General features: G+C 42.1%; 3 protein-coding genes across 5 annotated transcripts in view; all 3 read right to left on the bottom strand.

Annotated features, from left to right (window-relative positions):
- Nucleotides 1-10,424: 10,424 nt before the first annotated feature.
- LOC308082655 (myosin light chain 3, skeletal muscle isoform-like) lies at nt 10,425-11,110 on the bottom strand. Its single transcript, XM_080424549.1, has one exon. The coding sequence runs from the start codon at nt 11,039-11,041 to the stop codon at nt 10,448-10,450; it is 594 nt and encodes a 197-aa protein (XP_080280675.1). The 5' UTR covers nt 11,042-11,110; the 3' UTR covers nt 10,425-10,447.
- Nucleotides 11,111-25,852: 14,742 nt separating this feature from the next.
- Nucleotides 25,853-41,645, bottom strand: cpeb1b (cytoplasmic polyadenylation element binding protein 1b). Of its 2 annotated transcripts, none has more exons than XM_080439126.1 (11): nt 41,357-41,645; nt 40,769-41,044; nt 38,130-38,362; nt 36,378-36,642; nt 34,972-35,085; nt 33,310-33,414; nt 30,934-31,070; nt 29,029-29,227; nt 28,515-28,609; nt 28,325-28,405; nt 25,853-27,410 (listed from the first exon to the last, which is right to left on the bottom strand). In XM_080439126.1, exons 1-11 carry the CDS (start codon nt 41,382-41,384, stop codon nt 27,300-27,302), a joined length of 1,644 nt encoding a protein of 547 aa, XP_080295252.1. In that variant the 5' UTR covers nt 41,385-41,645; the 3' UTR covers nt 25,853-27,299. The 2 variants fall into 2 exon arrangements, with proteins under 2 accessions (XP_080295252.1, XP_080295253.1); XM_080439127.1 differs by having other exon boundaries at nt 33,325-33,414.
- Nucleotides 41,646-61,150: 19,505 nt separating this feature from the next.
- The window catches only part of LOC308086047 (RNA-binding protein, mRNA-processing factor 2a), a 15,912-nt gene continuing 6,326 nt past the window's right edge, over nt 61,151-70,736 (bottom strand). For both annotated transcript variants that reach the window (XM_080429377.1, XM_080429378.1), the window contains exons 5-8: nt 68,500-68,650; nt 66,845-66,993; nt 63,493-63,561; nt 61,151-62,292 (exon numbers count right to left, since the gene is read on the bottom strand). In XM_080429377.1, coding sequence (XP_080285503.1) covers nt 63,496-63,561; nt 66,845-66,993; nt 68,500-68,650 — 366 coding nt within the window. In that variant the 3' untranslated portion in view covers nt 61,151-62,292; nt 63,493-63,495. The remainder of the gene's footprint in view (nt 62,293-63,492; nt 63,562-66,844; nt 66,994-68,499; nt 68,651-70,736) is intronic.

Below are 70,736 nucleotides of genomic sequence, written 5' to 3'. Positions count from 1 at the left end.
AGTAATTTTTTCAAGACATCACAAAAAACATGTCAATACCAAAACTTCAACAAAAAAAAAATATTATATATATAATAATTCAAAATTTACTTTGTCCAAAGCTGCCATTAAGACACTCTCTCTCTCTCAGGGGCACGGTGGCGCAGTCGGTAGCGCTGTCGCCTCACAGCTAGAAGGTCCTGGGTTCGATTCCCGCTGTGGGCGCTGTGGGCGTGTCTTCTCCTCCGCGTCATCAGCGCCCATACCCTACGTGGGGTTGGTGAAAGGGCCTACTCTGTGTGGAGTTTGCATGTTCTCCCCGTGTCTCCTAGGGTAGTTAATACCCTCACAAAAACATGTAGTAATCCTGGTCTCTATAACGCCTCCCCCATGACAGCCGGGGCGCCTGATGGAGGGGAAGGGAACTGGTTGGAATAACGTGTTCCTTCCACGCGCTACGTCCAACCAGGGAAACTCCCCCCTGTCAGGTGACAAGAAGGTCAGTTGGCTCTCATGCCTGAAGGAAGCATGAGCTCGGCCCTGGCCTCCCTACTGTGGGGGACTGGTGTAGCGCTGGTGTAGGGCTGGTGTAGCGCCCAGGATCACTTAGGAAATTGGCACCGGGTGAAAAAAATGGGTTACAAAAATCGCGGGATAATTTTTTTTTTAAAAGACACTCTCTCTCTCTCTCTCTCTCTCTCTCTCTCTCTCTCAGAATTCAGCCAGGAACTGCTGGGTGTGTTTAGGGACAGAGGACGATGACCCCAGGGCAGAGTGGCTTCATCCTTGTTTATGCCGAGGGTCCGTCAAGTGGGTGCACAAGGTGTGCTTGGAGCGCTGGGTGGATGAAAGGCAGCATGGTGACCGTAGGGTACGTGTGACCTGTCCCATGTGCACAGCAGAGTACAGAACCATCCTGTTCCCCAACCCGGGTCCTGTTGTGGGTTTGCTGGGTCTGGCTGCTGTCAACTATGGAGCTCTCACTGTCATCATGCAGGTACAGTGAAATATAACTCAAGTAAAAGTCCTGTATTCAAAATGTTACTTGAGTAAATACAGTACAGTACTTCAGTAATGTAATCTTCCCACCACTGTAATACAGGAGGGCTGGAATCCCCTGGTCAGGCTCTTCACCATACCCGCCATCTTCTTTCTGGAGAGGAGGATGGAAAACTACGCTCTACGTCTGTGGAGTCAGAATTTCACCCATCCCATCATCCTCAACTTCCCTGAGGAAGATGAAGATTAAGTAATAGTGCTTCCACCAGGGGCGTAGCACCAAATTCTGGGCCCTGAGGACAAAGATTCACTGCGGGCCCCCCTATGATTTTTTTTCTTTAAAGAAAGACCAAAAAAATATGAATTTTTTTTAGTCCCCCTTACCTGGGGCCCTAGTAACTCAGTCCCACTTACCCCCCCTGTGTAGGGGGGGTACTTAAAGTGATAGTCCACCCCCATGGAGACTTGAATTCATGGATATTTTTGTTTTTTTGTTTTTGTCTCATTCCTAAGCCAATCATTTGATGACCAGCGGACTGGTAGGCAGCGGTTCCGGTAGGAGACAAAAAGGAGACTCTGTGTGTCTCCTACCGGAACCGCTGCCGTTCATCAAATTATTGGCTATATATCCATATCCATGAATTCAAGTCTCCATGGGGTGACTAATTGATAGTCGTTTTGGGGGTGAACTATCCCTTTAACCACTTAAACCCTAGCTAGACTTGGTCAATTGGACTCGAGTTGGCTCTGTACTTGGAACTGATTATTTTTCCATCTACACCAAATCTCTTTGTCAAAAATAGCTGATCTACAGCTTGCAATGCATTGCAACGCGACGTGTTGCGACTTGCGAGTTTATAGATCTGCTGCTTTTGGCTAATGTTCCCCACTTTCCCCACACTTTGAATGTTGCTGAAAGAAAAACATAATTTCTGCACAACCTGAGCTAATACTATTGCACTGTCCACTTGCCTGTGGCTACTGTAAACGGACTGATGACAGAATATGATTGATGTATGTTAATCTACACTGTTATTCTGTTTTGCACTTCAAGTCATATGCTGACCGTTACTGCTATGCATCCTCATTATGTGACTGTTGTTTGTTAACTATTAGGGCACCAGTTCTCAATGTGGGGTCCGAGGACCTACAAGGGTCCTCAAGGGGGTTCCAGGGGGTCCTTTGAAACCCCCTGGTCAATTGTTTTTTTGTTGTTTTTCTCACAACGATGCAATGCGTTGTGAGCTTTTAGACTTATATTTTCAATCAAATCTTTTCAAATGGGGATCTGTGGATATTTTGGGGTCCTTGACATGAAAATGTTTGAGAACTGCTAATTTATTACTTTTGACCCTGTTGCTTGTTCATGCTTACTCTGATTTTACACTGGTAAGTCACTCTGGATAGTACAAACATCAGCTTAACTTTAAAAGTCCTGCAGTGTGCACCTGCCCTCAGTCAGTGTCCTTGATCACACCTCCGTTATGTATTTTATCGCTGTGCAAATACTGTAACTCAACAAACAATGGGATCCTTCTGTTTGACTTGACAGATATTATGACACACCCTTGTTGGTTTAAGACCAAGGAAAAGCCACTGAGCGACAGGACGCATCACTGACAGACACTCCGCACACGGTAAACTCCAACTTGATTTAACATAGCCAGGGGTGCAATGCTCAGGGGCCGGGCATAGCGACGTAACAGGGTCGAGACGCCGTTAAATCAGCCCACTTTCGCCGCCATAGTGAGTGAGTAGATTTTTTGATTGATTGAATATTTTATTAGGCAAAAAATGTAAAACAGCACAGTTACATTTAAAATACTTTGTCTAACAGGTCCGTTCATAAAAGTCCTTGCGGACTTGTTTCCAATGAGGGCCTTGGTATTCAATTCATAGACAGCTGCCACAAGTGTAGAGTAGTGTAGTGTAGTCTGTAGTCCTGTGTTTGTTGTCCAGCAAGTAGACGGTGTACATTATTATCTATCTCTAACTTGTCTGTTGCTCTAATTTAGCAATGGTACGACAGTGCTGCATTATCGGATGCAATGCCAAGGTTTCAGACATTAAATTAAAAAAGTTAAATTGCACACATTTCCAACCTGGAAGAAAAGCTTTGGAGATCAGATGTCGGAGATATCAAAGAAACGTTGTATGGCTTGGCTTGGGTATCTTAAATACAATGAGATTGAGCTATCAGCAGTGGTGTGTTCTACGTTTTTTCAGAGAGCATACTATAATTATTCCCCCCCACACGCATGAAGTGAAGGGAATGAATGAATGATGATATATATTTTAAAGGTATATTAATCTCAATTTCAAATGCCATTGCAACTAAACATTATTATTTACAGCTATACTTCCCGAGAGCCCAAGCAGTCTCCAGGAATAGTTTAACTACAGTTTTCTTTTCTTTTCCCCTTCAGAATTATGACCAGCTTCATAAGCACAGACCAGGAGCTTCGTATGGGAGACGCCCTTTTCAGTGAAAACAAGTTGTTTGTTTTTAAGTTGTTTGATTTAGTATTTAGGCATTTGATATTCATTTTATCAGATATTCCTATACAAACCCATTATAACTTCAAACTCCCTTTTTAACATGTTAGATTCATCAAAAACACCCGTCCTTGGTTCTGGTGACTCACCCTGCCCTCCTAATACGCGAGGGGCCGTGTTTTTTCGATGACATTTTTCATTTATTTAATTTCATTTTTTTTATTGTATTTAATTGTTTTCATTTTCCAAAAAAAATATTAGAATTTCTGACTTTTACATGTAAGTTACAAGTAAAGATGAGTTCTTTAGTACTTCTGTTAAAGAACAGTTATTTAACAGAGTACTTCTAACGTGCAGTATTGCTAGTTTTACTTAAGTAAAACAGTTGAGTACCACCACTGGTTAAGGGTTTTATATTCTCCTGCTTACAGAATGACAGCAACTTTGTGGTCTCCGAATGGAAGCCTATCTGGTCATCAAACACAGTCGATGCTGGTGGCTTCCGGGTCCTTCTTCAACGGGACGGCAACTTGGTCATGTACGACAGGCGTGACAAATCAGTCTGGTCCACTGGTACCTTCAGGGGCCACGCCCAATGTACCCGGATGCGTCTCACATTGACTAACGACGGACAACTGGTGTTGGAGAGAGACGGTGCAGAGCTCTGGACCGCTCTGGACCGCCAGCCGGCAGGCCGGCGGTCCAAAACGGTCCAGAGATCTGCAGAGGCTGCAGAGGCTCTGCAGAGGCTCTCCAGAGGCTGCATGTATAATCCAGAGGCTGCATGTGTAATAATTAATAATGTTAAGAAGAGTTCAGAAGAAGAAGAAGAAGAAGCTGCATTTGTAATAATTAATAAGATTATTAAGAGTTCATCATGAAATTAAAATGTCTGCTGGACTCAGTGAATTAAGTCATCAGCATGATGTAAAGTTTGTAAACTGTTGATGAAATAAAGAGCTCTGATCACATTTGTGTGCATGTCTTAATGTTTAAACGGCTTAGTAACGCCATTACACTAAGGGTTGTTTGTAATGGCAAATGAGTATAATGTTAGAAGTAATGACAATTAATACATTTCACAAATGAAATGTACGGTAAATGTAAAGAATAACTTTGCAAGGAAGTGTCTCTTCTGTCTTCAGTTAAAGATGACATTAAAGGGATAGTTCACACCCAAAATGACTTTTTTTCCCCTATCGTTTAGTCACCCCATGGAGATAATTTGGACTGTGCGAATAAATAAAACCTAAACTAACACTGAGGGGCTTTTACAAGTCTGTGCCAGGGGCCCATTGTGTCATAATACGCTATGGTTGTCAGTGATCCAGTCCTGGGCAAAGTAGCAGCTATTAATCTTCTCTAACCAGGCTTTACTGTAGCTATGCAATGGTGGAAAGTAACTAAGTTCATGTACTCAAGTACTTTTTTTTAGGTACTTTTACTTTACTGGAGTATTTCCAAATTTCACTACTTTTACTTCTACTCCATTACATCGGAGGCAAATACAGTACTTTTACTCTTCTACAATTATTAGACAATTTTAGTTACTTTGTAGATTTTGGCAGGACTTATAGACTTTGGCAGGAAACACTCATAACAGTATAACTATATACACTGTAAATATAACTATTTACAGTGAAGATATTTAATGTAGAGTCACTAGTATAGAGCCCTGACTCCTGAGGGACTCTGCTCAACAACATAAGTGGTTAAGAATGTTTTGTTTTGGTGTCACTATCCTAGATTTACATAATGGATGTGGGAATTCACAGACACTTTGATTCTTATCAACTGTTAACTGTTGCATATACATTTTTCTGGATCACACATCTAATGTATGTAGTGTCATGATTCAGGTAGTTCTACATGAAAGAAGCAAAATGCTGTTCTTCTGAGCATGATGCACAATGACACAAGCAGAAGGGGGTGATGAAATTCTATGACCAAGACCTAGGTCATATACATGGGCAACAATGTATTTGTATTTAAGTTAAAAAGGTTAACCTAAGAATAAATGCATTTGAAATGAAATAAAAATGTAACTTTTCAGGATTCCAATTCAAAAATAGCAAAAAAATTATAAGGATTCCAATTCAAAAATAGCAAAAAAATTATAAGGATTCCAATTCAAAAATAGCAGATCTACAAGCTCAAAACGCGCCGCGGTGCGACGCGTTTTGAGCTTGTAGATCGGCTATTTTTGCTTCTTTTGCGTGGTATAGAAGTAATTTACGAAAAAAGTTAAAATACGGAGATAAGAGGTGTCTGCCCAACAGCATATGGCAATGTGGCCCTCTGGAGTGAGTGTGGAAATATAGTGGCCCTCTCCATCATCAAAGTTGCCCACCCCTGGCCTAGGTATACAATTAGACCAGATGGTTGCTAAACCGCAAGCTCTGAACACAGAAGTGGCCTATGGAGACAGAAGTGGCCTATGGAGACAGAAGTGGCCTATGGAGGTGCTCTGAACACAGAAGTGGCCTATGGAGCTGCTCTGAACACAGAAGTGGCCTCTATGGAGCTGCTCTGAACACAGAAGTGGCCTATGGAGCTGCTCTGAACACAGAAGTGGCCTCTATGGAGCTGCTCTGAACACAGAAGTGGCCTCTATGGAGCTGCTCTGAACACAGAAGTGGCCTATGGAGCTGCTCTGAACACAGAAGTGGCCTCTATGGAGCTGCTCTGAACACAGAAGTGGCCTCTATGGAGCTGCTCTGAACACAGAAGTGGCCTATGGAGCTGCGGTACAACATCCTTGATTCTGCCACCCTAAATGCCTACACACCTTTTTCAGGATTCAGCACCCTGGATTCCAAAAAGGTGCGCACAACGCCCAAAAAGCTCTCAAAGAAGATTGCCACAACACATACAGACATCAACAGGGAGGCTGTCAGCAACTGTTGTTGTTGTCGTAGCAGTGATAGTAGTAGAAGTCATAGGGGTAATAGCAGTGCTTGGGTGAGTTTGGTGTGTATGGAAGAACTTAACTGAAGAGTTGTGACCTTAGCCCTATCAAACAACTTTGGGATGAAGAACAAAGGAGATCGTGAACCAGGCTCTCTTGTACCTCTCTGTGTGTGTGTTTTCCTACATGCAGGCTTTCAAGTCAAAGTACACCACCTTGAGGCCTCTTTGAGTATTGCAACCAGCAGCTACCAACCTGACTTTTAATGGACTGGCAGTTCCCAGTGATGGAAGAAGTACTCACATGTTTTACTTGAGTAAAAGTAATAATGCTGCAATGTAGATATAGTCTGTTATAAGTAGAAGTCCCATATTCGAAATGTACTTGGGTAAAAGAGCAAAAGTATTGGCATCAAAATTTACTTAAAAGTACCAAAAGTAAAAGTAGTCATTATGCAGAATATCCCATTTCACAAGTTTTCAAATGTATAAAATGTATACAAATATTTTGAGAATAGCAGATCTACAAGTTCACAATGCGTCGCTGGTGCTGGTGCTGGTGTTGTGTGTGAAGCCATTCTGGTGGTGTGTGTTAGCAGGTTCTCCAGGACCACGTGACCGCCATGTCTGCTGTAGTCCATCCTGACCCAGTTCAGCATGTTGCCTGGCCTGAAATCACCTGACTGTGAGAATGAACAACTAAATCAATCACCTCAATCATTCATTAAAGTGCGGGCAATTCAAACGTGTCAATTGTTTTCTGTGAAGACATACAGTATAAAAAAAAGCCATCAAACCTGCATGTAGGAGTGGATCTCATCGGGAGAGAGGACATAGTCCCACATGTGCACAAATGTGCATCAAAACTTCCACCATAGGAGTCTTGATCCTGTCCCAGGATGATGATGTATGGAGTAGGGAGAGATCCACCTGCATGCAGAGACTTCCTAACACTTGCTTTGCCATTTAGCCACACCTGAACCAGTCCTGTACCAGAGTCCCAATAACAAGTGGCACACATGGAGTTTCCACTCGTTTAATTCCGCTTTCATCCCATGAAAAAGAAGATTATTATTTCCAACCCAGAGTCGTATTTTATCTACATTTGTGTACAATAGGATGCCATTGGCAAAACTGGGACAAGACAGAGAGAACAGAGTCAAAACTTCTTGGAGCTGATCTGTAAAGAACCGAAAACAGACGGAGGTTGAGGAGACCGTTTTCCCCTGCAGAGGGTAAAGTGTGACGTAGGAGTCAGCACTCTGGCGAGGGAACGTAAACATTCTCCCACTCAGATCTGTCGAGACAAAACACAAGACAATAAATCACAATTATTCCATGAGTCATCATTATCATCATGAGTGAGAACTTGTCATCATCAAGGTATCTCTTTCATGCTATGAGGAGAGGAAGCAGTGTTGATTTCGTCGACTAAAACTATGACGAAAAATGTTCGTCGACTGCCTTTTTTTCACTGACGAAAACTAAATTAAAACTAAGCTATGATGACTAAATATATTGACAATTTCATCGACAAATAAAAACTGGACTAAAATGTTAGAGAGAGACTAGTGGAGAAGAGATACAGTAGAACTAAAAGACAAGTCATTTTATGGTTGGTTGCAGGGTGTGCGTGCTGAAAATAGCAGATCTACAAGCTCACAATTGTGAGCGTGGCTATTTTCAGCATGCAACCGAGTGTAAAATCAGCCTTTATGACGCCATCAAGGCACCGCCAAAATAAATTTTAGTCGACTAAATCAACTGTAGATTTTAATCTTATAATCTGATATTTTGTCGACTGAAAGTAGACAAAAACTAAAACATTTCAGATGACTAAAATATGACTAAAACTAAATGGAATTTTATTCAAAAGACTATGAATAAAACTAAATCAAAATTAGCTGTCAAAATCAACACTATGAGGAGGCATTATTTACCTTCCTGTACGGCAGTCGCACACACGAACAAAGACACAAGATAGAGCAATGTCTTCATCTTTCCGGTCTTGAAGTCAACACAGTGAGAGGAGTAAATTATGATCTCTGCCACAGTCATACACCCTGCTTATGTACTGTAGCAGGAAGCTGGAAGCATTGCAATTCATGAGCTTAACATCTATCAAGGAAATTGATTTATCCATCAAGGGAGAATGATAGTCAGCAATGTTTAAAGTCAGAGTTCAATGTGCATGTGTACAGGTGCGTGCGTGTGCAGTGCGTGTGTGTGCGCGTGTGTGTGTGTGTTTGTGTGTGCGTGTGAGCGCACAAGCACACACAGACACACACACACTTTGAAGTTGTCTATCGTGTCTGACAACGACAATCTGTATCTTCGTATGGCTGTGGAATCCAGTCCATGATCCACATCGTCTGCAACTCACGGAGCAGACAAAAGCACTGAGTGGAATCGTGGATGTTGTGGTGGTACTGGTTCTGACTGGGATTGTCAATGTGGTGCTGGCCTCATGTCTGATTGATTGATTGATTGATTGATTGACTGATGTACTTTATTTAGCAAGACACGAGAACAACAGTACATGGAAGTACAAATTCACAATACAAGGTCTACAAAACTGGAAGACTCAATTCAATTCAATGGGCTTTATTGGCATGAGAAAACATACGTTTACAGACTCATTAAGCACTGAGCTTGTTTAAGATGAGATCCCCATGCACACAAAACACGATGACATATAAGAGACAAACAGATATACACACTACTATTCAGAACGTCATACAATCAGCTTACAGGTTACTGGTATGAAGAGTATATAGATATAGATATGTACAAGAGAAGAAAAAAAATGGGGGGGACGGTTGGGGTAGGTTAAGACTTAGACAGGGGCCATTTTCGAATTGCAGCCTCCTGAAGGTGTATCTTTTTCTTTCTTTTTTTTTTCTTTTTTGGGAGTTTGTTAAAAGTTTATTGTGAAATGACAGTACAGGACAAGTACAATAACTTAAGACTCGGGGAGGGAGGGGTAAGGGTAGGGTGGGGGTGCTTGGGTTATTATGAGAAAGATTCAACTTTGATTGGCCAGTCCTGGGCCGAGCCAGTCACTTCCACTGGCCGACTGAGAGCCAGTCACTTCCACTGGCCGACAGAGGGCCAGTCGGACAGTAAGGGACAAGGAGGAGGGGAACCGGGACCCTTCCTCCCTCCCGTCACCGACGAGACCAGAGACCAAAAAGAAAAAAACCCGACAACATCATCCCCACATGGGGGGTGCAGGTGCGCAAGGGACAAGAAAGGAGCTTCTTGACATCTTGCAGAAAAAAGCAGTTCGCTTCCAGTTGGAAAAGGAGAGAGAAAGAGAGGAAGAAGAGAGAGAGGAGAGCACCAGTTGGAAAAAAAAAGAAAAGAAAGAATAACCCTAAACAAAAACAAAAAAGTCATTCAGAAATGACATCTCATTGTCCTTTTGGTTTTACTCCTGTTCCGTTGGTGGTGTTGGTGGGTGTTGGAACAACGAAGTGGGATGCCATGACACCATGGGGTCTGCACACATAAACAAGGCTCAGCACCAGTGGTGGAAAAAGTACTCAAATTCCATACTTAAGTAAAAGTACCAATACTGCAATATAAAAATACTCTGTTACAAGTCAAAGTCCAGAATAAAAAACTAAGTACAAACTAACTAAGTACAAAAGTATTGGCATCAAAATGTACTTAAAGTACCAAAAGTAAAAGTACTAAATATTTGAAAATAGTCGATCTACAAGCTCACAACGCGTCGCATCGCGACGCGTTGTGAGCTTGTAGATCTGCTATTTTCAAATAGCCTAGTTTTAAAATAGGTTTAAAGTGGTTAATGTGTGTTTCATTATATCATAATTTATATCTGAAAAGTAACTAGTAACTAAAGTTTTCAAGTATATGTAGTGGAGTAAAAGTACAATATTTGCCTCTGAGATGTATAGTGGAGTAGAAGTAAAAGTATTGGAAATTGGAAATACTCAAGTAAAGTACAAATACCTCAAAATTGTACTTAAGTACAGTACTTAAGTAAATGTACTTAGTTACTTTCCACCACTGCTCAGCACCACTGGAGTGGCAGCTTCCTTTACACAGACATGATGTGCTTGACGAAGGCTTCGTAGTTGACACAGCCGTTCTCATCCTCCTGTCCCTGCATGAGCTGATCGATCTCAGCCTCAGTCATCTTCTCTCCCAGCGTACACAGGACGATACGCAGCTCGGCGCCCATCACGGTGCCGTTGCCCTCCTTGTCGAACACACGCAGACCCTCAACGTAGTCCTCAAATCCGACCTTGGGGGCGTTGACGATGGTCTGGAGCATGGGCAGGAACTGCTCGAACTCTACTCTCTTCTGGACCATGTCGTCGGCGGTGGGGCCGCCGAGGATCTTGTTCACCTCCTTGTTGGTGGGGTTCTGTCCCAGGGCGCGCATGATGTCTGCGATCTGGTTGTAGGCCACCTTGTTGTCGCCCACTCTGTCGAACAGGCCGAAAGCCTCTCTGTAGTCATCCAGCTGGTCTGGGGTGAAGTCAAGCTGCACGGCGGACAGGTCCACACCAACGTCCTTGGGCTTCTCTGGCTCGGGTGCTGGCTCTGGTGCCTTGGCGGCGGCGGCGGGTGCAGCGGCCTTGGCGGCGGGCTTGGCGGCGGGCTTTGCAGCGTCCTTCTTGGGTGCCATTTTATTAGATAAGAGTGGTTACTATGACTCTAACACACACACAAGTAGATACAGTGGAGGATACTCAGAGTATTTAATGGTTGGTCTAGGCGTATATATATATGAAGTATGTTCTCCAGTGTCCTCCTCAAAGCCATCCCAGGGAAGGGATTGGCCAGCGTGTGGAGGAGGAGGGAAGGGGAGGCGGGTGTTACTCCTAACATGGAGTAGGGGGGGGCGATCCATCTGTTGCAGGAGTGTTGGGGGGTGTTTGTTCAGGCGTGGGCCCAGAATAAAAGAGGAAAACTCAAATATGCAAATATGCGGGTGCTAAACTGCTAACTGAAATGAGGTTATTTCGGGTCACCAGGTAGGCTCAGGGCGCCTCCCGCTGTTTCTCACACAACTTGGTGTTAGACTTTTATGCACGCGTGGCAAGCACAGGCTACTGTAATGCACCCAAAGCAGCTTCATTCACATGATTTAGTCTGTTGGTTAAATGTAGTGGTTGTTAAATGATGACAAAAATTGCTACCATTCAATGTTCTTTATTTGATGACGCGCATTGGTAACTGGCAACACGACTCTGGTGCGTCAATGAGTGAGTGAGTGAGTGAGTGAGCGAAGACTAGAGAGAGAGAGAGAGAGAGATAGAGAGAGAGTTTTGAATATTACATTACATGGTGTTGCCATGTACAGTACCATGGTTCTTAAAGGGAAAACACAATATTGGCTAGTTATGTAACCTCTTACCTCACAATTTTCAAAACACACTTAAAGCATCAAAGACAGGCATGGTAATTAGACTCTGACACGTATTTTTGTTGCCATTTGTCAGTTGAGAAATGCCCTGCTGTTGTGTCTTCTCTGACTGTGGCTGCCTGTCAAAAGTCACTCTTTGAGTTAAATGGCCATAAATTAGGCAGTGTGTCACCTAAACAGAGCTGATTGGAAGAAGTGGGTCAGGTCAGGTAGCAGATTTAGATTTCAGTCTCTCATGTTCATATTTCCCAAGCACTATTTATGGCAACAGTGAAAACCCAAGGCACCCACTTGGTCTTTTTTTTTTTACAACTTTATTTATGGTATTTTCAGTTTTAAGGACATACAACCCCACATATACCCCACCCTCCCTGGTTCCCTCACAAAAATTTAATTACAACAATAAAACAACATTTATAAATGGGGGAGAAAAAAATTAAATACGAGAGCAGTAAATAATTGAAGTTCGAATTGAAAACAAAATAGACCATAAATAAATGAAATTAAAATTAAAAGGAAAAGTTCTTAATAAGCTTAAGGGGGTTTAGCATAACCAGACCAGACAGTTAGCAATGAATTTGGCTAATATAGGGTACCACACATCCAAGTACAGTTAGAGAAGTGACCAGCATTTCTAGAAATCACAGTAAACAGGAACAAAATGAAAACACTTATTGAGTCAAAATACAGTATCACTTTCAATAGTTGTAGGAAAAGACAGAGTAAGGGTGAACTCAATAAAAGGGGACCAGGCCTTTATAAATTTTCGGCGAGACTTGTATCTGTTGTACCTGAGCTTTTCTAATGGTATAAAGGACAGCACATCCTTGACCCAACTCGTAAATGTTGGAGGTTTATCTGATTTCCAATTGCGGAGAATAAGCCTCCGAGCTATAAGTGAAGAGAATGCTATGAAGTTGGCCTGAGGAGAGGTAATTGGTACATCATCATTGGGAACTCCAAATATAGCAGTTATTGGATTGGGCTCAATTGTTATATGACAAATGGTTGAGAAGGCATTAAAGATATTATTCCAAAACTGAGTCAAGGATGTGCATCCCCAAAACATATGGCCAACAGTGGCTGGCTCCAGATTACATCTAATACAGGTAGAATCTATATCAGGATACATTTTGGACAGTTTTTCTCTCGAGAAATGCAAACGATGAAGTATTTTAAATTGGATCAAGCAGTGTCTGAGACACAGGGAGGTGGTATTAATGCGTCTCAAAGAGCGCTCCCAGATATCCTCCTCCAACTCAATACCTAGGTCCTGTTCCCAGGCTAGTTTTGTTCTGTCCAAGAGAGGCGGTTTAATCTCCTGTATGGCCTTATATATATTAGATACGCTTCCTTTGGTGTATGGGTCCCAGTCTAGTATGGTGTCTAGTACACTCTTATCTGGCATTGTCGGAAATGGAAAATGTTTCCTAGCAAAACTACGTACTTGGAGGTATCTAAAAAAGTGAGATTTTGGTAACTCGTGGTCCTGTTGAAGGATTTCAAAAGAGGCAAATGTACCATCTACAAATAAATCGCAAAAAAATATCAAGCCATTGGAGTGCCATGTCTTAAAAGCTGTGTCCGTCCGGGAGGGAGGAAAAAGATGATTGTTAGTCAGGGGCATATGGCCACACATGTTTTTAAAACCAAAATGATTTCTAAATTGGCGCCAGATTTTGAGAGAGCTTTTTATCACCTGATTACTAATGTGTGTAATAGTACCACCCGGAAGTGCAGAGCTCAGCATGGAAACCGGAGAAACCCTAGGATCAGAAAGTGATTCCATGAGGGCCCAAGTCGGGCCACGTTTGTTTTCATGAACTGATACCCAGTAAATCATTTTTTTGATATTTGCTGACCAGTAATAAAACATAAAGTTAGGCAACCCCAGTCCTCCTGATGACCTTGGTAACTCTAGGAGAGCTTTTTTGGCTCGAGGACGGGCTTTATTCCAAATAAAGGTAGAGATACAGCTGTTGAGATCCCGGAACATGGATTTAGGTAAGAACAATGGAATCATTTGGAATAGATACAAAAAACGGGGTAAAACTGTCATTTTAATTGTGTTAACCCTACCTGCTAAAGAGACGGGTAATGAAGCCCATCTCTCAAGATCTGATTTGGTGCGGTCTAACAGCTGTTTAAAATTACGCACATATAGGTCCTTATAGGATCGAGTGACAGTGACCCCCAGGTAGGTAAAAGACTGAAGTTCCAACTTAAACGGGAGGTTGTTATAACTGAGATCTAGGGCCAATTGGTTAATAGGGAAGAACAAACTTTTGGAAAAATTTAATTTATAGCCTGAAAGTTTGCCAAAATGATTGAGTATGTCTATGAGCGGAGGGACGGATTCAATTGGGCTCGAAACATATATGAGCAGGTCATCAGCATAAAGCGAAACCTTGTGTATAGCGCCCCCTCTCTCAATACCAGACACCCTGTCCTCTTCTCTGAGTGCTATAGCTAATGGTTCAATAGCGATATTAAATAAATATGGCGAAAGACTGCAACCCTGCCTGACAGAGCGGTGAAGCGAGAAGTAATCTGAGCGTATATAATTGGTTATCACTGAAGCTTTAGGAGCGGTATAAAGTAATCTGATCCAATCAATAAATGATGGACCGAATCCAAACTTTTCTAGTACCGCCAGAAGGTATTTCCACTCAATTCTATCAAAAGCTTTCTCGCAATCGAGCGAGAGCACCGCTTCCGCCCGGAGGGTTGAATGAGAAGAGTAGAGCACATTGAAAAGTCGCCGCATATTGTAAAAGGATTGTCTGCCTGGTACAAACCCGGTTTGATCGGGTGCGATAATATTAGGGATCACTGTGTCGATCCTTTGAGAGAGGATCTTGGTGAGAATTTTGTAATCAGAACATAAAATACTAATAGGCCGATAGGTACCACAGTCCAGAGGATCTCTGCCCTTTTTAAGCAAAACCGAAATAGTTGCTTGTGTCATGGTCTCTGGCAGCCTCTTGGCTATGAGCGCTTCTTGGTATACTGAACTTAGTATGGGGGCCAATTTTGTGGAAAAAGCTTTATAAAATTCTATGGGAAACCCATCTGGCCCCGCTGCCTTGCCATTATGCATTGAATTAATAGCTAGAGTGATTTCTTCATTCGATATGGCAGCCTCAAAGCCAACTTGAGCCACTGGGTCAATTACTGGAATGTTAATTTTGTCAAGAAAGGCATTGATCTCTGACGAGTCAACATTGGACTCTGATGTATAAAGATTACTGTAGAACTCTCTGAACTGATCATTAATGATTTTGGGATTTGTGGAAGTCTCACCAGGTGCTACACGTATCTCTGGAATAGCTCTACTCGCCGCTGCCTGTTTAAGTTGGTGGGATAGGAGTTTACCTGACTTATCGCCATGTTCATAAAAAGTTTGCCTAGATTTAAATAGAAGCTGTTCAGTGTGTCTTATCGATAAGTTGTCAAATTCAGTTTGGAGCAGTAAACGTTCTTTATATAAATCAGGATCAGGGTCAATAGAATTTTTTTTGTCTAATTCAGCCATTTGAGTGGTCAGTTCTGTAATACGTTTTGTGCGTTTCTTTTTGTCAAAAGCCGAATAAGAAATGATCTGTCCTCTGAGATAAGCTTTCAGAGATTCCCATATAACAGTAAAAGACATCCCCGGGGTAGTATTAATATTCAGATAGGTATCTATTTGGTCAGTCAAAAATTTTATGAAATTATCACTGGCCAGCATTAAAGGATCCAATCGCCAGGTGCGCTGTGGCGCCACACTGTTGGGGAAACACATATCCATTTGAACTGGACTATGATCAGAGATTACTATATTGTGATATTGGCAGTTCGTGACAAACGGGAGAGACCCACAATCGAGAAGAAAGAAATCGATTCGGCTGAATGAACGGTTAACATGTGAAAAAAATGAGTATTGTTTAGCTGTGGGATTAGCCTTCCTCCAAGGATCTGTACGTTTATACGAGTCCATAAATGACAAAACAACCTTACCGGATTTGGAAATTGTACTGCCGGGCCTAGGTCTGGATTTATCTAAACCTGGGTCCTGTACGAGGTTCCAGTCCCCGGCCTGGATCAGATAGTGCGTGTGAAGGTCTGGTAGCTTTGCTATAAAACGAGAGAAAAACTGTGGATTGTCCCAATTGGGTCCATAAACATTAGCCAGTACAACCTGTGAGCCAAAAAGATTCCCAGAAACAATTATGTATCTGCCGTTATTGTCTGCAATCACTGAAGTTGGAACAAAAGGAACTCCCTTCTTAATCAGTATGGCTGCACCCCTAGATCTATCACCATATTTAGAACAAAAAATCTGTCCAATCCAACCCCTCTCAAGTTTAGAGTTATCACATGTACGGAGATGGGTTTCTTGCAAAAACATAATTTCTGCACCCAGAGATTTCAAATGTGTAAATACACGAGTACGTTTAATTGGATGGTGGATCCCCTTAATATTCCAACTAATAAATCGAATTGAACCTAGAGTACCAACATTAGGAGACACCATAATGCGTTTCTAAATTATGTAATAAAATCAGGTGCATAAAATCTGGATAGACTGTAACCCTCAAGCTTAATCGTTCAAAAGTGAAAAGGCATATATAAAAAATAAAAACACATTTAGCAAAAGACAAAAAGGGGAAAAAGAAAAAACGGGTGGAAAAAGGGGAACCTAAACCCCTGTGCTGGTCTCCCAATCCGTGGGAGATCGCACTATCCCTCTCTACACTAGAGAAGGAAAAGCACATAATGAGTGCTAGAAAAACAGGGAAACCGCTATGCAAAACTGGAGGATTGCTGAACCCACCGCGGTCCGCAGAACAATTCTTTTTAAACTGTAAAGGCCCAATCTGCGATAAACATTGGTGAATATATCTTAGGTAGATCACAAAAACTATTAGAACACAAAAGCTGAAAAATGTCAACATTGAGTAGAAAAATGAATACAAAAATAAATAAAAAATCAACATAACCCCTATACAGAGATCTCAGCCTCACACAGAAGGGAGGGAAATAAATAAATAGAATAAAATAAAAGACCCTTAAGATGAGCATTAAGCCGTGAACAATGACAGTCCAATGATCAGGATTTAGAAATATCTAAAAATGTATGCCCATTCACAGCATTAGAGAGCACCGCTAATGATCAATGTCCAAATATTTTTAAATAAAGGAAAAGAGTAGGAACTTTTCAAAAAAGAAAGTCGTGTACAGTGCTCTCAGATTGTATATTATACAACCATCCGAAGTGGAGATTAGATATTTATAACAAAGCCACTGGCTGTAGGGTCATAACTAGTAAGATAGATATCTAAATAGAGATCAAAATAATATAAATGAAAATAAACAAAAGCCCAGGCCTATTCTAGACAAAAAGTACACCACACACACACACACACACACACACACACACACACACACACACACACACACACACACACACACACACACACACACACACACACACACACACACACACACACACACACACACACACACACACACACACACACACACACCCCCCCTTCACTTGAGCATATAAATACAAATATTGTGCTTACATATATAGACCCCCACATACACACTCCCACATACACACTCGCACACACATACTCACACACACACGCACACATACACACACACAAAGTAGCCTTGGGTATTTACAATATTAAAGAGCCCCCTCTCCTGTATGAGGCTTAACTGAATAGACCTGTATCAAAGTAGCAAAAGGGGTGAATGAAGGAATAATAATGACATAAAGTCAGCTTGTGCTGGTTATTCTAATGTAAGCCTAAATAAGCTATGGAGGTGGCTCAGGTGACGTGCTGCCTGCTCGAGATGACGTGCTGCCCGGTCGGGGTGATGTGTTGCTCGCTCGAGGTGACGTGCTGCTCGCTCGGGGTGAAGTGTTGCCTGCTCGAGTTGTCTGAGGAATGATGGTCTGTATGGTGTAGGACTGGGCCTCCCTGGAGTCCAGGAAGACCTTCTCCACGCCGTTGAAGGTGATGTGGAATCGGGCGGGATGGGTGATGCCATACCGGACCCCGGGTAGACCTTTGAGTAGATTCCTCACATCATTGAAGGCAGCGCGGGCTTTGGCCACCCGAGCAGGAAGGTCAGGGAAGACAGAAATAGTCATGTCATTTACCTTAAGCCTCTGATGTGTCTTGGCAAGACGTAGTATCTCAACACAGTCAGCGGCGTAGTGGAGGCGTGCTATGATGGTTCTAGGCGGCTGACCTGGCTTGGGTACCGGCTGGAAGGTCCTGTGTGATCGGTCCACCATCACCTTGTCCCCCAATTGGAATGCTTTCTGTAGTAGATCTGCCACGAAGATAGGAGAGCTATTGTGGGGGCCCTCTGGTACCCCCAGTATCCTCACGTTCTGTCGCCTTGACCTTGACTCAAGGTCGTCACATTTATTCAGCAAGGAGTCAGTCACAGAATTCAGTCGTTTAATCTCACCCTGCAGTGCTGTGATGTCATCAGAGCAGCCTGACCAGCTGTGCTCAGCGTCGCCAAGGGTGTTGCGCAATGAGGCTAGATCAGTATTAATTACCGACTTAAAATCTTCAAATCCTGTCTTAATTGCATGAACATCATTTCGAATCGTCGCCATTTCACTCTCTAAGATCGTTCTGAACTCTGTTTTCATCATATCTACAAAGTCTGAGCGAAGAGAAGAGAGTAGCTCACGTTTGAAATCCTCCGTGCTGAGAGCCGCAGCCGCGACTCCCGAGCCGGCATCCTTTTCACTCGAGACTGAGGCTACAGCTGGTGAAGTAGGCCTCAGCGACGTCATGAGTGTAGTCTGTCGTCTGGTGTTCTTCTGAGCCATATTTTCGGTTGAGAAACAATCCAAGTACTTATTCAAGCTTACAAAGTTAGTATGTCGCAGTGAACTAAGTTTTGTGCCGTTCAAATCATTATTTAATTACACGTTCTGCGGAGCTCGCAAAATCCACGTCTTACTCCATGGTTTGCTCAACAGCGCCCCCCTGAAGGTGTATCTTTAAGGCAGTTTTGAAAGTGAGTAGGGTTTTACACTCCTTTACTCCTTTTGGTAGGGCATTCCACATTTTTGTTGAATAGCATGAGAACAAGTTCATTCCCTTTGTTGAGCCAAATCTGGGTTGAACATGATTCGTGGAGCTGCCTCTGGTGTTATGATAATGGACTTCATTAACGTTTTGGAAATATTTTGACAAATACAGGGGGATACCAATGTTGTGGTGTATCTTGAAGACCAGGCCCATTGTAAGTTGCTGTACTCTGTCCTCAACCCTAAGCCATCCAATCCTAGCAAAATGAGCAGGGGTTAGATGGGTTTTGTGATTGAGGCCAAGAAGTAGCCTTACTAGTTTGTTTTGGGATGTTTGGAGCCTTGTTTTTAAAAATAGCCGATCTACAAGCTCACAACGCGTCGCTTTCTTGTGAGCTTGTAGTTCTGCTATTTTCAAAGGATTTTGTATACATTTCATACTTTTGAAAACTTCTGCATAATGAGTACTTTCACTTTTGGTACTTTAAGTACATTTTGATGCCAATACTTTTGTACTTTTCCTCAAGTAAATTTTGAACACTGAACTTGCACTTGCATTAAATAGATTTCTACAATAGGGTATTGATACTTTTACTTAAGTAAAACATTTTTAGTACTTCTTCCACCACTGTCTGTGTGGTTACAACATGCATGTATACTGTCAGCCTGACATGGAAAGTCAAACAACAGTTTGATTTAAAAGATTTTTACTCACAGAAACATGATAGTAAGCACAGGTCAGAGTTCATAGGCTGATGCGCGCGCACACACACACACACACACACACACACACACACACACACACACACACACACTCTGTGGTGGAAGTAGCCTACTCCATTTGTTTTACTTAAGTAAAAGTATCAATACTGTAATGTAGAAATACTATGTTACAAGTAAAAGTCCCGTATTCAAAATGTACTTGAGTAAAAGACACAGTACAAAAGTATCGGTATCAAAATTTACAAGTTTTCAATGTAATAATTATAAAATGTATACAAATCTTTTGAAAATAGCCGATCTACAAGCTCACAATGCGTTGCATCGCGACGCATTGTGAGCTTGTAGATCTGCTATTTTCAAATGGCCGAAATGTATATAGGGCTGAAGTGGGTAATGTATAACCTCACTCCGTCAAATGGAAGAAGCTTGCGACACACATTTTGTTTCACAGCGTACTTGCATCTGAGACTCCGGGCGCAGAATCAATGACAGACGGAGTTTCATTTTTTCAAGCTACTAGGCAGGTGATTGGATGATCCCGCCCCTAGCAGCCGCTGATTGGTTCGAATGCGCAGCAGTTCGGGCAGCTTTACTCTGTGAGCAATCCCAGACCCTCCTTCCTGAAACCAAATGCAAATGAGATTTCCGGAGGGAGGGGGGGTTTACCAGGCTAGGTAAAGTATGTTTTGTAATAATAATCAAAATCTACAAAGTAACTCAAGTTTTCAAATAATTGTAGTGAAGTAAAAGTACAATATTTGCCTCTGAGATGAAGTGGAGTAGAAGTAAAAGTACATAAAATTGGAAATACTTCAGCAAAGTAAAAAATACCTCACACACACACACACACACACACACACACACACACACACACACACACACACACACACACACACACACACACACACACACACACACACACACACACAGAACTATATTGTGTAGCAGCATCCAAGGCTTGGTTGGTGTCTGAGGAGAGATTTCCCAGCATGCTTCAGTCTGGACTATTGTTCTATTATTGTGTTATTATTTGCCATGGTGGGGAGTGTTGGGCTGATTAATACGTCATGTCATGTCGTTGCTGTCGGGCAGAAACCTCTTATCTAAAAAGAAATCCCATAAATTGATCATTACATTACATTACAGTCATTTAGCAGACGCTTTTATCCAAAGCGACTTACAATAAGTGTATTCAACATAGGTAGGGAACGAAAACTACTAATCACCAGAAGTCTTTAGTGCATTTTCTGCATAAACAAGCAACCAAGAGTATACCTAGCGCTAAGGTAAAAGTGCAATATATCAGCTACCTATTTCCTTAAACAGATGAGACAAAATAGCTAAATCAAATGAGCATGAGCTAAAACAAATAAGTATATCGACTAAACAAGATCCAATAAACAATACAATAATCCAATAAACAATACAGCAATAGAAAACAAGCGTTCGTACAACTAGTTAACAACAAGTAGGTCAGGCAGAGAGGAAGGGTAGTGTTTCCTGAAGAGGTGAGTTTTCAGCCTGCGGCGAAATATGGGCAGTGACTCTGCTGTCCTAACATCAGTGGGAAGTTCATTCCACCACTGTGGGGCCAGAACAGAAAAGAGTCGTGACCGTGTGGATCGGCCAGAAGGACCCTTGAGTGACGAGGCAATCAGTCGCCCCGAGGTGGCAGACCGAAGTGGTCGGGCAGGGGTGTAGGCATCGACCATAGCCCGGAGGTAGGAAGGAGCTGTTCCTTTCACTGCCCTATAGGCTAGCACCAGGGTTTTGAACTGGATGCGAGCCGCTACGGGGAGCCAGTGTAGAGAGCGGAGAAGGATGGTTGTGTGGGAGAACTTGGGGCGGTTGAACACCAGACGAGCCGCAGCTTTCTGAACAAGCTCCAGAGGTTTGATGGCAGATGCCGGAGCACCAGCAAGGAGGGAGTTGCAGTAGTCCAGGCGGGAGATGACGAGAGCCTGGATGAGCACCTGGGCTGCCTTCTCCGTGAGGAAGGGGCGAATCCTCCTGATGTTGTAGAGCAGGAATCTGCAGGACCTCGTCACTGATGCGATGTTTGCCGAGAACGTCAGTTGATCGTCCAGGGTCACACCCAGATTCTTTGCAGTCCGAGTTGAGGTCACCACAGCATTATCAATGGTGATGGCCATGTCTCGGTGCGGACAGCCCTTCCCCGGGAGGAACATCAGCTCGGTCTTGTCCAGGTTGAGCTTCAGGTGGTTTGTCGACATCCACTCCGAGATGTCAGCCAGACAAGCAGCAATGCGTGCCTCCACCTGGGTATCAGAGGGGGGAAATGAGAGGATTAGCTGGGTGTCATCGGCATAGCAGTGGTAGGAAAAGCCATGGGAGTGGATGACAGCACCCAGAGATGTAGTGTAGAGAGAGAAAAGAAGAGGACCCAGAACCGAGCCTTGGGGAACCCCAGTTGTGAGCCTGTGTGGTTCTGACACAGACCCTCTCAGCATCACCTGGTAGGAGCGACCCGTCAGGTAGGATGCAAACAGGGAGAGTGCAGAGCCTGAGACACCCATCCCCTCGAGGGTGGAGAGGAGGATCTGATGGTTCACCGTGTCGAACGCTGCAGACAGGTCCAGGAGTATCAGCACGGAGGATCATACTACAGCGTCACACAAAAGCCTCAAAAGCTTGAACGCGTTTCAAGCTTGTAGATCTGCTATATTTGATGCTTTTGAATTTGAATCCTGAAAACCAACAGTTTTGGACATATGAGGTTTCCACCCGACAGAGACAATTAGGAGTATGATGAGCTCCAGAGGTCCTTGAAAAATCCAATCCCTTCCTAATTTCAGGGAAATTAATGATTTCCAACATTTTTGTTCAGGATTGTAACTGCTTTATTTAATTCAATGATTTAATTTTGGTAGATCTGTTCTAGTTCTTTGAGTGTTTTAGTTTTTTCTGATTCATGTATCTTATGTTGCTGTATGTGAATGTCTATTCCTGTTGATTACTGTGTTCTGTATCTCGGCTACATTGAAAATGAGGGCCTGCCCCTCAACTGTACTCAGAGCTGAAATGATAATAAACTTTATTTGTAAAGCACCTTTCATGACATGAAATGCAGCTCAAAGTGCATTGGTTCTCAAAGTGGGGTCCGGGGACCCCCAGGGGTACTTGAGGGAGTTCCAGGGGGTCCCCAGCTAAATGATGGATAGGAACCAAATGGACCCTTATGGGTCTGTAACTCTGAGAGTGTACAAATGGAACCAAATGGACCCTAACGGGTCCATTTGGTTCCATTTGTACACTCTCAGAGTTAAAGGAGAATTCCGGACATTTTAAGTGTTATCTTTGATGTGTAGTTACTCACTGACCGAGTTAGGAAGTGGCGATGCGTTTTTCCAGCGATCCCCCTGTCTGTGAGTCTGGTCGACCCCCACCATTGGAATAGTGGGAGGCGCGTGGCTCAGGGAAAATCGCCTAATTCCACAGCTCCAAACTTCTTTTTTTTCCCGCGAGATTTCCCGTCCTCGGCTCACTGCGCTCCTCGGGAAATCTCGCGAGACGCGAGATTTCACGCGAGAGGAAAACATTCACGTCGCTGAGCATGAACGCCAGCTCGTGAGTGATAAACAGTGCATGTGAAAGTATCAGGAGACACCATGAGGAGGATTTGTGGAAAAAAAACCTAACTCGGTCAGTGAGTAACTACACATCAAAGATAACACTTAAAATGTCCGGAATTCTCCTTTAAATTTAACATTGATTTAATAATTTAATATAAATTGGGGTCCCAGAGATAGAAATGCCATTAAATGGGGGTCCGTAGCCCTAATGCATGTCAAACTGGGGGTCCTTGAAATTAAAATGGTTGAGAATCACTGCTAGAGAGCCGTAAAAATCTTCTCTTCCCTGGCATATCTTTTCAAATGGGGGTCCGTGGGCTAATAAGTGTCAATTTGGGGGTCCTTGACAGGAAAAAGTTTGAGAGCCACTGCTTTACAGAGCAAGAATACAATTACAGTTACAACCAATTTAACAATAAAGCAAAAAAAAAGAAAAGCAAAAGCATAAAACATTAAAATAAAGGTTATGATGATGTAATGTATGTTGTTGTATACTTAGTGTTTTGGGAAAACCCTGAGTCGTGAGTTTCAGGGAGCACCTCCTCATTGAATGAGGTTTGTTTTGTGTTACAAATAAGAGAGCGCTCCTCCTATAGCAAGCTGTCATGACTTCTCCTTCAGATAATGCAACTCAGCAGTGGTGGAAAAAGTCCTCAAATGTTTTACTTAAGTAAAAGTATCAATACTGTCTGGATTGATACGTCTGGAATTCAAAGTAAAAGTACAAAGTATTGGTATCAAAATGTACTTAAAGTACCAAAAGTAAAAGTACTAAAATGTTTGAAAATAGACTATCTACAAGCTCACAATGCGTCACGATGCGACACGTTGTGAGCTTGTAGATCGGCTATTTTCAAATAGCCTATGTATAAAATAGGGCTAAAGCGGTTAATGTATGTTTTATAATATAATTTATATCTGCAAAGTAACTAGTATAACTAAAGTTTTCAAATAATTGTAGAGGAGTAAAAGTACAATATTTGCCTCTGAGATGTAGTGGAAATTACTAGAGAAGAATTGAAAATTGGAAATACTCCAGTAAGTACAGTACTTGAGTAAATGTACTAGTTACTTTACACCACTGCAACTCAGCAGTCAGTCTTTATAGTGTTTTTTTCCTGTTGACTTTAAGTCAGCTGACAAAAGGCTGACCTGACAACAACCTCTGAGACTGAGACCTCTCAACCTCATCGGCCTCGTCTTTGATTCAACTTTCTTCAAAGGATCCTTGGCTAATATAATAAGCCTTAATATAGTGCATCTTTTACTAATAAGCCTTAATATAGTGCATCTTTTACTCGAGGGGGACAAGGCCTGTCGCAAGTTGATGTAAGTTGTCCATGTGTGGTCTAGCCCTATACAGTATGTGCTAATAAAAAACAATACTTCCTGAGGTTAATATGAGCAACAAAACAATATAAATATTGTAATGTTTTTATTAGCACATGCAGTCCATATGACATCAACTTGTGATGGCCGTTGACCCCCTTGAGTAAAAGATGAACTATTTCTAAAATAAAATATTTAAGGCGTTTTTAATTTATAATGCATAATATTTTTTAATTTATAATGCATTAAGGCATAGGCCTACATGGCTGATTAGCCAGGGCTTGAGACCAGGGGTTGACTACAATTCTTTGGTCTCTCAGCACTTTAGGATCTTAGTACAAGATCTTATGAAACATTGTTGCACACTGCCACCTACTGGTCAAATGTATGACAGTTAGAACAACTATTTATTATAAGAGGTCATACATTTGCCAAGGGAATTGTATGCCTTCATCTATTTCTACAGTACTTAAGCCTCAAGTTTAAAAAGAAAAATCCTTTAAAATGTAGTTTTGCTCATTAGTTCAAAATTATTTTCGTATCTAAAATTCCCCCATCCGCAAGTTCCATCAGGTATTAACATACACTTTTTATCTATTGAATGGAAAATTCTCAATTTGCCCTCTATTCCATCCTCAGGTCAGGAGTTTAGATTATTTTAATGTTCTACACCCCAAATCTAGTACTTGACAGCCTTTCTAGCTCATAGTAAAAGTGCATTGAGGTTCTAGCTAACGGGTTCGGTTCTAAAATAGTAGAAACACTGGGAAGCCCAAAAAGAGTACACAAGCATAAAGCAACTGTTGGACAAGTAGATGAAAAATACCATATCACAGGACTGTGATAAACTCCCACTAATATTGGAATCCAGTCCTTTGAACCAATTCACAGTAGAAAACTGTTGTTCAAATTAAAAACTGTTTAAAATGAAGAATCTGCAGCTTTGCGCCGACAAACCAGTGCCAAATAGCAGATCTACAAGCTCACAACGCGTGAGCTTGTGGATCAGCTATTTTCAGAGCGCAACACCCAAGCGCAACCAAACATAGGTCTTTTAGTTCTACCGGATCTCCTCTCCACTAGTCCCACACTAACATTTTAGTCTATTTTTTTGCTAACAAAATTGTCAATATATTTAGTCTTAGTTTTAGTCATTGTAGCTTAGTTTATTTAGTTTTTATTTAGTTTGTCAGTGAAAAAAGGTAGTTGACGGACATTTTTCGTCATTGTTTTAGTCGAAGAAATGAACACTGGTGGCCAGCACCATCGACCAACTGGCTGCGTGCAACCTTCACTTTTGAACAAATGAAATAACCATAATAAACCAATTCCAACCAATTCCATTAAAAAAATAAGACTTCAGATGCAGTCAAGTAATGCTTCAACACCTTTATTGTGCCCAATCTGAACATCCTCCACATCTGTTAAGTAGCAGCAAACTTGGCAGACCACAATGAGGTAGACTTTCAACTCTAAAAAGCAGCTGGGCTAAAGACAGAGAGCTCAGTATGACAATGATGAAGGTAAAGGAAAAGTAAAAAGAAAAGAGAAAAACAAAAAACAAAATCAGACGGCTTTGTCTTTGGCACAGCTCAATATGCATTTCTGGTCAACTGGAACATGAAGTCAATGCTATAAGAAAGCAGGGGTTGGTACAGTAGGTCTACTCAAAGCAGAGTGGAAGTTCTCTTACAGTCAACAGGAGACAAGCAGCTGTTGAATACCTGCCCCGTTCTGCTGATGTACAAAAAAATTAAAAACTACTGCCACCCCTCCTGAAGTGCAAATTAAAAAGTGCAACAATAAAACTATACAATCGTAAATGTCAATATTCTAGTCTCAGTAAGATCCATCAAATTTGATCGTAAAATGATGGGCGACCCAGTTGATGCAGAGTCCAGTGATCATGTTTTGCATTGAATTTACATGAGAACTGGACAAGCAAAGGCAGGCTAAAGTAGTACTTTAAACATTTTTGTGCCCGTTCAGTTATAACTCGGGGGAAAGGTTAAACGGAAATAAACAAAAAACAACCCCAAGGAATGTGTTTCAGGGGGCGGTGGAGAGGAAAAATAAGGGAGGGGAGAAAATTAAAAAGCCGCCGGATAGAATTTTGGTCAAAAAGTTTCCATGTCATGACTTAAAACTGTTTGTGTACAAATTAGTAAAAAACCGCGTAAAAATGTTTGAAATGCGACTGGTTAAATGAAGCCCATCTCTCATCTTCCAAAGTAAGAAACACCAGCTGGCTTGCACAGGAAAAAACAATTGCCAACTTGGGACTGGGAAAAAGAAAAAAGTAAATTTAAAGGCACTGTATGGCATTTGCCAATGACCGGCTATGAGACTCGCGTGATCGCTCTTCACAATGCAACACATGTAAAACAAAAAATCAAAAAAGGAAACAAAAAAACTGAAAAAAGGCATTTTCATTCACTTCCGAACCCTGAAGCTGACACCCATCTTTCTGTCTGGCCACAGGTCTGGGAGACTGCATAAGAAAAGTGTGTGTGGGGGAGGGGGGGGTGGGGGGGGTTGGGGCCCTTGTCTATCCCAAACAAGGTCACTGTGCATAGTGCCATAGTGAACAAGTAAACAGCAAAAATGTAGCAAGTGCAATCGTGAACATCAAATCTTCTACAGTGTTTTTTTTCCCCAGTGCCTGGTGAAGAGTGCCTCAGTGCCCCTCACAAGGCTTTGTGAAGGACAGCTTGGCACTCGTGCTCTGCTTGGCGGGTAGCGTTCATACCCCCATCCGTCGTCGATCCATCCAGCGGTGTGTGTGGCGCTCCCAACTGAACACTCCTTCTTGTGAAGGCTTCTAGTTGGAGTCCCTGTTCTTCTGGTTGCGCATCAGGGGCCGATGGTTGCTCAGGATGTCCATGGAGTGCTGCCAGTGCCAGCAGGAGCGGCAGTAGTACTTGAAACAGGCCTGTGCACCCGGGACAAGGACAGATGCATTATGGGTACAGTCTAGGTGCGCTATCCTTACAACCATTAGATATAGAAACCTAGATTACTCATTGGCCGCTGCAGTTCGTTGGAGCGACCTGTATCGCGGCCGCCATATTTGAGGAGGCACGCTTCCTGACTACTGGGCCAATCACAGCAAGTCTTTTTCGGGACTTGTCAGAATCTAGTTGTATGAAATTATCCTGTTGCATTTTTATACAACTAGATTCTGACAAGTCCGGGAAGAGATGCGCTGTGATTCGCCAGTAGCGTGCTTCCTCTAATATGGCGGCCGTGATACAGACGCCCCAGAGTGGGAGGAAGCCTATGTCTAAGCTTACAACCCACTATAGTACAAATATGAGCAAATTATTGGGTTTTGGCTCCTCAACAAGGAAAATAGCAATAAAATAGGGGGGGGAATGTAGTAACTGCACCAGGTAAGGTGCTTTCTTTTAGGTTTGCATGGGTCCCACACACACACACACGTGTTGGGTGCCTGTGTCTGGAATGTGTTAAAATGATATAAAAATGTTACGAGTCTAAATTAAATGTACATGTGAGCATCAGTAAAAAGCCAAGGAACAGAACAAAAAGCTTAGTTCAGTGTGCAAATAAAAATAAAGCCCAACATTTGTGTACACATGAGCTGCATGAACAAGTCACTGGAACCTCGTGTGCTTTTGAAGTCCTCCATTATAGAAACAGATGCACTTAATACATATTTTATGTTTTTCAGAACACTTTTTTTAGAATCAGCCTCAGGTCTAGATGGGTTAAATATTGCCAAATGAAGTAATGAAACCAGTATCAAAATGCAGAGCTTCTAGGAGATGAGCTTGATGGACCAGATTAGACAAATCCAGTGAAACCAAGGTCTATCTATGGACTCACCTGGTCTCTGCAGAAGAACGGCCCAGCCTGGCGACTGCAAACTTGGCACATGGAATCTTCCAGGTAGGGGTCAATCTGGACCTGAGGAGGGAGGAACCATACTGCTCAGTTCTCAGTCCAAAAAAAAAAAGAACCACAGGGCTAAGCCCAAGCATAAAGCCCGATTAGAGTGAACAGTAAAACCCTTTACCTTCTTTGTAAACTTGGGGGTTTTGATCTCCACAAACGCGGCACAAACAGCCTTCAGGTAACTGCGCTGATTGTTGAAGGTGACGCGCCCAGAGCCTGCAGATAGATACAGATGAGGAAGGTCGAAGGTGAGGGAATCATCCAAGCGCCTTACATTATAAACTGCAACTCGGTTAATGCAAAAGGTTCAAATGTAATTTAGATGGCGTGCAATTTAGGCAGGTTCATTAGTTGACCTGGCATCCTATAGTTAGTATAGTTTCAATGTACATATTTATTTATTTTTTGATTTTAATGTAATGTTTAGACTGATTCCAGTCATAATTGTTAAAGTCCAGCTACAAGTTAGTAAAATAATGTAAATATAAATAGTGCAGTAAGAGTATAAAACAGTCGTGCAACATCAACTGAAGCGATCAAAATATGACCGTAAATGCAAAATCATGAATGACGTGCTATCGGAATGGCATACACACCGATACCGGTATCGGAACAAATTCTACTAAATATCTCACCTATGGGGTATTTATGCTTGTCCGTGTCGATGCCAGCGTACATCACCCCTCCGAAGAGGTCGTTCATGATGCTGGCGAGGGCCTCTGCATTCAGCATGCCATGCAAGGCGCCCACAAACACGGTCTTGCTGGGGTCCAGGCGCTGGGACGGGCAGCGCACGTAGTTACTGTCAGAGATCACCCAGGGAATGACCTGCACCTGCAACACGGGAGCAGAGGAGGAGGGGGATTAGCAGAGAAATTAAAACGCAGTGATTCTTAAACTTTTTCATGTCAGGAAACCCCAAAATGATGCATTTGGCCGTGGTGTAGATGGGGTGAAATAGAGGGGGCCTAGTATAGACCCCAGGGGGACTAAGTATATAGGGTTCAAGTGGTGGAAAACATGGCAGGAATCAACTAATTAAGAGACGATTTGTACCGAGCCAATACAGAAATGAATCGATATATCGGTTCAACTTTTTTAAACACTGAAACTGTTGGTGCTCGTCTTTTTTCCTCCGTTTGTTTAGAAAACATTGAAACTCTGTTTATATATATTTTTTCCCCTCCATTTGTGACTTTTATAGCACAACCCGAGGAGAAGATGGCATGCAGTTCATACTCCTGACTGTGGAGGGCAGCAGCACGTCTTGCAGAATCTAGAAGCCTTTAGTTTTAAAAGCTGGATAGTCACAGATCAGTTCAAAGCAAACCTCCAAGCTCACAACGCATCACATGACGTGTTGCGAGCTTGTCATCAGCTATTTTCGACATGTGACACCGTCGTTCAAACCAAGTATGAATCAGACTTAACTCGAGTGTACAAATGGAACCCATTTAGTTCCAACACTCAAGAGTAAAATTTAAACTGGAGGCATTTTATTTTAGGGCCCGAGAGATAAAAAATATTGAATCAAAACGGGAGTCTGTGGCTTATTGCATATCAAGACTGGGGGTTCCTTGAAATTAACCCATTAAAACCGGGAACGCATCTGTGTAACCATTTTAACCATTATTGTATACTTTGGCTATTCAAAAATATCAGATATACAACTTTGGCTATTCAAAAATAGCAGATATACAAGCAGAGTGTCGCGCTATGAGCTTGCAATTTATTTTGAATCCTGAACATTTGTGTAAATCTAGGGGTCCCTGGAACATATTTTGAGATGGGGTCCCCGGCCAAATACATATTTTGGGGGCCCTTGTTCTTTGAGAACCACTGATTATAGCAACTTAAGTTTTCAAAAAAACTGTTCGATTTAGAAGCAAAAGATTTGAGTTACTGTACAAATGTTAGCTTTAAAAAAATATTTAAAAAAAAAGCAGATTTACAAGCTAATAGCGCGCGGCACTCTGTGCCACGCTATGAGCTTGTAGATCTTAATTTCTTTTGAAAAATCATGAAAATGTGAGCAAATATTTGAATATACATTTTAATATAAAGGTTAAAATCCAAAATGCCAGATGCTTTCCCAGTCTTAACCCATTAAGACCCGGAACGCATCTGTCACTTTTTGATTTGAGCTAAAAAGTATGATTTTACACTTTGGCTATTCAAAAATAGCAGATATACAAGCTCATAGCGCGGCACCGCGCTATGAGCTTGTAGATCTGCTATTTTTGAAAAATCAAGAAAATGTGCGCAAATCTTTGAATATATATATTCTTTTAAAGCAAACAACTCAAATCTTTGCTTCTAGGGGTCCCTGGAACAAAATATTTTGAGATGGGGGTCCGGCCAAATTTGTATCATTTTGGGGGTCCTCGACATGAAACATTTTGAAAACCACTGATAAAGAAACGTATGTTTTTCAGAAAAACGTTTAGGAATTTAGAAGACATTTTGCAGAATCGGAACCCCAGGCCTCAATGGGTTAAAGGTTGATTGACATGAACATAGTGTGGTTGCAGCACACTCACGTCCTTGCATCGCATCCTGCGGCTGGACATCTTGAAGTAGTACTCTCCACTGTCCTCCGGGTGCAGCAGGTCCTGGGTGCAGGCCTGCAGCAGGCCACGCACAGACTTCTCGTTCTCAAACACCAGGTAAACGTAGCCTGCAAACACACAAAACAGGAATGCTTTCAAGTGTTTCAAAAGAATTATGACAACGACTCATGACTACAGGACCAACTAGAAGTATAATGTAGGCTAGCCTGGGATCCAGACTGCTTCGCTACGTTCGCCGATTTTGTTTCTCACTCGCTATACAGCAGTGGCGTTCCCAGAAATTACATTTAGGGCAGGCGAGATTTTTTTCTCTAATCGGGGTACTCGGGGGGAAAATGTCAGGGGGAAATCTCGGGGGAAACAAGTTAACACTACACCGACTACAAAACTGAAAAACGTTAATAAAAACAATATGCAAGTATAATCAATAGGGGTGTGCCAATATATCGTCCCACGATATATCGCGATACGTTTTCGTGATGATATGTATCGTTTTGGGGAAAAAAAATATCGTTTAGATTTTTTTTTTTTTACAATAATAATCAGGCATGCAAACAGCCCGAGGTGAAAACATGTTTTTTTTCGGGTCAGGTGTCACACTATTGCCCTATTTGGATTCAAAACGTTTGCATGTCTGAATAATGCAAAAACAGAATTATTTGTTTGCATTTGTTTTTAAATATATTATTTGCTTTATATATATTTTCATAATAAAAAAGTGCGTATCGTATCGTATCGAAGTTGTGAGCCCAATATCGTATCGTATCGTTTGGTGAAATTAGTGGCACACCCCTAAAAATCAATCAATCAATTATTCAGTGGTCTCTTCATGTTGTACTTTAATGGCTCAAGCTGCTCTCAGACTCAGAGCCCCTTTTATGCCAGGTGAGTAAGGTGATGGCCCAGACCCCCACACCTGGCACCCCATGAAGATAAAGGCACACATTTGCATCACTATAGGCGACGTCGCTCTGCTGAATGGATACGGTAGTGATTGGCTGCCTGCCCGCGTGAATGGACGAGGAGGTCCGACGGCCACTATTCTCTTTGGATTTTTTTCACTGCCTGTTTTTCAGTCTTTTACTTTATTTTCTAGGGGAGGCTAGATTTTTGTTCGCAGGTGGCCGCCTGCCCTGCCTCTATGGTGGGTACGCCACTGCTATACAGTCTGGAAAGCCTCCCATCTCCGTGCACAAACGAGTGAAAACGACTTGTGGCTTCCGATTGGTCTGTGGGGGTGGGGGGGGGGGGCGGGACCAGTGATGTAAAACTCGAGTCACTTCCTGACTTGCCTAAGTCATTAAAATACGACTCAAAATGGGAGGCTGGCCAGACTGTTAACCGAAGTGAGAAAAAAAAAAGAAATCAGCCGAACGTAGTGAATCAGGCTGGATCCCCTGTAGGGCCAGTGTTTCTCAAATTGGGTTCTAAAACACAAAATATGAAGGTCTGATATCGTTATGAATGATTTATTCTATGGTCCATGAAATCTGGAAATTATACGCTTTTGAAAAATGTTATATGCCACACATTTTCAAAACAATTACGGTATACGTCAGCCACCCACCAATAAAAGAGAAGTTGCCAGCTACCGTAGCTTCGCTGCATCATTTTATTTTTACCTGACAAATATTAACCCATTAAGACCTGAGGCGATTCTTAACTCTTGGCTGCCAAGAACGAGTTATCACGAGTATTTTTCTGAATGCCCTGGCTGCCATCACGAGTTTGAAAAAAATGTTCAGAAGCCAATATATCATGATACGAAGATTTGCTGCTCCATTCACTTCTTGTTTAACTTATTACTGAAAAAGGCTGCATCTCGGCTCCTGAGCACTTTTTTTTTACAAACAAAATAATATCGCTGGCAGTGGGCAAACGCGGCCAGAAATAAGTCTGGCAGTGAGAGAGTTAAAAAAAAAACGAAATCCTAAGTTTTTTTTAAAAGAAAATCTAAAAGAAAAAAAAAATGTCTTTTTCAAAAATAGCAGATCTACAAGCTGCCGCGCTATGAGCTTGTATATCTGCTATTTTTGAATAGCCAAAGAAATCTAAAGTGACACAGATGCGTTCCAGGTCTGAATGGGTTCTTAAAGCCAAAGAAAAGAAAACTAATTGGTTGGAACGTACAACTGAAAAAGGACAAGGGAGAACCAAAAAAAAAAGTGTTGTGCTGGTGATGAGTTTAAATATTGTAGCAGCAGTGAATGAATGGGTGTGGTTGGTGCAGAGTTTGACCTTTCCCCTTCAGATCACCAGCATCATACCGTGCGCTCACCTAAGTGCAACCTTGGAGAGCCAGAAGTAGTAATGTATAAAATGCATAGCCTACCAGCCTGTCGTTACCTTTGGGCATATTACCTTTGGGAGGGCACCGGGGGTGTTTGCCATCCTTACCCGGCCACTCCACACTCAGAGGGCCATAACCGCTGAACGTGTTGATCAGACCAGCTTTAAAAAAAAAGCAAACACAATTTTAATTAAACATTTCACCACTTCGATTAAACCGATATGTCGTTGCTGTCGGGGCAGAAACCTTTTGTCCATATTTAAAAACATTTCAGATCATACTACAGCGTCACACGAAAGCATCAAGTTTCGAGCTTGTAGATCTGATACTTTTGCCATCGTTTTAATTTTGAATCCTGAAAAGTAACAGTTTTGCACATATGAGGTTTCCACCTGACAGACGATATAAAACGTAGCCAAATAAAACTATGTCGTTTCAGCACATGCGTTGCCTTTCACAGAAAAAAACAAAGCAGGCAATGATTAAAATAAAGCCTAAAATTTCATTTTACTTTATTGTCCCCTCGATTCAATGTGTCCTCTGCATTTAACCCATCCTAAGGAGCAGTGTCCTCTGCATTTAACCAATCCTAAGGATCAGAGAGCAGCCAACGACTCCAGTTGTAAATTGTGTCTAAATACCTCCAAAAAGTTAGTGACACCCAGTCACGAAACTAGAGGGAGCGTAAACAACAATCTGGTACCACCCACCCATAAAACAAACATGGCCAAATTCTCCTTCTACAGCACGGCCACCAAGGTATGTAATAGTCTAACCCCATTCCTCAAAAAATGCAGTTCGCTGGGCCCATTTAAAACAGCCCTAAAAACCTCATCTTTCTGGAGGCCATAAGAGGAGGTAGTACCAGTTTCCCGGTAGACAGACAACCCCCCCTCCCCTTTTTTTGGGCGGTGAAACCACCCCTATATGTGAGGTTTGGATATTTGCACACCAAATCCCGCGCTGTGATTGGCCACCAGTGTACCCCCCTAACCCTGCACCGTGATTGGCCAATCACAGTCTATTCAGGACTGTGATTGGCTAGGGAAACATGACGTGCATAGCCCTATAAACAGGACTATGCACTTAAAAAAACGCATGTGATTCACATGTTTGTGAATCACACATTGTGGGTGGAAAGCAAGACACCGCCCACTTCACACTGGGTGTGATTTTTTTAAAATATATTTGTCATGATTTTTTTTGTACATAGTGGTATTTTTTCTCTGTATTTTTGTGTTGATATTTGAACTGTTTGGTTGCTATACATGTCTATGAAATGTATTCAAGGACCCCAACGGAAACAAGTCCGCAAGGACTTTTTTTGGTCGGACATTTTAGACTTTTTTGGTCGGACCTTTTAGACAAGTATTATAAATGTAACTGTTGTTTCACATTCTTTTGCCTAATAAAATTTTCAATCAATCAATAATGCCAGTACCTTGGTCAAGGGCACTGACAGAGTACCTAGCAGGTCTCAGTGACGTGGGAGGAAACCCAACGTAAACGTAAAGAGACCACGCAAACCCGGCCGACGTCCTTGCTCTGAGGAAACGGTGCTAACCACCGAGTCGCCGCGCCGATAAAAGATAAACGGACACAGGGAATAAAATTGGTATTCAAGGCAATTCATTTTAAAGCCAATTTATTTACGAATTCCAACAATATTTTTCAACCTCTAGTGAGAATACGGCCGGTGTAAAACACGGTGCCAGTACCTTCAGTGATGTCCCAGGGAACGCCTCCAAGGAACACTTTACAGGAGTACAGAGGATTCTTGTCGTTTCTGGGAGGCAGCTGGCCGCTCCAGGTGAACGTGGCCTCGTTCACAGCTGAAAAAATAAGCCAAAACAAACTGATATGACTACTTCCCGGCCTTAAGCCCATGAACCACCTACTTTCCAACACACTTGCAAGTTAGAGCCCTGGGGGACCCCATGGTTTAAGTGGCTAAGCAATTTCACTTTGGGATCAGTTGTGATAAGCATTTAAAAAGGAGTAGGTCACCCAAAAAGAGTTCATGGAGATTTTTTGTCGCATTCCTAAGCCAATAATTTGACGACCGACGGAATCTCTGCCGGTCATCAAATTATTGGCTTAGGAATGCAACAAAAACAAAAAAAAGTCGCCATGATTTCAAGGCTTCATGGGGTGTGCAATTGATAGAAATTAAGTTGAGATCAATAATAAATAAACTGACAACTCAATTATGAAAAATTAATGAATGAGTGAGTGAATTCCTTAAACGTCTACGTCATACGTGGGCAACTGGCGGCCCGGGGGCCACATGCGGCCCCCACCTTCACTTAACACATTGAATGCCAATCGCGTAGATCTACGCGAACCTATTTAAAGCCGCAGCGTGCCAATCGCGTAGATCTATCCCAGGTGCACTTTCGGAATTTTTTGATCCATTTCCGGTTCCGGTTTGAAGACCGGAAACAGAATTATTTGGGATCCGGTTTTGCCGATCGCGTCGGCCCTCGTTCGAATGACGAAACTTAAACTCAATTCTCTTCCTGTAGTTTTTTCTCCTCGCATATCACTGTTTAACGTGAACCGCTCTAACTACAACCATGGAGCTCCGTTTGACATGTGGTTTTCACTGGTAGATTCAGTGAGAAGTCGCCGATGTAAACAGACAGTGCACAGCTCAATCTTATGGATTTTAACAAGGTCTATGGCGACGTGAAAAAAACAAAAAACAACAACAACACGTTGGCACTGGTGAGTACATTATGAGATTAACGTCTGGCATGGAATGTGTTAATGCGGCCTGCAGGTTAATACCGGAATACTGACATATTATTGATTTCAGCAACTCGCTTTAATTACTTCAGTCTATGTTAGTAGCTTAATGACTAGTATAACAATTCTATTGTCTGTTTTATGTCCAATGTATTTGTATTCAAGTTAAAAAATAGCAAAAATAAATTCAGGATTCCAATTCAAAAATAGCAGATCTACAAGCTCAAAACACGTCGCGCTGCGACGCGTTTTCAGCTTGTAGATCGGCTATTTTTGCTACTTTTGTGTGAATTAGTGGTAAATGGTACGGCATTAATTTACGAAAAAAGTTAAAATACGGAGATAAGATGGTCTACGTCTTCCATGTTTGATTCACCTGCAGCCTGTCTGTGCAGGCGAGCCTCCCTCTCGATGCTGAAGGTGTCGTCGTGCTGGTCCAGCAGGTCCAGGGCGGGCCACAGGGAGCCGGTGGGCCAGCGGCGGGACATGGCCATGGAGGCGGGGCTGGCGCTGGGCGGCGGGGTCAGGGGGGAGCTGCAGTCCTGGGGCTCCAGGACACGAGAGCCCAGGCGCAGCAGCGGGTCCTTCTGCTGCATGCTGGACATCAGATAAGGCAGGGGAGGGGAGATCCTCAAGGTCGACTGAGGGGGGGGGGGGGGGGAACGAGACATAAAATCGTACCACGTTAAACTGGGGAGCATGAAAACCAGTGTTGCCAGATTCTGTGAGAGAAACAAGCAACCAGGTCTAGGAAAACCATCCCAAAAGCAGCGACTATGGGCCACATGAGCACTTTAACATATACATCAGCTATTTGAAAATAGCAGATCTACAAGCTCACAACGCGTCGCATCTTGTAGATCGGCTATTTTCAAATAAAATATTGCGGGGAAACTATAATAAGCAGATCTGGCAACCCTGATGGAAACTCCTTTGTGTGAAATGCATGTACATTTTAATGGCAAATCTGTCGTCATTACTAGAGCCAGACCGTCATTAGGACAGGTGTTGAAAACTAGCACTCGTGCTACACTTTAAGCAATTCATCTGGTTCGTCCATGTCAAATACATAATAAAACTAGAGCCAGACAAATGGGTTAGAGCATACATGGGCAACTGGTGGCCCAGGGGCCACATGCGGCCCCCACCGTCACTTAATGCTTCCCACAGGTTAATATCGGATTACTGATATATTATTGATTTCAGCTGTTACAATTCCAAACATGCAAACTATTTTAGTAGCTTAATGGCTAGTATTAAAATTCTATTGTCTTTTCTATGTCCAATGTATTTGTATTTAAGTTCATAAAGTTAACATAAGTGTAACTAAATGCATTTGAAAGTGCGGCGCGTTTTGAACTTGTAGATCGGCTACATTTGCTACTTTTGTGTGACAAAGAATGGCGAAAAGAGTAAAAATACGTAGAGACAGTATTATGCAATGTGGCCCTCTGGAGTGAGTGTGGAAATATAGTGGCCCTCTCCATCATCAAAGCTGCCCACCCCTGGGTTAGACCTTTGACGACATCGGTATCTGACATTATGCAGTCAATTTGAACTACTTTCAACCTGCTGTCTTTGTGGTTAAATAAGTGGTTAAAGTAAAGTGGTTAAATAAAATGGTTCACTCTGTGTTTAAACATTTTGGTCTCGTTTCCTTAAAGCGGCACTATGCAACTTTCTTTAATGAATACAATGTTATTTTGTCCAATCTGTATGGTAGAGTATGTTGATACAATATAACGTATACAAGTGGGGTGGTTGTATTTAGTCTCCCTGCTCTTCTATTGAGCCATTTAGATTGTGTCAAAGGTCATGTCTCACCTAGACACAGGATCGGACACGATCTTTGACCCGATGGTCAAGATTAAATTTATCCCCTGAGCAAGCAGGCAGGCGCCATTAGCTCAATGGTAAAAATTCCAGCACTTGCGCAGGAAACCGGGTTCAAATCCGGGGTAGAAGAGGAAAGTTAAAGACAGATTTTTTTTTAAATTGATAAGAAGTTTTATTTTTGACTAAATATTGGTCAAAACATGGCTAATCCGGCACAGGTCGAGCTCTAATTTAAAGTATTTTCTTGGTAATTACTACATGGTGACATCACCTCAGTAATCCAGGCACATACCAGCAGGTCACACAGATGGTCAGAGCCAGAGCTGAAGCCGCTGGTCTCAGAGTCCCCTGGGCTGCTGGAGCGGGAATCCATGAAGGAACGCGAGTCCAGGCGGCTGGTCATGCGAGCCATGCCAGGGAACTTGTCCAGGAAGTCTGCAGGCGTTCCCACAGGCTCGTTGCCCCCTGGGTAGCCCGGAGGTTTGCCCAGGATGTTATGCAGGGGACTGTTCAGCATGCCTAGCACTGGAAGAGGGGTGTGGGACAAACGGTGACACAGCATTTACAGGCTGAAATGGATAAGCGTGACCTTTTTCCTATATGACTCAACAGTTACATAGAAGGACCTACAATTAGGGAATCGATTACGGGCAATACTACCTCTGAAGCACAAGATGGATTCCTCAAAATGAGGGAACTGATTAAACCATTTCTTTGGCTATTCAAACAATAGCGGATCTACAAGCTCATAGTGGTACGAGCTTGTAGATCTGAAAATGTGTGCAAATCTTTGAATATATATAGGCCATGTTTTAAAGCCAACATTTTTAACTCCGATCTGTGCTTCTGGGGGTCCCTGGAAAAAACTTTTTTAGATGGAGTCCGTGACCAAATACTTTCTTGGGGTACTTTTTTCCTTGACATGGAAAGGTTGGAGCACCACTGATGTAGCAACATACTGTTAGGATTTAGAAAACATTTGTCCGCGGAACCCCATCTCAAAATGTTTTGTTCCAGGGACCCCCCAGAAGCAAAGATTTGAGATACAAATGTTCGCTTTAAAAAAATATATATATATATTCAAAGACTTGCACACATTTGAAAAAAATCTACAAGCTAATAGCATGGCACTCGGTTTTTGAATAGCTAAAGAAATCTAAAATGACACTGATGCGTTCCCGGATTGAATGGATTAAACCGGTGACAACATTTGTGTCGGCGTCATATAGCCATTTATGCGCGACGAGTAAGCGACCCGGTCTGATCACTGCAGGACGGCTCAGCTGCCACACTGCAACTGTAAGGCTCTATAAATGCGTATGTGGAAGTGGAATGGGTATGCAAGATCACTGCCAACACACTGCCATCTGAAACACTCCCAAGCATCTACAAACGCAATTTCCACTTTGTTCCAAGTAGAATGGCTCGACTAAACCAATGTCAGTGGGATTGTGTTCTTAACTAACCCTATATACTTCCCCCAGGGCTCTATACTAGGTCAGTTAGCCTTTCCCTCTACACCAAATGTTTGCCAACAATCGCCCATCTACAAGCTCAAAACAACCCGACACGTTGAGAGCTTGTTGAGCTGCCATTTTCCCCAAATGTGTCTGCCCCAGAATAAGGACGCAAGGGTTTAAGTGGTTAGGCATCTGTGGATCTCAAAAGCTTTCATTGAGTTGGGTTTGAAAAGAGATCCACAGTGATGGGACTGGTATTGCTGAACAGTGGCTGGTTTAGGCACTTGCTATTTTTGATCAGAGTGGGTCAGAAGAAGAAGAAAAAACATGGCAAATGATACTGTGGTCTTGTAGCAGAAAACGCAGAATGTGAAGTTATGGAATATTCTGCTTTAGGCAGCAATCAGAGCTTTGGCCCACTTTGCAGGCCCAGTTTAGAATGCTCTCTTAATGAAAACTTTTGTCTGGTTCGTTGGCATGGCCGTGTGCCAGCCTGACCACAGCGCCACAAATGGGTCAGATCAAGAACTGGGGCAGGGTGGTGAAATCACCAAGTCATTGGCATTTCCTTCAAGGCCACCAAAAATAGCCATCTAAAAGAAAATATAAATTCTTGGTTAATCAGAAGTCTGTTAACAGACACACAATCCTAACAAAGTACCACCCACGTTAAACAGCATAGCGTAACGGTGTGTAAGATAAACACTGTATAACTGATAATGCAACACAAAAACTATACCGAAGCCCACATGCTAATGATGCTCGTCTAGGGTATGTCTTGTCATTCTCTGTCGTCGCTTGTATAAAGATGTTAGCTTTTCAATGTAAAAATCAGTCAATTCATGATACCGGTATTCATGACACTGGACATTATACTAGTTTAGCCAAATCAACGCATAGCAACAGGTACACTGACAAGCTTAAACAATAAAATATACGATCCGTACGTTGAACGACGCTTTGACAGCCTACAAGTTTGCTTCCACACGTCAAGTATACAGGTATGATGTGTACAAACAAATACCCCCCCCCCCACCCCCCCAAAAAAAAGACACGATGCCAGCTAAATGTTTTGCGGTCTCACTGAAATGTGTTTACCCTGACTGATTGCCAAAGGTGCAGCAGAGCGAAACTGCCACATCATCCCCTCTACCGATGCTACACAAAAATACCCACACACACCCTGGGGATGAAGGGAACAGCTCACAAACCAACAACTAGAGCTGTACAGTAAAAAATAGCACCAGTCACAACACAGCCCCGTCATCTGAAGAACTATTAGCACGTACCAGACAGACCCCCCCTTTACTACACAAACAATCGTTCCTTTATTTACTTTCAGCTCAGCTCATGCAACCACAGCAAACCAGTCCGAGTCCCATGGTCACATAGCGTGTCCCCGTCCTACAATAGCAGTTATTGTACAATTTCACCCCAAAAGAAAAAAAGAGGATCTTGGAACAGTACTCACTAGAGGCTGAGTTAGCTTGGGCGGCGGTGACTTGGGCTCCACCGGTGTTGTTGGAGTATGTGGACCGTTGGTCTCCGGTGTCCTGGCTGCTCCAGGGGCGTTCCCAGCCGGTCAGGTTGAGAGACTGGAGGCCCAGGCCGAGGTCTGTGACATCCAGAAGGCCCCTGGGCGATGACATCTCCTGGGAGAGCGACATACCACCGCCGCCACCAGCACTGCAGCTGGGAAAGAGCATCCTGCTGCCTACCACGGCAGACAGCTCCGATTCTTTCCGATCTGACGTCCAGCACAGAGGGAAAGGTGGGGGGAAAAAGTACAAATGAAAAATACAAAAAAAAAAAAGAGGATAAAGTGTTAGGACAGCCAGAAATACCAGTCAGTTATACTACACTCTGCATTCATGTTCTAAGAAGAAGAAAAGGGTAGTGAGAGCTGATATTTTCTAGAAACACAGCCTCTGTACAGGAAAAAAAAACACATGTATAAACCAAATCCAAGTGACAGAAACCAATATCCCGTCATGGTAATCAATCATCCCGTCTCTCTCTCTCCACCTCCTCCCCTGGGTTGACGGCAGGGCGAGCTAACCTGCCACTGTTCCTGGTGCCACTGCCATGCATCTCCGTCCGCATCACTGGCCCACCTAGCAGCATGTGACCCAGCTGCTGCTCACGCACTCACACACCCCTGCTAATGACATCAGCTGCACGCACACACACACACTCCCTGTCCCCCGTTTGCTCTCTCTTAACAACTGTGTAATGAAAAATTCCTGTAGATGTTGGCTAGCCGATACATCCCCTCCTCTCTCTCTAGTAGAGCACAACGCAGTTTGAATGGAGTCGACAGATCTCTGCTGCTGCTGTGCTGCTCGCTGTCTAGCCCTCTTTGGAGTGAGCTGGCAAAACAGCACGGTAGGGGAGGGGCAGAGATGAGAGGCAGAGCTAACAGCAGCGTGGGGAGGGAGGGAGGTACATGGAGCAGCTGACTCTGCAGTGAGACGTAGAAAACTACAAAGTTGGTTGGATTGTTTTTGGAACATGGGTCAAAACATCCTGATGTTGAAAAAGGGTTAACCCATTCAATACGGGAACGCATCCCTGTGTCATTTTAATACTTTGGGGGCTATTCAAAAATAGCAGATCTACAAGCTCATAGCGCGGCACCCGAGTGCAGCGCTATGAGCTTGTAGATCTGCCATCTTGAACATTTTGTGCAAATCTTTTAATTCATTTTTTTTAACTCAAATCTTTGCTTCTGGAGGTCCCTGGAACAAAATATTTTACAAATGTTGGCTTTAAATAAATATATATAAAGATTTGCACAAATGTATAATTTTAGCTCAAATCTAAAATGACACAGATGCGTTTCCCGGTCTTAATGAGTTAAACTGAACAATAAGGGGTTCTTTTATAAATCATCGGATTGGGTCATTCAAATTCCCTGTAGTTCTCCACAGCACCACCACTCACAGAATAGCCACGCAGACACAGGGCCCTGGCCTGTGCTACGTCGGTGGCAGCTGCTGACCGATCAGATGTTCGGAGGACTGAGCAAGTTGCACTGCCAGCTCCGCCCATCGCTCTTCAGGCCTGGAAAGCCTCCAAATGCTAGCTACAGCCCTGATTCAGCAACTCCCCACAGGCCAGATAGGGGTGGGGGGGGTGGGGTATTGAGGTGATATACCAGCCATACTAAAAGTTTGGTTGGAGCTGGATTCCACTGCCAGACTGACTCTGCATTGTTTTCCAAATCAAACTAATGGGGTCAAACCAGAGTTATAGGACATGGCAGGGCTACTCTACACAGAGTGTCTGGTGTCGGTCATCTTGGCCAACTTCCCATGTTCATCCAATCTTATAAATAGACCCCACTACTATACTCATTTGATGAGTCATATTAGGGAGGGTGTGTATTGGGGGGAGAGATTAGAGATGACCCGTGTGTCACCATCAACTCAAAGGAAATTATGGTGAACGCCTTACACTTACAAAGGAATGCAAGTGCTGCAATGCAGCATGAATCAGCTGCTGGCACCTGAATCATAAAGTGACAGGGAGGGCTTCTTAATTTTACATCAAAAACAAAGTTTAGAGCACTCTCCTGGTACAAGATTTATACACCCTTGACCCCTTTCTGTTCTGTGGAGCCAAGACATTCTCTCTCTCAAATGGGTCTAGTTCTCTTTAGAGTGTAGACCACTGGTTCTCAAAGGTGGGCCCAGGGGACCCCCATGTGGGTCCTTGGGGGAGTTCCCAGGTGGTCCCCAGCAAAAACGATGTTAAGTTTAAACACTCAAGCCCAATTTATTTCAGGCTATTCGAAAATAGCCCATCTACAAGCAAGCAATGCCATGTTGTGAGCTTGTAGATCTGCCATTATCCCCACAACTGTTGACAAATCTCTAAATGGGGTCCCTGGCACAAAAGCTTTTCAAATGGGGTCCTGAGGGGTCCTTGACCAGTGGTGGAAGTAACTAAGTACATGCGTAATGAGTACTTTTACATTTTAAGTATGTTTTGATGCCAATACTTTTACTCAAGTACATTCTTAATATCAGACTTTTTACTTAAGTAAATGATCGTGGGAGTGATACTTTTAATGAAAATGTTGTACCAATGGAGTAGACCAGTGGTTCTCAACCAGTGGTCTGGGGACCACCAGTGGTCCTTGAGGGGGTTCCAGGGGGTCCCCAGCGAAATTAGTTAACATAACCGTCACAATAATTTGAACCACTTAGCTTTGGCTATTCAAAAATAGCAGATACACAAGTTCATGAGCTTGTAGATCTGCTATTTTTGAAAAATCTTGAAAATGTGTGCAAATCTTTGAATATGTATATTTTTAAAGCAAACATTTTTAACTCAAATCTTTGCTTCTGGGGGTCCCTGGCACAAAACATTTTCAGATGGGGGTCCGTGACCAAATGTAGGCCTATATCAATTTAGGGGTCCTTGGCATAAAAATGTTTGAGAACCACTGGAGTAAACAGTAAAAGTGTTACATGTACCCATTGTGTAGCTCTCTTGACACAGTAGGCCTACAGGCCTACACATGAAACCACATGTAGCTTCCGTGTCAACGTTAAAATGAACAATTATAATTTAGTTTACCATGCAGCAGGTGGTCTAGACTCCAGAGCGTTAGCAACCTCTCCAACGCTGTCAGGTGCGCTGCTCAACATTACATCATTACATCATAGAACCAACATTGCACTGCTGTGCGAGGTCTCAGTCTTTAGTAAAAAAAAAAAACGCTACTCACCGAAACAAAGGCCATTTCGTGTTGTTGAAAGTCTATTCTCCAGGGTGGGGAGGCTCTCAGCACCCCAACTTCTCTGTAGAATACACTTTTTGGGCAGAAAATAAAATATGTCCACCAGATGGAAATAATTGTATTTTCTCAGCTGCGCCCCCTACATGTCTGGTCAATGGTAATTTATATTGACCATATCTGTAGGGGGCGCAGTGGAGTAAATATGTCTGGCCGGACATATTTTATTTTCTGCCCCAAAAAAAGTGTATTTTACAGAGAAGGTGGGGTCCTGAGAGCCTCCCCACCCTGAAGAATAGACTTTCAACAACACAAAACAGCCTTTGCTTCGGTGAATAGCGAAATGGTCTTATTTATTTTGACTAAAGTAGGAGAGCGTAATGTTGGGTCCATGAGCAGAGCATTAGAGAGAACTCACTAAATGCTCTGGACCCGGGCTCGGTGTGGTGTGGTGCAGTACTGTGTCTCTAGACTTACCATGCAGCAGGTGGTCTCTCCTGCCCTGGGTGGGGGTCTTGGGCGTGGTGCAGACCCCCGTCAGGTCCAGAGCGTTGCCCAGCATGGTGTTCATCCTGCGGAAGATGTCCGCGTTGCTGCAGGCGTTCAGGGCCTGGGAGTCGGGCAGGTGGTGGTGGCCGTGGTGCTGCTGGTGGAGGTGGTCCCAGGGGGTCCCCGAGGCCCGGGGGTCCTGCATGGAGGCCCGAAGATCGTCTCTCTGTGGTGGTGGGGGGGGGGGAAGGGGGATTATTATGTCAAATAAATAAGCAAGAACAACAATTAAAAACAGCTCTGAAGGTCCAAGGTTTGAGGTTAGAGTCAACTAGAATCTAGAAGTGGTTTAATTTATATCAATATTTTATTTCATTTTAAATCAATGGTTCCCAACCAGTGGTCCTTGAGGAGTTTCCAGGTGGTCCCCCAGCTAAATGATGGAACAGTTGCTAACCAAATGGACCCCTTTATTAGATCTTTAACTCTTTAAAGCGTAAAATGACCTGTAAGGGTCCATTTGGGTTAAATTATTGTTAAGCATCTGCCTTACTTAATTTACAAGAAGTCTACACATTTAGAGAATGTAGAAGAAATAAATAATTGTTATTTTTGACAAAATCTTTGTCGAACGACAACAAGTGCTTGGTTCTGAGAGTCTACATCTCATTAAACGGTGGTCCCGTGGCTCAAAGGCCGAATAAATAATGGACCTTGTTATGAAAAAAGGTCGAAAACCACCGTTTTAAATGACTGAAACACGAATGAAAAGTTGAGCTGGAGGGCCTTCTTTCCTCTTAAAGCTGGAGTTCAAACTCACCAAGGAGGAAAACGCCATGATATGATAATACGAATTAAGAGCTAGATTTAGAAATGTACCAAACACGAGCTCTGCGTCGGACCACTGCTCGCATTTATCATTATTAGGTCTTAATTAGTCTTAATTTGGGACACATGTGACCCGAAACGAGGACACTGTGGGCCACTCCCACACCAAGCCCCCACGCAACGTCCTGTCTGTGTGCCGGGGCGGCGTCACATCAAAGGGCCCATTACGTCATCAACAAGTTGCAGTGGTGTTACTGGTGTAATAAAGTACATTTACTCAAGTACTGTACTTAAAGGGCAAGACCACTTTGGTAGAGGTTTGGGTTGTGTATTTACCTTGCCATGATGTAACTCCAAAGGTGGGCAAGAAATCAAAAATAATTGCTCCATTGATTAGAAATTGATAATTCAAAATATGCTCCTCATTGACTTACATTGTACGGTAAAACAGCTCTCAAAGTCACTCTTTTAGCACATAAACGAACGCAAACAACGTTGATTCAGACAATATAGAACATCACCAAACCCAGTACTGTTTTTTTTTTTAAATAAAAATGTCAACTTCCTGTTGATTTTGCCATTTTTAATAAGAGAAAACCTGGACTGGATCCGCGGATCCGGATCCAGATCTTCAAATAGTAAAATCAACAGGAAGTTGACATTTTTATTAAAAAAAAAAACAGTACTGGGTTTGGTGATGCTCTATATTGTCTGATTCGGCTATGTTTGGGTTCATTTATGTGCTAAAAGAGTGACTTTGAGAGCTGTTTTACCGTACAATGTAAGTCAATGAGGAGCATATTTTGAATTATCAATTTCTAATCAATGGAGCAATTATTTTTGATTTCTTGCCCACCTTTGGAGTTACATCATGGCAAGGTAACTACACAACCCAAACCTCTACCAAAGTGGTCTTACCCTTTAAGTACAATTTTGAGGTATTTTTTTTACTTTACTGGAGTATTTAAAAATTACAGTACTTTTACTCCACTACAATTATTTGAACTTTTTTTTTTTTTTTTTTTAACTTTAGTTACTAGTTACTTTTTTTAAATGTTTTATTATTATTGCAAATCATACATTAACCACTTCAGCCCTACATTTCGGCGATTTGAAAATAGCAGAGCTACAAGCTGAAGCTCACAATGTGACACATTGTGAGCTTGTAGATCTTCTATTTTCAAAAGATTTTTATACATTTTAAAAGTTGGGAAATGGGACAGTCTTCATAATAGTACTTTTTCCACCACTGACAAGTTGCAGTGGTGGAAAAAGTACTACATTTTTTTTACTTTAAGTAAAAGTATCAATACCAGAGGTGTAAAAAGGTACTCTTTTTTTTTACATAAGTAAACAATCAATACTGCAATGTAAAAATTTGGACAGTGGTGGCCTAAAGGTTAGAGGAGCGCCCTCGTTGCCGGAAGGTTGCCGGTTCGAATCCCCGGACCGGCAGGAAAAATCTGGGTGGGGAAGTGAATGTTCATAGATATATATAAATCCTCAACACCGCTGAAGTGCCCTTGAGCAAGGCACTGAACCCCAACTGCTCCAGTGGAGCTGCTTAGTGGCCAACAGCATAAAACTGTGTTTGTACTAGTCAGCTACCAGGTTTTAATGTGTCTGTCTGTCTGTCTGTGTGTTTCTATGTGCAGGGCGTTGCTGAAAATGAGCACTTGTGCTCAGCTACTACCCTGGTTAAATACAGAACAAAAAAACAAAAACAAAAAAATACTCTGTTACTAGTAAAATTCCTGCACTCAAAATGTTACTTGAATAAAAGTACCACAAGTTTTGGCATCAAATTATATTTACAGTACCAAACATAAAAGTAGGCATTATGCAGACTCATTTCACAATCGTATTATTAGATTAGGAGGGGCTGAGTTCAATTATGTTATGCTACTGGGTATATTAACCTATAGCCTACTAATGCAACAGCTTATCAGTTAATGTAGGTTTTGTATCAATTTGTATACAGTTTTGCAATTGGAGTGGAGTAAAAAGTAATCCATTTGCCTCTGAGATGTCTGGAAGATATCTATAATCAACTCAAGTAAAGTAAAAGTACCACAGAATTCTACTTACGTTCAGTAACTGTGTACATGTACTTACTTAGTTACTTAGTTTCCACCACCACTGCATCTAGCCTAATAGATACAGTAGATGCTATCATGTGTATATTCATTCTGCTAGAAGACAGTGTAGATTTGACAGTGTAGTAGACCTGTATGTCCACAAGAGGACGTGCTTGTTCTATTTACAGTAACAGATATTCATGCGTATGCAATGGTGTAAAGTAACTAAGAACATTTACTCAAGTACTGTACTTATACTTTTACTTAAGTAAAAAACATAAATGTGTTTTTACTTTACTGGATCATTTCCAATTTTCAGTACTTTTACTTACTCCACTCTTATATATATTTGCCTCTGAGATGTCAGAGGCAATTATTGTACTTTTACTCCAATACAATCATTTGAAAACTTTAGTTACTAGTTACTTTGTAGATATAAATTATTATATTATTTATAAAACATACATTATCCACTTTACCCCTATTTTATAGGCTGCTACATACAGTGTAGGCTATTTGAAAATAGCCTCTTACAAGCTCATGGCTCATAATGGCAGATGTATAAGCTCACAACGCGTCGCAGCAATGCATTGTGAGCTTGTAGATCTGCCATTTTCCAACATTTTAGTACTTTTACTTTTGGTACTATATTTTGATGCCAATACTTTTGTACTTTTACTCAAGTAACATATTGAACACAGACATTTTACTTGTAACAGAGTATTCTTATATTATTATATTGCTACTTTTACTTGATTGATTGATTGATGTACTTTATTTAGTAAGACATGAGAACATCAGTACATGGAAGTACAAATTCACAATACAAGGTCTACTAAACTGGGAGACTCATTAAGCACTGAGCTTGTTTACTTAAGTAAAATATCTCAGTACTTCCACGGTTCCATCCACCACTGTGTTGGTTTGATCCTGTGGAGAAATCTTTCATCTTAAAACACCGTCGTACGACTACGTATAAACCAGGCTGTAGACATGTCTGTCACCTGTAGATGGCAGCACTGCACCAGCCTACTGTACTAAACTACAGCACTGAGGCCTTCTTGAGTTATGATGATCTCTATGAGCAGCTGTGTGGTGGAAAGTAACTGAGTACATTTACTCAAGTACTGTACTTAAGTACAATTCTGAGGTATTTTTGGGCGGTGAAACCACCCCTATATGTGAGGTTTGGACATCGACATCGATTGCACCCCCCCAACCCTGCGCTGTGATTGGCCACCAGTGTACCCCCCTAACCATGCACCGTGATTGGCCAATCACAGTCTATTCAGGACTGTGATTGGCTAGTGAAACATGACACATGTGCATAGCCCTATAAATAGGACTATGCACTTAAAAAAAACACATTTACGTTTTTTTTTTAAGTTAGGGGTGTACAATGGTTGGTCCACAATATTACTTTTCTTTAAGTGAACTTCCATCACTGTGATGACCACTGTGACCACACCGCCCACTTCACACTGGGTGTGATTTTTTACTTTACTGGAGTATTTCTGATTTCCAATACTTTTACTTCCAAACGCATCGCTTTGCGACGCATTGTGAGCTTGTAGATCTGCTATTTTCAAAGGATTTTTGTACATTTTATAGCCTACATTTGAAAACTTGTGAAATATGGGACATTCTGCATAATGAGTACTTTTAACTTTAGGTACTTTAAGTATACTTTGACACCAATACCTTTGTACTTTTACTCAAGTAGCCTACATTTTCAATACCAAACTTTTACTTGTAACTGACTATTTCTGAATTGTGGTATTGATACTTTTACTCAAGTAAAAGATGTGAGTATTTCTTCCACAACTGAATACAGATCAAACATTGAATCTGATCAGCTCTAATGGTTCATCCCATTGTGCAATTGCTTTTAGAGTTATGTTTTTTTTTTTACTATTTAGGCCTACTGTATTGTTTACACAATGGTCTTGCAGTTATACTTTTAGATTCATATATATTGTACAAATTGTGACTTTCTTTAAAATGAGATCACTCATGAGATAACTTGTACTGTTTTAGTAGGCCTACTAATCTCTCAAGAGTCAAGACAGATTCTGTTACGACTGCCGTCATGTTTTGTGTTGTTAGCAAGAATAAACACAGAATCACCCGGGAGGAAGTGGACTGAGAAAGGGGAGGAGCCAAACCTAATTCCTGTTTCTGCACAAAAAAAGGAGGAGGTGCCCTCAGAGGCAAATAGGCAGAGGATTTGCTTTTCTCCTTATCGAATGGGTTCCCAGATTGGTACCGTATACAAAATAGGCAGAGTAGGCCTAGAAGAGAGAAAAAGTAAGATAATGTGGTTTAAAAAATGTGTTTAGCTTACTGTATGTTCATATTGTAATAGTTTACCTCTAATGTGAAATGGAAGTTTTAAGACATTGTAATACCAAGGATGCTCAAATAGATCTACATTCAACTTAACAGAAACTTGTCTTTTTATTAGATTTCATTAGATCAGTGGTTCTCAACCAGTGGTCCGGGGACCACCAGTGGTCCTTGAGGGGGTTCCAGGTGGTCCCCGGCTAAATGATGGAGAGTTGGTAATGAAATGGACCCTTATAACTCTTGAGAGCCTAAAATGAAACCAAATTTGGTTTCATTTTACGCTCTCAAGAGTTAAATTATTGTTAAACATCTGTATTACTTAATTAAAGGATTGTTATTTTGATCAGCGTTTGCCTGTTATCTCTCCTATTGGTACCAACATCAATACAGCATGGAATTGTGGACACACAATCTTATCCAACGATAACAAAAGAAAAGTTTTGGGTCTGAGAGTCTAAATCTCATCAAATGGTGGTTCCGTGGCTCAAATGCTGAATAAATAATGGACCTTGATATGAAAAAGGTTGAAAACCACTGCATTAGATGTTTTAATAATAAAAACCTTTACATGGCGCAGAGCAGAAATGAAACATGATAGGCCTATGCTCTCGTTGACGATATAACAATTCATAAATGTCATCCCGTTCTGTTCACTTCTAGTGAAATAGTAGAGACATTAAAGAGCGATTCATCATGAAATGATGCGTTTGGCATCGGGATGCTCCCTGGAGCTGGACCTTATCTTCAATGATCTCCAGGTGTGTCTGGACTCTGGATGCCACGAAGCCACTGTCATCATAGTTGCAGCAGTGGTTCTCAAACATGTTTATGAGTGTCCGGCAGTGTTGATTTCGTCGACTAAAACTGTGACGAAAAATGTTGGTCGACTACCTTTTTTTCACCGTCGAAAACTAATTAAAAACTAAATGCAAACGAAGCTACGACGACTAGAGCTAAGACTAAATATTATTGCCAATTTCGTCAACAAATAAAAACTAGACTAAAATGTTAGTGAGGGACGAGAGGAGAAGAGATTTTATGTTTGGTTGCGCTCGGGTGTTGCACTTTGTCGATCGGCTATTTTCAGCATGCAACAAAATGTAAAATCAGCATTACGACGCCACCAAGGCACCGCCAAAAACATTTTAGTCGACTAAATTAACTGTAGATTTAGTTGACTATAATCTTATGATATTTAGTCAACTAAAACTAGACAAAAACCAAAACATTTCAGATGACTGAAATATGTAAACTAGATGGAATTTTATTCAAAAGAGCTATGACCAAAACTAAATCAAAATCAACACTGGTGTCCGGGTAGCGGAGTCGGTAGAGCGAGCACTTGCCCTCTTGACCCACGAGGTCATGGGTTCGATCCCGGGCACCGGCCAACTCAGTGAATGAGTCGCACGGCTTGGGGTGAGGCAAGTCATGCGGTAAGCACCGGGAGCTGATGGTAGGTGTGGCGCTCCTCTCAGACCTAGCTGATGGTAGGTGTGGCGCTCCTCTCAGACCTAGCTGATGGTAGGTGTGGCGCTCCTCTCAGACCTAGCTGATGGTAGGTGTGGCGCTCCTCTCAGACCTACTGTACTTGTGTCAAATTGATGCATTAGAGGCCACGAACCACTGTTTGATTTTGTCGACTAAAACTATGACGAAAATTTTTCGTCGACTACCTATTTTCACTGACGAAAACTAAATAAAAATTAAGACTAAACTAAGACTAAATATATTGACCAAAACTAGACAAAAACTAAAACATTTCAGATGACTAAAATACAACTAAAACTAAATGGAACTTTATTCAAAAGACTATGACTAAAACTAAATCAAAATGTGTTGTCAAAACCAACACTGCCACGAACACACATCTGCAAAGTTTTTTTTGCCAGGCACCCCCATACGAGAAAACACATTCTAAATGATTCCAAAATGTATAATTTTTTTTCAAGATTCTTTCAAAAATAGCCGATCTACAAGCTCTAGATCGGCTATTAATAATGCTAATATTGACATACAGTACCTGCTCCCGCAGGGGGAATTTGAGGGGGGCGCGGAGCTGTTAGGTGTCTTGCTCAAGGACACTTCGAGTTCGACCATGCAGTCACTTCCAACACCTTTCTGGCCAGGCCTAGAATCGTACGCCTGGGGCCTGCAGTCCCCCAGGCAGGCTCTCTCACCATTCAGCTATGCCACCCCTAATTATTATTGTATAGCCGAAGTATACAATAGGGTTAAAGTGGTTAAACTAACTAGATGTCACATCTAGGCCCGATCCGAGGTTGGTCCAGACAGAGTCCAAAACTCATCATCGTCCCAAAACATGTCGACTGTCATCCCTTCTAAATAGTCAATTTCCTCCTCGTTCTGTAATGGTATAACATTGTGATGTTATATTAACTCATTTAGCTGAGGACCCCCTGGAACCCTTTCAAGGAACATCTGGGGGTCCCCGGGCCCCACTTTGAGAACCAGTGTTATAATGGAAGATGGCAGATACAGATTAGACACAAATATTAAAGTCCAGCTCTTGAAAGATGATGGTATCTTAAAATGACAATGATTCATAAAGCCACAGCATGCCACAAATCCCATCTGCAATTTAACATTTCTATTTGTACACACTAAATTAAAAATGTTAAATAGCAAAACAAATGGTTCTTTGGCTCGTAACCCTCTTTTGGTGCCACTTATAAGATGGCGCCACATACGGCTGCTTCGTCTTTTCAATAATTTGTTATTATCTATGCATAGTCTGAAGGAAGCCAAACAAAAATACGTTTTACTCTTATGTACCGCCTGTACACAAGATGTAACAATAAAGTACAACCTTGAACCTTTTTGTGTTTTGGGTGTAATGATCCATAGTCTTCTTTTCGAGGCTTCTGCCCACAGCACAACAGGAAAGGGCCCTGGATGGAGTCTACACAAGAATGCTACAAATGGCAGAAATGCTAGAAATGTGGTCCTCTACGGCAGTGGTTCTCAACCAGTGGTCCGGGGACCAGACCCCGATGCTAGATAGGAGAATCAAAATCAGAATCAATCTTTCTTGTCACATTACATCACATAAGTAAGGTGGGTGAAATTCTTAATTGTGCAGGCGGCAGGCCCATCATTGCAGTGTGGAGAGTGTGGAGGGCAACGATTCAGGAGTCCCGAGTTGGTGTTGGCTAGACCGCACTCTCGCATCGTGCATCACATCGGATCATAGCACCTTGTTCAAATGGTGCTACTATATAATTTAGAACCATTAGCAGTGGCTCAGGGGTAGAGTGAACTGGAAACCACAAGGTTCCCAGTTCGATCCCGGGCTCCCCCAGAGTTAGTGTCGAAGTGTCCTTGAGCAAGACATTGAACCCCTAATTGCTCCCGATGAGCAGGTTGGTGCCTTGCATGGTTTCCTCCTCCGTGAATGTGTGTGTGAATGGGTGATTATACACGAATCCACGGAGCGCTGCCCTGGGCGCAGCCATTGCTGCGGTGTCAACGCTCCGCGGACGCGACACCGCAGCAATGGCCGCCTACAGGCAGCTACAGGCAGCGCGTCTGTGGATTCGTCTATACAACAGGTAGTTCCGACCAAGCAATCTGATTGGCTGAAATAGCTTTCTAGCCGTGCTTCAAACCAGCATCATAGCACGGGCCTAATCACATTAATAAATCACTCCGCACTGTAGTCCGCACCTGATTAGACCATATATGGGACAGCTGTGCTGTGAAGTCACGCTGTCTCACGGTAGGAAAACAAACAGACAGTAGCCTGACCCACCGCCGCCATCGGAGAACAAACAGCTATGCAAAATGGACTATGTTGTTAATTTTGACTTATTTGGTGGACTTACGGTTGATCAATGGTTAGAAGGTTATAAATATCCTCCTGTGTTAAAGTAAAATTACTCCCATTTCGTTAACAGTCCAGTGTATGTTATACTTTATCGTACGAAGGTATCGCACGGCGAAAATAGACGATCTACAAGTTCACAACACGTCGCCATCGCGACGCGTTGTCAGCTTGTAGATCAGTTATTTTGGCCACGTGACACGGTCGTACGACGGAGCATATAGCCTGCATAGTTTTGGACCGCGACGGAGGCGCGCCGTCTCAAGCAAACCTTTTAGATTTTTCATATTGTAATTATGTCATGTATCTCCGATCAAACAACTAGCGTTATTATTTTAATATTCAATATAAAAAAATGTTATCTCATGACATAATGATTTTATAATGGGGGTGTTTGGGGGGGGGGGGGGGGGCACCAAATAAAATCTTGCTTATAGCGCCACGAAAACCCTAGGGCCGGCCCTGCTTGCGGGGCATCGAACGGAACAGATCCTTGCGGCCGCTTTTCCGGTCTGATGCCAGGATGTGGTGGAGAGGATGACTCACATTGACCATTATGGCCCGTATCTTATTGTGTAGCATCTCTCCACAGCAGACAGACTCCAGTAGGAGAATTGTCGACTATTTTCACTCAAAAGGGAAAACATTCATTCATCGTAATTGAGGCAAATAAGGTTTGAAATGGCCGGGATAATGGTCTGAAGTCAGCCCTGCTACAACAACAAAGCTGTTGTGGTGCAAGCAGTGTTGCCAGATTCTGTGAGAGAAACAAGCAACCAGGTCTAGGAAAACCAGCCCAAAAGAAGCGACTATGAGCCACATGAGCACTTTAACATATACATCAGCTATTTGAGAATAGCAGATCTACAAGCTCACAACGCGTCGCGATGCGACGCGTTGTGAGCTTGTAGATCTGCTATTTTCAAATAACATCTTGCGGGGAAATTATAATAAGCAGATCTGGCAACCCTGCCTGCAAGAATGAACGGTTTAAAGGGATAGTTCACCCCCCCAAAAAAAAAGTTTCCTATTGATTAGTCACCCAATAGAGACTTGAATTCATGGATATTTTTTAAAGCCAATAATTTGATGACCGGCAGCGGTTCCAGTAGGAGAAACAAAGAGTCTCCTTTGTGTCTCCTACCGTTACCGCTGGGCATCACATTATTGGTTTAGGAATGAGACTTTAAACTTTAAACTGTTCATTCTTGAGAGGAGTCATTCATTCACACACACACACACACACACACACACACACACACACACACACACACACACACACACACACACACACACACACACACACACACACAGTGTGTTTTTATCACACTATGCCCAAATATGGATTACTGATGTCATAGTTCTGACACAATTCAGATCATAGATTTAGCTATAATAGCCATTCAGGTTGAGTAATGTCATTAGCTATTCCATACAATGATGTCATCACACAATGATATCACAACATCATTATTACATCAGATGTAATTGTCCTTTTATAAATGTTGTTATTGCATTTTCCAACACAACACCATTCAGGAACTACTGGAAACAAATCACCCTTCCTTCTTATAACCTTCTTCTGTAAATTAGTTGCACTGATTCACAGTGGTGCTGGTGTGTGAAATGTTTCACTGGACGATACAACTGAAAGGAGGACATAAGAGTTACCACCAAGCTGCTGTGGTAGTCGGACACAAGGTGTACTCATTTGAAGGATGCCGTTACAGTAACAAGAACAACAGTGATCAGATTGAAGTCCACGTCTTCAACACAGTGTCTCTACGCTGGAGGAAGTTGATCCCAGAGACAATTGGAAGACAAGAACATCACCTTGAGGTTCCCTGCGTGCGCAGGGGCCACACAGCTGTTCTGGTAGAAGAAATGGTCTACATCTGGGGGGGAGCTCCTTACTGTAACGTGCTTTATGCATTTGATGTTGACAACCACAGATGGTCCAAACCCAATATTTCTGGTAATGTTCCAGAGGAGAGGCAGTACCACTCAGCCTGTGTCTTCAGGAACGTCATGTATATTCATGGAGGAAGGACCCAACTGACTGGAGGACGCACTAATGACATCTACAAGTTGGACACCACCACAATGGTCTGGTCTTTAATTAACACCAGAGGCACTCCACCACCTGGATCATCAAGTCACTCTGCCACCATCATCGGGACAAAGATGTTTGTATTTGGGGGCTATGGGGGCCAGAAGGTCTGCTACAACAACATCAGTGTGTTTGACACAGAGACAAACTGCTGGCTGAGCACTCCTTCTGCACAGCGTCCTCCAGAACGACACTTTGGTCATTCAGCCTTTGCCTTCAATGGAGAGCTGTACATATCTGGTGGCCACAACTGGAACCGGGACTTCTGGAAATTCAATCCACAGACTTTCTCATGGAAGAAGGTTAAGCCCAAAGGGAAAGCCCCATGTAGGATGCCTTCTTGGATGGGTTGTTGCATGGTGGGAGATCGTATCGTACTCTTTGGAGGATACAGCACACCTAATGACGTGGATATCTTAGATTTGAGTCCTAATCTGAAGATGTTATGCAAGCTAGCAGTTATTCAGTACGGTGTGGAGCAGTCTGAACTCACACATGACATCAGGTGGGAACTGGCAGCTATGACTACCAACAATAACTGAAAACATAACATAGCCCTATAAAAAGAGAAACAAACCGTATAGCAGGGGTACTCAACAGGCGCGCACAGCGGTCCAGGACCGGACCGCGGGACACCTCCCTGTGGACCCTGGGGATTTTTTTTTTAAGAGATATATTTTTGGCGGAATCTTGGAGGGGGTTAGAAAAAGTATTTGAATTGTTGTTCTGTTGTTTTCATGTTTATTTTCATGTATGTTTTCATACTCTGCACCAGACGCGTAAATCCCGGGGGTTACGGGGGAGATTTGTCTCCCCCTAGCTTCAGATTGGACCCCCCAGTCATTTAGAATAATTAAAAATAAATGTTAAAATAATTAAAAAATACTTATTTAATAGAACCTGAACCCACTTATGCATCGTAAGTTATTAATAATGAAGAATTAACATAACACAGTGTCAAATTAGCAATATTAGAGGAAAATTAAAAATCACACCCTGTGTGAAGTGGGCGGTGTCTTGCTAGCTAATCACAATACTGAATGGAGTCAACCAATCATGTACAAAAGATAAATACATTTATTGAAACACTCTTTATGATGGACGAAACCATAACTTGAAAAAAACAAATTTTTTGTTTTTTTCAAGTTATGGTTTCTTATATAGGGCTATGCACATGTGTCATGTGACACTGGCCAATCACAGTCCTGAATAGACTGTGATTGGCCAATCACAGCACAGGATAATTGTACATATTTCCTGGGCCCGGATCACAGCGCAGGAAAATGTACATTTTTCCAAATCTCACTTATAGGGGCGGTTTCACCGCCCAAAAAATAAAAAACTCAAAATTTTGGCGTGCGGGGGACCCCCTCTAGCCTCAACCCAGATTTGCGCCGCTGCTCTGCACCCCAGTTTTATTAAGTTGGTTGGTTGGGAGGGGATCCGATTTGATAAGCTTGGCTCGATTGACCGACTTAAATAAACGGACCTTTGCCTTATTCAAAAAATGATTTGTGGACCCTCAAGATTTGTAGTTGAGTACCCCTGGCCTACTGGAATTCATTCCACTGCGCAAGCATTGAGATAGCTCGGCTGTGTGCCTGTGTTGATGAGACGGTGCCTCAGGCTCATAGTGCTGCTACAGGGACTATTTAATGTCTCAGTGGAAAAACTCTTCTCTTTACAGAAGATAATTCGAGGGTGTGCTTTACCTTACATTATTGTCACTTCTGTGATGCGGCGGAACTCGGCTTCGCCTCGTTCCTGACCGCATCACAGGCGTGCCAATAATGACGGTAAAGCACACCCTCTCGTGTAATATTGCTTAAATGTAATGCACAATCTATGTAAAGGGCTTGGGATAAAAGCGCTATATAAATGCACCATTCACCATTTATTAGGAGTCTTAATTCAGAGCTAGCAGAGAACCTCTACATAATCAGATCCCTGATCCTGAACATTTTCAAGTCGCTCAAAATAAGGCTGCTGGTTCTGGGTTGTGTGGAAGACATGCATGAACGTCTTACTTGACCAAATGTCAAAGAAAGACTTTCTGCTAGTTTACTTACACATTTTCACAGTAATTAACACCCTGATGTTTTATAATTAACTTACAGCTGATAAGCTCTAGCTGAATTTTACAGGTCAATTGTATTATGGAATAGTCTTCCAAGTGAGATTCAAAACACCAAAGAAAAGGCCTGTTTTAAAAGGAAACTTAGACTTAGAAACTTCATACTGTACACTCAAAACATACATCTTTCTTACATACCAGATTGATAGTGCTACTTTTTCCCTGTTGATATCTCTTTTTATGTGATACTTGACTTTTGTAAAAATGATCTTTTTTTTTTTTTTTGTGATACACTGTGATTGTGAAATGTTCTATTGTTAGTACTTTAAAATATTGGACCCCAGGAAGACTGGCTGACATTAAGGCATCAGCCAATGGGGATAAACAAATAAACAAATAAATGGAACAAACACTCTACAGTATATAGCAATGATCACCTCAGAATATAGAGCTATTTAAAGGGCAAGACCACTTTGGTAGAGGTTTGGGTTGTGTAGTTACCTTGCCATGACAACTCCAAAGGTGGACACGAAATCAAAAATAATTGCTCCATTGATTAGAAATTGATAATTCAAAACATGCTCCTCATTGACTTACATCGTACGCGGTAACAGCTCTCAAAGTTCTCTTTTAGCACATAAACGAACACAAACAAATACAAATGTTAACTTCCTGTTAATTTTACTAGTTAATGATCCGGATCCAGTCCGGGGTTTCTTCCTAATAAAAATGGCAAAATCAACAGGAAGAAATTTCTTTAATAATAAAATAAAAACAGTACTGGGTTGGTGATGTTCTATATTGGAGTTACATCATACTGTAGCAAGGTAACTACACAACCCAAACCACTACCAACGTGGTCTTGCCCTTTAACAACAGAAATACCACTTACAACACCTTTAATTTTCTACTAACAAGGTGTGTTTGTGGTTGAAGATAACACATGATGGTAGAGTGTTGAAGACCTCTGCAAGGTACTCCATAGCCTACGACTGATCACTGCTTGTGCCTTTCTGATCGATTTAAATGCAAAGATGAGTAGCCTGCCTACTTTCTTTGAAAAAGGAATAGAGGTAGATAAAGAAAATGACAGTGTTCATCCTTTGAATCCATACCACCCTCATCCAAGCACACCCTATTGATTTCCTGTCAATTCAACTCTTCTTTGTGAAAGTGATGTTGTACAGCGCCCCTTTCTTTGTGAAGATGAGATACCGATTATGTCCAATAATCTTTGCTTTACCCAACTATTTTTTCCCCATTTGGGTTTTAAACAGACTGAATGTATTAAAGCAACAGAAAATATGTATATTATAATGATTTAGTCTGATCCAAATAATGGAGAATTCTCTTTTTGTAATCAAACACTGACATGAATGGAGAATAGTCAAGCTTGTGTGACCATTCTGCCAGAACAGTAGTATGAAATACTGCATAGGCATGCAGAATCACATATCGGATATAATAAGTATAATAATACTGTAAATTGCCATTTAAAGTACAGCTAACTTGTACTGTTTTGAATGTTTGATATTCATGTAGTTTAATAGCCATGTAACTTGTGAGATACCACTGTAATTAAAGTTCTCCGGGCAATATAATCTTTTTAACTGAAAAACATGCAGTAGGATTAGCCGTGAAAAGGGTACAAAATATGGCATTAATATTACATTTCCTAACCAGAACAGAGGGGGGAAAACACATTATGCCCAGTTATGTGCTTATATATACATTGTATGTTTAAGTCTTTTTTTCCTTTTGTTTCCGGGTCAAACAAGGTTTGTACATTTACTTGAAACTATTAGATTGCTCTACATCAAGACATAAAGGGCTTGAAACAGTAATTGGTCTTTTCAGCTAAATAGATAACAAAGAATTAAGTCCAATAACATATTCAGTGAACCAGAAGTTCATAGACAGCCCCCAAAAGCTGCCACCTCTCCACCCACTGTAATTAAGCAGCTGGTCCGATTGAGAGGGGCCACTTAAAGGACCACTTAAAGGACTCCCTTGAGAGAGCATCATGGTTGGCTGAGCGGAACAGCTTACCAGCGTTATGAGGCTGGAGTGTGGAGGTCAGGTCCACTCATGATGCAAGCAGACACTAATGCAACGCTGCATTCCAAATGAACAGCAGCCATGAATTATTGACATGCGATAACCACAAATGTACAGACTAGTTTATGCTTCAGCGAATGAGTCGTCGTGTGACATGTCACCCCAACAAAAATGATGCAGTCCCTTTTCCTCAGTTAAAAAATACATAATTGCAAAGCAATGTCACACCAAAGCACAAATTAGGCTTAACCTCTTAAACCCACTAGACTTGGTAAGTAAATTGGACCAGGGCCAAGTTGCAAACTTGTAGATCTGCCATCCTCGACAAAGAGATTTGGTGTAGAGTGAAGAATGGAGCTTACATAAGACCACTGGGGGGGGGGGGGGGGGGTCCTGGTTAACTAAGTATCAAATGTTTATTTAAAGCACCACCATGTAACTTTTTTTTAAATTAATAAAAGTAAAGTAATGTTGTCCAATCTGCATGTTAATACAATATAACTTATACCATTGGGGTGGTTGTATTTTGTCTCCCTGCTCTTCTATTGAGACTTTAGATCGTGTCAAAGGTCATGTCTCACCTAGACACAGGATCGGACATGAATTTTGACCTGATGGTCAAATTTCAAATTTATCCCCTGAGCAAGCAGGCAGGCCCTATTCGGTTCTTAAGTCTGACGTCATTTTGTAGTCAGACGTCACGTCCGGGTCCAAAAGGCACCAGCGCCGTCCACTCTTCATTGTAAACAAACATGTTGGAACCCGTAAATCTTTTTACAATAACCTCCTTTTTCAGAAATGAACCATTGAGGGTTAATAAGGGTCTTAATGCTAAGATCATAGACAGTAAAAAGTAGGCTAATATATATATTTGTATTTATTTATTATTATCATTAACATAATATATATTTATATAGATTTAAAAAACCATTTCCTCTCCTTTTTGTCGTTGCCAGGAAAGCGGTAGAATGACACTAGTCGTTATTTTAGTCTCAGATCTGTTAAACAGCGAGGGACACAACACTGCGCATATTGGGAAAATACACAGTTAATCTAGCGGGGCGCAACGTCAAGTCTGAACAACCGAATTAGCTCAATGGTAAAAATGTCAGAACTTTAGCAGGAAACTGGGTTAAAATCCAGAGTAGTAGAGGTCATCGTGCAGCTCTAAATGGTTAAGTGTAAATATACTGTACCTGTATGACAAGTATGTCCAAATCACAGTTCATTGGTTACACAAACATGACACAGGAATGCATTCACTTCAAACATGACACAGGAATGCATTCACTTGCTTCTTTTATTCATAAGATGGGAATATTTGTACATCTTATGCACAGCAGATATAAAGACAAATATTTTTCTAAACCACAAACTTAAATTCCTCCATCATTCTAAATCCTGCTTCCCATTTTTCATATAATGGCCCCACACAAAAAACAAGCCTTAAACGTTTGTAGTCCAGTTTCACATTCTGAAAGATCAGCGTTTTACAGCAATCTCATTTTAGCAGTCAGGATGGCACAAGCCACGTTCAGAACACTTCCTCTTTTTTTATTTTATTGACAGACGCACCTTCCCCTTTAAAACAAATACAATTGCACTTTTTTTTCTTTTTTAAACTACTTCAACAGGATTATAGGATCAAAAATAACACCAAAAACACATGAGACTAAACATCCAACTTAATACAAGTTCATTATTTAGTTACACAAAATAATAATGCATAAATATACATTACGCAAAAAGTACAAAAGTACTTGCACTCGTCTTTTGCTCAAATAATACATATTGATATGGTCAGGTTAAGGGGCAAGGGACTGTCATCTGAACATAGGGATGCATTCACAAGGGTCCATGCAAGATAAGCCATTTACACAACAGCCTAGCTTTCACAGAGGTAACGACCGGGTTCTACAGGAAAACTAAACGTCATCATTCTAGGCCAAGGTAAAGAAGCAACACAAACACTAAGTAAATTAGGGTACACACAGAACTCTGCGTTCTAAATTTCATGCCAAAAAACGACTTCAACATGCAATGACTCGACTCTCCTAAAGCCTGCACAGAGCCACAACAATAGCCCATGGAAGGGACTAGCTTAAGAATGGACAACTTCATCAACAGGACAGGCTTTCCCCAGCAATTATCTATCATCCATCGTTTACCTTTGCCCGAGGTTTTTGTTTTGAAGTGCTATATAAGACGGTACCGCAAATAGTTGCCAAAAGAGGAATCCTAAGCTCAGTCTCTCCACAGCCAAGATAGTTTCAGCTGGCTCCCTCTCCGGGATAGCCCAGAGAGGACATATAAATACTGTATGTTTGTAATGCACAATTGTCCATTAAATAAACCTGATTAAATTAAACAAAGAACTTGGTAAACCTCACTTCAGCTGGAGGAAGGCGTCATTTCCATGGAGTCCTGGGAAGAAAGAGTGGAAAGGAGGAAAAAAAAGGGAGGGGGTTATTTTCAGATGATTTTAACCCTTTTAGTGCCGCGCTATGAGCTTGTAGATCTGCTATTTTCTATCGTGAAAATGTGCGCAAATATTGGAATATATATTTGTTAAAGCGAACATTTGTAAAATATTTAGTTCCAAGGACCCCCAGAAACAAAGATTTGAGTTACAAATGTCCACTTAAAAAACAAAACCAAATATTTGCAAAAAAAATAAAATATTTGGAAGGAAAAACAGTGATTTAAAAAAAATTGCAGATCTACAAGCTCATAGCGCGGCACCGAGTGCTGCGCAATGAGCTTGTAGATCTGCTATTTTTGAATAGCCAAATAATCTTAAAATGACAGATGCGTTCCCCATCTTAATGGGTTAAAACAACAGTACATCGGTGTTGTTGATGAATTTGATTCATCATCACTGCTGACAATGAAAACAAAGCGTGTCATTTGTCTGTGTGAATAACATCATTAACTCTTTCAGTGCCAAGAGTATTTTCATAAAGTACTCCCAAACTGCCAGGAATTTGCGTTTTTTTAAATTTTTAAATTTTGTAATTTTTCATTCAAATAAATGATCTGATTGGGGTTTTAAACCCATAATACAGTTCTACCAGTAGAGAGCAACAAATCGACACATTGATGATCTCGCTGGCTCACTCACCCCCTCCCAAACAGCCTCCCAAACAGGCTCACGTCATATCCGGTCAGAACCGGATGTTGACATTTTTGACAATCGTTGATCGCGCTAAATTACGATGTCATACACGACTACGATGACTGATCGTCACCCAGACCAAAGAGAGTAGACGTGGACCTCTCCGTTTGTTTTTTATAACGTGTGAAAAACCGTGACTTTCCCTATTCTGGCCGAAAATCACCAGAGAAAAACAACGTGACCCGGAAATGAATTTTTTTTTTTTACATCCGGCTCCGGGTGAGTCTGATGTAGTCAGGAAGCGAAAGTGATCATGAAAAATACACAGAATAGCGCGACTACAGTCAAAAGTAAAAACTCGGGATTTCTCGTGCTGGCACTGAGGGTACTCGGGAAAAACTCGGGATATGTCGGGGCGTGGCACTGAGAGAGTTAATATAAACTTCATAAATGGGGTTGTTTTCAGCTTGCGTAACATCAGGTTGGCAGAAATAAAATGGTTTACTCACATTCTAACAAAACTGCCGGGATTTCCATCCAGGCTGGGACGTCTCAGAGGGTGTGGGGTACCAGCGCATCTACAGAGACAAACACATCCAGAGACAAAGTTACATCGTGCACAACTGACCCAAAAACAAGTCATTGGTTCTTAAAGTGGGGGTCGGGGACCCCCAGGGGTCCTTGAGGGGGTTCCCAGCAAAATGTGTTATATAGAATCACAATAATTTTAACCACTTTAACCTTTTATACGGCTATTTTGAAAAATCTTGAAAATGTGCAAAGCTTTGAATATATATTTTTAAAGCTAACATTTGTAGCTCAAATCTTTGCTTCTGGGGGTCCCTGGAACAAAATATTTTGAGATGGGGTCCGCGGCCAAATGCATAACATTTTGGGGGTTAATAGTTTCTGAAAGTGCTGGAGAGATGGGAGAGCTTTAGGTTTTGTTTACCAACAGTGTTTGTTTACTATCGATTACCATCAGAATATAGCATACCCCTTTAATCCTGGTGTCCCTACTTTGAGCATGTCATTCTAGGTGGATTTAAAATATATAGAAATAGCAGATCTACAAGCTTACATGTCGTGATACATCGTGAGCTTGTAGATTGTTCATTTGACCAAGTACACAGGGCTTCAGAGGTTAAAGAGATGCAGGAATGCCTCTGCAGAAACTGTCCCTTTAAGCCATGAGAATGTAGGTCACAGCTCCTCCGTGAGGACAATTAGTCCCAGAGTAATTAACAGGCATGGAAATGGTGAGTGGTCTTAACGACCTCTCTGTGTTAAACATTTGCACAGGGTGACAAAATGACAGTCCCCAACCCGCTATATACATCCACAACATGACTTAACCATGAGGTACCTTGCATTACCACCTGGGGGCCATTTCCCCACACATTCTTGAACATAAATTAAAAAAAAGCAAAGAGGTCAAAGTAATTGCAAGGACAAATGACTAATGTAGAGATTCAAAGGTTAGAAACATATTAGTATGATAAGTCTGTTGGGTGGAAACCTTGCATGTCCAAAACAGTTACTTTTCAGAAGAGAAAAAAAAAAGAACCCATGTTTCAATGAATACCATGCAGTTATTTAGTCACAAGCTCTTGTTCTTCATGAAACCCAAGGACCGATTCAACCACTTTCAATCTGCATGGGATCCGTATTTTGGGCCTTTTAATGGGCGACAATTTTCTAAATGTAAAAAAATATAGCAGATCTACAAGCTCAACGCATCACAACACGTGAGCTTGCAGATCATCTAAATTCACTACTTTTAGCAGACACCGTCATACTTTTGGCCACACTGTCAAACGAAGTATAAAATAAGCCAATAAGAATTTACGGAGAAAAAAAGGAAATATGGAGATACAAGGTTTCTGGCTGACAGCGGCGATATATAGTCCGACAACGCGGGACACAAGAGTCTTAGAATTGCATCCATAACAGACAGCATCAGTGGGAAGAAAACTCGCGGTATTTTAGGGATCCATCATCAGATTGCAATTAGCGGACCTCCCCCGCCCTTTGTACGGCTACACAGAGCTTATATTCCAGTAGAGGGGGACGTGTCGTGGACAGTAAGTTGGCACCTCCAGAGATGGCCATCACAACTCTCCCAGCGAATAAATACCTTGCATTCCTTCACCCTCCGTCCCCGGGAAAAAAATAGGCTACATAATAGCCGCCTACTCTGCAGTGCGGCACTCCCTCCCCGTCGCTGTGTTTCATATGTTGCAGGAGGAAGTTAGCTCAGCAATGAACTTCCACTGACCCAACAGGGAGAAATATTTTTCCATTGCTATTGTTTATTGAAAAAAGGGTTCGCAGAGAGCTTTGGCTAGCATTACTACATCTAGACAACAATTAGCCTGACAATGGAAGCACTTCCTGCGACTTCCTTTCCATCTGCTGAGGATTCTATGTGCTCATTCAATTAAAAAGAAGGGACAAATTCTACTTTGGGGGTTGAAAGAATGTCTGTGTTGTTACATTTCTAGAACATTGTTAAATCATTTTTATTTCTAGAACATTGTGTCAACCTTTTTTTTTGCCATTTCATAACAAAAGGGTGTGGATAGGATGCTATTGCTTCTTCAAGTCGAGCCAAGATTCAAACTTATCTTTTGGAACACATAACTCCTATTTTTGTATCCATGCCTTCGGGCACGGTCACACCGCACTTTGATTCTACCCATGAGGGCGGATTCTGCCAATGCATTTCAATGGAGCTTATTTTTTTTGCAGAAATCCGCAAATGGCAGCAAACCGCTCCAATCCCATTGAAATGCATTGGAAGAATCCACCCTCAAAGGGAGAATCAAAGTGCGGTGTGACCGTGCCCTTAGGCCATGTTTTCCCAGCTGAAAAAAAAACCGATCAATATGCCCAAAGTTGAACATTTTTCAACTCTCAGCAACCAGATAAAAATGGCTGACGTGCACAGAATAGACACTGAGCACCTTGTCACTCTGCTGGCGTTTCCAGCATGGTGTAAATAAGCGGCATTCCATTTTAAAACAAACGCCCACCGCTCTCAGTAAAAAATAAAAAAACACCTTGTGGACAGCATCCATTTTCTCATTCACCCTCACGTACGAAGCTGCATATTGACAAGTGGAGGGCCTCCATTAGAGCCCAGTTATATTTGGTCGCACGGCAGTGTCAGGCACATAAAATAGACCATATCTATAACCTCACAAAACATCACACTGTGACATGTTGTGAGCTTATGGAACTGCCATTTTCGGCGTGCGACACACAACCACAGAACCAAGCATAATGTCGTGCATTAGATTCACCTGCTCTCAAGTGCACACACACACACACGGGAAGCAGTGGACTTGGGTAGGTAGGGGTGTTTGTGTGCAGAGTGTGGTCGAGGTTCTAATTGGGTGGCAATGTCCGACCTAGAATATATATAGGTCGGACCAGCTCACGACGCTGTGAGCTTGTAGAGCGGCCAAATATTCACAGAATTTTTACCTATCCAGATTGGTCTGATCCAAGTCTCAACAGACAAAAAGAAACTAATGGAAACAGATTTGAACCACGTGCCTTGTTCAGACTGCATAAAACCAACCCGACTCCAATCCAGATAGGAAATCAGATTTGGGCTGCTAGTCTGAACAAGGCCTAAAGAGGGACACTAGGGTTTAACCACAGCAACGATAAAATAGCAGATCTGCAAGTTCACAGGGCTTGTAGATCAGCCATTTTCGGCGAAAAGATTTTAGTTGCAGATCGAAAAGAAAGAGTGCACCAAGTACAAGTGCAACTCGGGTGCGTTTAGGTGGTTAAAAAGGAAATGGAAAAGAAAGAAAGAGAAAAGAAGAGACACACCGGTTGGTCCCTCACCTGGGCGTGGAGGGCTGCGGCGGCGGCTGCAGCGGCCGGGTAGGAGAAGGCGGCGTGGGGCAGGCCAGGGGCGAGCTCCGTGGTGTACAGAGGGTAAGGGGTCCAGGCGTCTGGGGACGCTGGGATCAGTGCTGCCCCCGTCAGGTCATCTGAGGGTCATCACGTGGGAAGAGGAAGGATGAGATCATCAATTAGTGTTTTGCAATCGTTGAGGACATGTATTATTGTGTAGTTTCCATTGTGGTCCTATGTATTCAATTAATCAACATACTGTAGCATTAAGAAGAAAAAAAAAGTCCCCAGGACTTTTGTGACTTCCAGCCTTAATGTCTGTCTGTACCACGTGCCGGTTACATTTCTTACCAATTAAGTATTCAATCTCCCCCATTTCAACAATTCACAGCTTATAGAGTCCTGGTCAGATTATTAACTGGTGGTCTTACTGGCACAAATGACACGTTATTTTTTATATAATCTTTCACAACAACCAGTCCACGTAAATGTGTTCTTCTCTAAACACCACTTAGAGAAGATCCCCCCCCACTTGTGTCAAAATGACAGACACCGGAAATGCATTTATTCAATGTAAAGTTAAAAATGATAGTTTCTCACAATGCTACTGTTGCTTTTGAACCAATTCCTGGGAATCACAGTTCTAACAGACGACGGCGCTACCGGAGGTGCCAACAAAAATATAAAAACTGTTACACAGTTAAGACTTTAACTAAAGTAATCTTTCAGTGTATATAATGGGGCTTTCCCTTCTTCGGTACATACGCATTATAATATACTGTAGGCTTACAAACCAAACCATTTTGCAGCTTTGCATGGACCCCACGCCACCTACAGTCTTATAACGATACAACAAACTTCCTCCTCTGAAAAGTTTACATCATTACTGCACCAGGAATTGCAGATTTGGCCAAGGTAGAGGAATTAGAATTTACACCCAAAACATAGCCCTAAAAACAGACATCTGCCGCCTCCTGACTGAAGCCCATTGGAACAAGCAGGTGCAAAAGCAAAGAGCCGAGGCACAGCGGCTCGCTAGCCTCTGTGAAACAGGTCTGCCGGGGAACAAACCGCAGTCAGAGATGAAGCATGCATGTGGAGAGTGAAGTTAGTTATTTTTTCGCGCCCACTTTTCATTTACCCCATAAGTTTGAGTGTTAGAGGAACCGTGCCAATCCGGTCATTCCATTGTGAGAATGTGTCAACACTTTCCAAAGCGCCCTGAATCTCGAGCACTCCCTTGCATGGCGCAGGAAAACCTCAACCGTGTTATTTTTTTAAACGTACAGTAGGCTGCCGGCTGGTTTCTGGACATTTATCTCCACTCTCACTATATTATCCATTGGGCCATTTTCTGATGCTACTTAACTATACTGTCTGGCTCTCGCCAAACTCTAACCGGACTCAGCTTTAACAAACAATAGTAGGCACTGAGTGGCACAGTAGGCTGGTTTTACAGGTGTGAGATCTACAGTATCTGGACATGCAGGGCGCTTTGGGAAGAGTCCCATTTTTCTCAGAACAGAATGACTAAGATCGCATAAAAAAATAAAAAAAAGGCCAAAAGTTCCCCTTTAACCCCGAAAGGCGCTGCCTGGGTGAAAGAGTGGATGAAGAGACTAGGTAGGAGCCGTACAACTTACATGGGTCCCGTGCAATGAAGTGAGCTCCTAGAGCAGGGTGGATATTTGTGGGGTTCGGTGTAGCCATCAGCTTACTCTTTGCCATCTTCGTGTTGGCTTTAGCAAACTCTAAGCGCAGGGTCTGAGGGCTTTCGGGATCAAAACGGACGCCCTGCGAGGGGGGGGGGAAGAGACGGAGGGGTGGGGTGGAGGTACAAAGTATTTTTTAAAGGGAGGTGGACTGAGTTTGCAGGGGGCGTGACGTCTAAAAAAACCAAACAGGTCTAACATGGCCTTGTTCCTTTAGCCACGTTTAAACACTCACAATGCATCCTTCACACTCCCTCGAGTTATGGGTGAGTTCTGTCAAACCTTATGGCCTTCAAACAAATTATGTTTAGGTCAGTCACAATCGTAAATTAGAGAGGGGGGAAAGAGAGAGGGACTGAAGGATACGTTGTAGGAGCGTTTGAACATGGCTTGTATCTCTTTTGGCTTCATGACCAGAACAGATAAGCGGTTCCACACCACTGGGAGGTACAAAGCCTCCACCCTATGATCCACCCGGTCAGGAAGGAAAAGGAGACGAGGAGCAGGGCTCACGCCACAGCAACATCCAGAGCGCTCCTTTAACTCTGAGTGGAAAGAAAATAGACCTGTGAGTGAGGGGCCATTTTTTTCCACTGTCAAGAGTTAAGGGTAGGGTACGGTAAGTGACATTTCTGTTAAGATAAGTGTTAAATAGCTCCAAATTCTGACAGTACTCATTGATAGATATAGAATGTTTGTTCAGTTAACAGGTCCAGCTCTTTAGTAAGCAGAAAATGCATGCACATATTGTTTCAGTTCATTCAACTTCCTCTTGTGGGTTGGCTAGTGAGGCGTGCCCTAGTTAGACATGACAGAATGAGTTTCATTTGGTGCCGGCCTGCGTGCGCACTGGTTCTTATCAGTGTGACGTTGTCTGTTAAGGAGCAGTTCACCCAAAAAATGACTTATTTTCTATCAATTACACACCCCATGAAGCATTGAATTCATGGAGATTTTTAGTTTTTTGTCGCATTCCTAAGCCAATAATTTGATTACCGGCGGAAAGATGCTAATGTATCCGGTAGAAGACACAAAGTAGACTCTTTGTGTCTCCTACCGGAAATACACCTTGTCAAATTATTGGCTTGGGAATGAGACCACACCAAAAATGCATGAATTCAAGGCTTCATTGGGTGTGTAATTGATAGAAAATAAGTACATTTTTGGGTGAACTACTCCTTTAAGGGGTCTATTCAATCAGGAGAGAGAACTCGCACAGGCTACATATTAAACAAGTGAAATTGGAAGTGACGACACTAAGAAGTGACTAGACAAAATTGGAACACTATACAATTGAAGCTGATAAATGGGTACATTTTCCTGATTGGCTACCCACCCCTACCTGAAATTGTATTTTCTGTTTATTAAAGAGCTGGAGAGACGGGGCGACTCATTTTACTGAACAAACACTATAGCAATGAGTACTACCAGAATATAGAGCTTTAACCTTTTAACAAAACACTTTTGGTTTTAACCAAAGAATATCACTTACCATACCTTTAAATGAACGCCCAGAATTTTGCTGCGCACACAATACTGTGGTGTCATTTACTTTTCTGGTGGTTTGGCCCTGCTTTGTGTGTTCTGTGCCCTAAGCATTGTGCCCACATGCAGGTGAGTAGCCTAGTACTTCGGTGTGTGTTTTGTGTGTTTGTGTGGTGTGAGACTGCTGGTGTATCTAAGAGGTGATGCGCTAGATACTATGACAGAGAGAGAGAGAGAAGTGTTAGATAACTGCCAATGTGGGCTACTTGGTGAACAGAATTAAAAAAACGGGGCTACTACAGAAGACGGGTGTAAATTCTACCAACGTGGCTATTACGTTAACATGTGTTACAGTTAAAGCAGTGGTATGCAAATGAGGAAGGCTATACCAGACTTTAGGATGGGACGTGAGCCAAGATCAAAGGTCAAAGTTAAACTACCGTAAGCCTACAGGACTCTGGTCTGTGTCCAAAAAGGCCCTGCCCTTGAATTGTAAAAGACAAAATGGGTTGGCTTTGAGAAATTGTAAGGGATTGGTTTATGCAGCGATATATATTTTTCGTTTATTTCCCATAGATTCACTGCAAAATCCTGAGAGTTAACATGTATCTAAAAATTGTAATAACACTCATCATTTTGCAGCGTTTCTTTCAGTTTTGAGAAAAGGACAGGAAGAAATGTCA

The sequence above is a fragment of the Gymnoscopelus braueri genome, assembly GCF_963280865.1.
Source record: "Gymnoscopelus braueri genome assembly, chromosome: 1".
NCBI classification, from domain to species: Eukaryota; Metazoa; Chordata; class Actinopteri; order Myctophiformes; family Myctophidae; genus Gymnoscopelus; species Gymnoscopelus braueri.
This window is presented reverse-complemented; position numbering and strand designations above follow the sequence as displayed.

Coding starts and splice junctions, on each gene's coding strand:
- LOC308082655 (XM_080424549.1), bottom strand. CDS start 11,041: ATGGCACCCAAGAAGGACGCTGCAAAGCCCGCCGCCAAGCCCGCCGCC.
- cpeb1b (XM_080439126.1), bottom strand. CDS start 41,384: ATGGCAGTGGCACCAGGAACAGTGGCAG. Junction 41,045..41,356: donor GGCACCAGGAACAGTGGCAG/GTTAGCTCGCCC, acceptor GCTGGACGTCAG/ATCGGAAAGAATCGGAGCTG. Junction 28,406..28,514: donor CCCCCAAGTTTACAAAGAAG/GTAAAGGGTTTT, acceptor CTCCCTCCTCAG/GTCCAGATTGACCCCTACCT.